Source organism: Pinus tabuliformis, chromosome 7 (assembly GCF_031772625.1).
Source record: "Pinus tabuliformis cultivar Carrire ecotype Pingquan chromosome 7, CPIR1, whole genome shotgun sequence".
Taxonomy (NCBI): Eukaryota; Viridiplantae; Streptophyta; class Pinopsida; order Pinales; family Pinaceae; genus Pinus; species Pinus tabuliformis.
The window spans coordinates 2,068,285,014-2,068,357,102 of record NC_142293.1 but is presented as its reverse complement, the minus strand read 5'-3'; the positions used below and the strand labels follow the sequence as shown (position 1 = coordinate 2,068,357,102).

The 72,089-nt window shown below is 37.9% G+C and overlaps 1 protein-coding gene across 1 annotated transcript; it reads right to left on the bottom strand.

The window, feature by feature from the left end:
* Positions 1-57,046: 57,046 nt before the first annotated feature.
* On the bottom strand, positions 57,047-63,503 carry LOC149256811 (uncharacterized). The gene is made up of 3 exons (XM_089460890.1): positions 62,153-63,503; positions 58,099-58,357; positions 57,047-57,814 (listed from the first exon to the last, which is right to left on the bottom strand). Exons 1-3 carry the CDS (start codon positions 63,313-63,315, stop codon positions 57,650-57,652), a joined length of 1,587 nt encoding a protein of 528 aa, XP_089317016.1. The 5' UTR covers positions 63,316-63,503; the 3' UTR covers positions 57,047-57,649.
* Positions 63,504-72,089: the final 8,586 nt, after the last annotated feature.

The following is a 72,089-nucleotide window of genomic DNA, read 5'->3' as shown; positions in this document are numbered from 1 at the left end:
GTGAGAACAACAGTTATCAGGCTTTACGATGCCGGAATACGTCTCTAGCCTAGACTTCTAGATGTTGTGCGTTAGGTTCCAAAGCGTTGTTAGATTCATTAAATTTATTTTATAGTTGATCTTGCTTAAGAAATTTTCCTTTCAGGTTCACCGCGTGATGTAGATATACAATTCCTAAAATGAAATCTAAGATGATAAACAGTCATTTTATCTTCTTTGTGCAATGAAAATCCTAGCTATTAAGGAAAGAAAGACAGAATTCTTTCAACAAAGAGCAAAGAGCACACACTATATGCACTGTCCTAAATCAAACCAATCAAACCGTATAAATGCAAATGCACATGCATGTATTTGCTTTCAGCCTTCTTAATAAGTGAATGATAAAAAGAAAGCTAATGCGCAAATCTGAATTATTTTTCAATGCGACAATTATTAACAAGTTTCTTTTCAAAATCAAAATGAAGACAATGACAACACTCTGTGATTTGGAAATGAAAACTTGCTTTCGACACTAGAAAAGCTACTAATTCAGATCAAATACAATAGTAACAGGGTAATCGACTATCAAGAGCAATCAGACTCTCTTCTATGACTGAAAACGACACTTGTGACACTTTCAAATCAAGAAATGACAGTACAATTACGTTACTTCTTTGCAAAGGAGAACTGAAAATGACTCAACAAATACACAAAAACATTTACAGCTCTTTGCACAATGGAGGCGGAATAACAGCAAGGAAAGGGGTTTCAAACAGAGGTGCACTGACTACAGGTAGCAAAACTATTGAATATATCTTAAAAGAGTGAACACAAAAACCAAAATTTAGGAACAATGCCTAGTCTGATCAGCACACCTGTAACACAGTGAATTTGAAATGCAGCGCACCTACTACACTCGGGAAGTGCGCTGAATTTGAGATTCACAGAACAGACAGTGCGCTGGGCTAGGGACGAGACTTTGATTGGGTTCCGGGTCACAGTTTGCAGTTCAGTTCAGGGATTTTGGCCGAGCAAGTGGTAATCAGTAAATCAATCACAGGGGTAGATCTAAGGAGGTTACTAGAGCCACCACAAGGGCAATTAGAGAGTTTGTAAATCAGTTGTTTAATTCATAAACAAAACCCGGAGATTGACTGAAGCGGCATTTATCTACTTTGCATTTGCATAGCAAATGCAGTTCGAAGGCTACCTGGCTCAACTTCAGGCTCCGTCTGTAAGTTTATAAAGTAAACAAATGTAGATAAACAAACAACCTAGTCGCTCCCCAGTGGAGTCGCCATTTTGTTACAGGGAAAAGTGTCTATGCAGAACTGCTAATCCCACTAAGGCGGGTAGCTACCTTAGAAACAAACAAAGTAAAACTACTTTCGTTTTCCTTTATGAAAGATAGATGAGAGAAGAATAAATGAGACCAACCTTTGTCTTGCTTGGTTCCTTGCTCGATTCCTCTCTCTTCTGATAGTCCTTTGCTACTTGCTTTCTTGTATACCCAGCTTCACAGAGTACCTTTAGAATCAAAGCAGCATAACACTATACGAGAACATGGATCTATTATCATAAACAATCTAGGATCAGATGTAAATTGACCATACAAATGCACAAAACATAAATTACATAAGAGTATGGAGGAAAACTTGAATAGATTTATTGATAATCAAGAAAGATCCAAGAGAGTTACAACTAGTTGTTCTGACCCAGCATCATCCTCTCAGCAAGTAAGCCCTTCTTCACCTCATGAAAAGCTTAGATCACCCAACACTATGATGTTGCCTCAAGAAACCAACAGCAATTCCTTACAAGATGCAAAATTCCAGCCTCTGGATCTCTGGGGATGAGGGATCCATATATAGATGTCTGTAAGGGAGATGAGTCAGCTTGTGATTTGATTAGTGTCTTCCTTCTGATAGTTCTTGCTTCCACTTGGAGATTGATGATCTCTTACTCATCCTTGGTCGAATTCAGAGAGGCAAGTGTCATAAGAGAAGTTTCTGGAAGATTCCATGCTTCTCCACCTCACGAATTGAAACTGCCATTTGTCTCTTCTCACCCATCACACCCCATAGAAGGGATTTTTGAAATGCAACGCACCCACTGTGTGTACTTAGGTGAGATGCAACGCACTTTGCCTATGGAGCAGGTGAAATGATCCAGTTCTGAGCAGTTTTTCATGGAGAACTTCTGGGAGAAGTTGTAATCTATTGACCTTGTTCCTTTAGGGGTTGTAACAACACTTTTAGGGACTTAGGAGCCCTTGGTTTATGGACATTTTATGCTTGGGGTTGTCGTGCCCAAAAATGTCTATAAAAATCTCTTTGAATTTTTCATTATGTAGTTGGAGAGCTCTAGAGTTAGCTCTTTCTTGCTTCAGTCTAGTGGCAGCTTTCTCCAGTAACTTCTTAGCCTTACTAATTGTCAGAGTGTTTTGCCTCATCTCATTGTAGAGCATTTCTCCTACCTGTCTATGAAAAATTATTTTGTCCGACAAAGGGACACTGACCATGTAAAGTGACACATCCACAGTCCTAAATTGTGGTCCTGAAGGGAGGGACTATGTTGAGGGTTGATGTAACGAGAACTTCATCTGATTTCTCTCTAGGTCCATAGAAGCTGGAAGTTTAGTTTGATAAGGGACCGAATTTGATGCTAACTGTTGTTGCATTTCATCCCTGATTCTTTTGTTACTCTCCTCTGTCAAATTCCATGTTTCCCAACTAGGGCCTGTTATTGTTGAGCTTCTTGTAGAACCCATAATTTCTACCTCTATAGAGGTGGAGGTGGAAGTTTGAGGGGGGTTTTATAGTGTTACTTGAAAGCCTAGCTGGTTCAAGTTTGTCTCAGTCAGCCTGGTCTCAATTTCTTCATCAACTGATTCTTGAATCTTATCATTTTTTCTCGAGTGTGCCTCTTCCATTTCAATGTCTCCGACCTCGTCTACATTTCTCTTCTGAGCCTTATCCTTTGAGGTCAGTGTTTCAATCTCCATATTTGTATTAATAGGTCAGGAATCTAAGTTAGCCTTCCATTCAAGTTCAAGCCTATACTCATGATCATAAGTTGAGGCATTAATATTCTTCCTCCTCTTTGATATGATACCATGGGGGTCATAGTGCCAAATTTCTCCCATTTCAAAATTTATTTCCTTCAATAAGTCTTCAACTTGTTGAAAGGCTTGTCTAGTATTAACAATGAAAGGACCTATTGGTTTACCCAATTTGAACATGTATCCCTTCTTGGCAAGAACAAAGTGGATTTGATCAACATGTAGGTTTTTCCAAATGAATTATAAGGAAAAGATTCTCATGGTCATGAAAACAAGAAAACATTAATGAGGAAGCTCTAACCCATAGACCCTAATTTCAGTGTATTCTTCAAATAAGTACCAATATCCCACCCTGGTATCCTTGTTGAGTTGGAGGATTATTTTTTGTTGGGGTAAAATCCTTGGGGGAGAGACATTATTTATGATTTTGTAGGAAGTGGACATGTAGGTGGAGATGAAATGGGAATAACCCTCATTGTTGGATTTTTTCTTGACATCTCTATCCCAATTAAAAACAAATTTTCTCTTCTTTCGAGAATCCATAAGACTAAGGCCCAAATATTCAAATTCATCCACATGGGTATACAAGAAAAGGTAAAACATAATAGAGTAGTATCTAAAATAGGCAGTAATGGGAAAATGATGTAACTAGAACTTTATAGACTTAGCGAGGAATGAGGGTATGTCAAAAATGTGACCTGGCTGCATCATTGCACACAAAAACCTTATGGAAGCCTTAGTGATGTTGGCAGTGTCATCTTCCCTGAAAAGTAGGGAAATAATGGTTAGGATAGGTTGCATGGCTTCAGTAAACATTAGTATGGGGAATGAATCTGAGATAGGTAGCGTTTGGTGTCCAGGGGCTAGGATCATCTGAGGGAAAGCTTGTTGTTCCCTGACTGAGAGGGAATTATAGCTATAGAACAGGGTCATCTTTGTAAACTTCTCAGGGTTGGGGGAAACTAGGTAAATGAAATCCTTTTGAATTAGTTATGGATTTATTTCTATAATTTTCACTCCATAAGAGGATATGAAGCAATTTTTCTCCTCAACGTATGATGCAGTGAGCCAAGAAACAAATTCTGGGAAGTGGTAGACGAAGGGGGAGAAACCTAAAGGGGTCCTCTCCCTGTAGATTTTTACTTGTAGATTCAAACTTCTTATGTAATATGCTAGAACAAAAGAATTGAATCTACTCTACTCATCAGTAGAAACAAAATTTGATCGATGAAAACACTAAGCAAAAAAGGAAGAATTTCAATCGCACATAACACAATTTTTTTTTGAACAAAGCAACTACTTAAAATATTGAGTTTCTATATTGCATTAACCATAAGATCTTAGAAGAAAATACAATGCTTTTTCAACTCCAACAATTCTTGCACAAGTACAACCTATCTCTTTGCTTCACAAACCAACTTAAGCCAACACTTAGCCAATTTTGTTGTCTTCCAAGCCCCTACTTCCTTGTGCAATTCCTGAGAGAATTAACCAATATTTAATTGGGAAAATCCCTCACCACAACTTCGCAATCCATCATAGGCCTTCTAATGTTTGCATGCACCATCCGCACAACTTGGAAAATTATACAACTGATAGTACATTGTCCCTGAACTCTAATATCAACTTGGTCTTCCTATGAACTGACATGCATGAGTCATTTATGAGTGAATCGTCAGTTAACTGGTGGAGCAGTGAAGACGCATTGAAGTTTCTCCCCACTGCTAGACCTCCTACTAGTTCCTCCAATTGTTTGAACTACTTTAATTGACTATAACTTAGTTAGACTAAGTTAATTAAATACAACTCAAAAGAACTCAACTTAGACCCCTAAAATTTAGGAATCACTTTGCATGACTCTAGATTGTTGACACCTAATCCTCTGCGATTGGGTGAATTTGTGTAAATAGTTAAATTAGGAATGTGAACAGTCATCAGGAGATGAACTGAGCAGTCACATCCTTTGTATATAACAATAGCTACCTAGTGAAATAAATCGAATCAGTTTTCTGCCAAACTGGAGTTACTCCTGGCCTGACATGGTATCAGAGCCAGCTCCCTATTTAGTCTTTATGTCTTTGTAACTCCTGATCTGCTCCATTGCTCTCTCTATAATTCTGTCTGCCATACCTACGTTCTGTCTGCCACACCTGCGCTGCCCTGACATATTCTATTTATGATTCTTGCGCCCTGTTCAGTTGAATACGCTCAGACTCCATAAACGTTTCATATTCTCTGACCACTGACCATCCGTTTGAATGCGTTGAGTGCCTGCCTGACATGGTAGCTGCGCCTGACATGGTATCATTGCATACTATGACTGCGCGGATGACTGATTCATAAACGTTTCTGCCATGGACGCGGGCTTTGCCAGAGAGTTGCAGTGTACGAGCCCTTTCTAGATTCCAATCTCGTCCACTGCTGCGTAGTCTATTCGTCTCTCTCATTCTGCTGAGGCTTTGAAGTCTATCGCATAAAAATCGACCCCTATGAGACAAGCCATCAAAGGCCCAATCCCTCTGGTTTCCTTTTCCTTCAAATTTAACCAAAAATTGGCAGATACGGCCCCATAATCCTACCCATAAACCTGTTTTCTCTTAATTTTCGCATACGAGTTGATTGATTTCGGATATTAGTATGGCCAAGCTCATTGAGATTCATTCCTGCGTTCCTTCAACGGAGAGGGGCCGTGGGATTCTCATAGCAGGAGATGCGAAGACCAACTCTGTCATTTAAAGAATTTATTCCAAAAATCTTGTGAGGTTGCTCGAGGTCTGCGGATCGATTCCCAGCCGTTCAAGACCAGGTTTGATACCTCTGGGCCATTATTAAATCCTCAAGGAACGCGGCGGGAACATCGTATGACCATTCCTCTGGACTTGAAGCGAAAACTCAAACTGCTTCATAAATTTTTGTTAACGTTGTTCCCTATATTTTGATAACGTTGTCCCAGTTGCTACGCAGAGTTGCACATGTGGTGCAGCTGCTAAGGAGAATTGCACGTCGGGGGCAGTTGCGAGACAGAGCCGCGCTTGAGCAGTTGATAGACATAGCCGCACTTGTCTATGGCTTGAGAAGAGTCCACAACAGCTGCATAGTCACAAGTTATGTGGAGTCCAACAAAGTGTTGAAGAAGGTGAATAGTATCAATGCGCAGTTTTTTAAAATCATTTAAATCATTTGAATGGTAATGTTACCCTGCTGTGTTGTATAGTTAAAGCATTGAAGTGATATGTAATATATAAATATATTACATTTTAAAACATTGAAGTGATATGTACATAATATTTCAATGAAATGTTGGATGCTTTGGAGGGATTTGAAGAAAATATAGTGCATAAAGTTGTAGCGTAAGGAAGACATTTGAAATCTTTTGAGAATGCCCTTTTGAGTACAATTTCACTGTATATCAGTAGAAGTATTTTTTCTATTAGCAGAAATATTTTTTTTTAAAGAATGCATTCAATCACCTCTATGGTAGGAATAGTTCTCACTTGCAAGGAGAACTATCCTGAATGCTCCCGGATGATAAAACACACCCTCAACTTCAATGAGTTGTGGAAAGGAGTGTGTGTCGGAGAAGGAGACAAAGACCCCGTACAGCCTACCTCAGACAAAGAGCTCGTCATTTGGGAAAACAAGAACAGCAAAGCCTATGCATTAATCACAGCATCTGTAAATGAAGTGGTGAGTCACCATATTTATTCATATTCAACTGCCTTTGAAGCCTTACAAAAACTAAAAGAACTCTATGACTCACATTCTGCACTTGAAGTTGTTCAGCTCATGATTAAACTCTTCACTCTTGAACTAAAAATTAATGATCCTCTTGCTCTTGCATCTGAAGTAAAGTCTATAATGCATGATATCAATTCCACTAAGGTTGAGCTGGATATCCCTCTTATTGATTTTCTCAAGGCACTCTATCCTACTTACTCCAATTATCTTGAGTCTTTGCAAGAAAATGGAAATCTCAAAGATATAACCTTTGACTCTCTTGTGAAAAAGTTTGCTGAAAGAGAGAAAGCTATTGGAAAGAAGACAGACCCTGAATCTTCTGAAGAGATTGTGTGCCTTGCTCATAAAGAAAAGCATCCTGCTCAAGATTCTACAAGAGGAAGAGGTGGACGAAGAGGAAGAGGAAGATATTTCAGAGGCAGGGGGGGCATACATTCTCAAGGAGAAAAGGCAGACTTACACTGCATTCGCTGCAAAAGAAATGGATCACATGATGCCTCTACATGCAAGCTTCCATGGGACAAAATTGAGCAAAAAAGAAACCAACAGAAAGGTAAAACTGATGATACAGACAAAGGTAAAGCACCTGAATCCGCTCACTATATTGAGCCACAATGTAACATTGGAGTAAATGAAGATTTGTTTAATGCTTCACTTGCTTCTTCGAAAAATGATCGGTTGCTTGATTCAGGAGCAACCTGTCACATGACTCATAGAAAAGGTTTTTTTGAAGATTTCACTGACAATGTTGATGGAGCAGTATACTTTGCAGATCAGTCAAAAATCAACCCATCAGGGCTTGGCACAATCAGGCTTAAACTGCCTGGTCTTCCAGACTTTCTTCTGGATCATGTTCTATATCTCCCACGGCTCAAAAGAAAATTGTTGTCCTTGGTCCACATCCTCCAGCAAGGTCACTCCATTCATATGTTTGATGGCAAGCTTGAGGTAAGAAAAGCATCTTACCACTCACTTTTCATGAGGGGAATAGAAGAAAAAAGGCTTCTCAAACTGCAAGGAACCCCTGCTCATGCACAACATTTCTCATATATTTCTCATCATGAAGAAGGTACACTTCCATCAAGTTTATTATGGCATGCTAGATTTGGACATTTAAACTATGACAGTCTCCGCTTATTGAAGAAAAATGGTGTTGTTGGTTTGCCTACAATTCCTAGGAAACATAAGCAATGTGATGCTTGCATTCTAGGAAAGCATAGCAAACAGTCTTTTCATGATTCACATTCAAGAGCACATAGGAAGCTTGAACTCATTCATTCAGATTTATGTGGTCCGATGCATGTTCCTTATGCAAATGGAAATAAATATATCATGACATTTATTGATGATTACACCAGAATGTGTTGGTTTTATTTATTGAAGAACAAATCTGATGCTTTTCAAACATTCAAGAATTTTCATAAATGGATTGAAAATGATGCACACTCTCATATTGGGTCTATTCGCACTGATAATGGAAGAGAATATACATCAAATGAATTTGAAAAATATCTTCGCCAACATGGGATCAAACATCAAACAACTGTGCCTTATAATCCCCAATAGAATGGTGTAGATGAAAGAATGAATAGAACAATCTTGAATATGGTATGATCCATGCTTTTCTTCAAAAATGTAAAGATAATGTTTTGGGCTGATGATGTTCTATGTGCTGCATATATAAAGAATAGATGTCCATCTAATGCTATAAGAAACAAGACTCCTTATGAATTGTGGTATGGACATGTTCCTTCGGTAAAACATCTCAGGGTCTTTGGTTCCACCTGTTATGCTTTGATACCAAAGGTACATAGAAACAAACTTGGTGCTAGAAGTTGTAAGTGTATCTTCCTGGGGTATTCAAACACCTCCAAAGCATACCGCCTCTATGATGAAGTAAATAAAAAGTTTGTTGTATCTAGAGATGTAATTTTTCTTGAATCATCCAAAACTGACAATGTTGTTGAGCGGCAACTTGGTTGCTTGGATAGATTCACTAAAACAAAATCATTTCAAGAATTTGATAATCATATTCCACATCTTGAAGGGGGGATTCCTATTCTAGATCAACATGTGGAATCTTCTTCTAAAGAACACTCTCCCCCGAATGAAACTCCAACAACGGATGATGCTTTAAGTGATGTAATTGATAGAATTGGGAGACTCAATCTTGATTCAGTCCCAACTCAATCAACAGAGCAGCCTGGACCATCTCAGAAATGTCCCCCAAAGTGGCTGACAAAGACACTTGAAAGTGTTCATCCTGATGAAATTGGAAAAACAGGAACCAGAAATTCAAACCGACAAAATGGAGGTGATGTAGATGACTCTAATTCACCTGTTGATATGGATGTTTCTTATGATTGTGAATTGAACTTGTCTACAGATTTTGAACCAACTTCCTTCAAAGAAGCTGCTTCTCATGATAAATGGAAAGAATCGATGCAAAAGGAGTATGCTGCTCTCATAAAGAACGGCACTTGGAAGCTGGTTGATCCTCCATTTGGAACCAAACCAATTCGCTGCAAGTGGGTCTACAAGAACAAGTACAAAGCTGACGGTTCACTTGACAAGCACAAATTTAGGCTTGTGGAAAAAGGTTTTGCACAGAAGGAAGGGGTCGGTTATGAGGAACTTTTGCCCCCACAGCAAAATGGGCCACCATCCGGACACTCTTTGCACTAGCAGCTCAGAACGGTTGGAAAGTCCATCAAATGGATGTAAAAACTGCCTTCTTGAATGGAGATCTAAAAGAGAATGTTTTTATGTCCCAGCCTGAAGGATTTGCTGTGAAAGGACATGAACATAAAGTATGCAAACTTGTGAAGTCCTTGTATGGCCTCAAACAAGCACCGCGAGCCTGGTATGAAAAACTAACTGAGCATCTTCTGAAACTCAACTCCAATAATTCTGATCTTGATGATGCAACTTTATTTGTCAAGAAAGTTGGCAAAAAAGTTGTATATCTTGTGGTATATGTAGATGATCTTTTAATGACAGGGAACAATGAAAGCTACATTGCATCCATAAAGAAGGAATTGGGGAAAAGTTTTGAAATGACTGATTTGGGCTATGTTCATTACTATCTTGGCATTGAAGTAACCCAACATCCAAAATCCATATTTCTTTCTCAAAAGAAATACATTGGAGATTTGTTAAACAGATTTGGCATGACATAGTGCAATCCTCTTTCTACTCTAATGGAACAAAACTTAAAGCTCACATCTATTGAAGGAAAGGAATTTGAGGATGCAACAAAGTATAGATAGCTTGTAGGAAGTCTCATCTACCTCACTACTACTAGACCAGACATTTCATTTTCTATTGGAATCCTCTCCAGGTTTATGCAAAAGCCTTGTGAGGGACATTGGTCTGCTGCAAAAAGGGTTCTAAGGTACTTGAAGGGGACTCAAAACCTTGGAATCAAGTATACACAGGTGGACGACTTCAGCTTGATTGGATACTCTGATTCAGACTTCGATGGAGACAAAGAAACTGGGGTATCTACTTCAGGATATGCTATGAGTCTTGGATAAGGAGATGTCTCCTGGAGATCACGCAAACAATCAGTTCCAGCAGATTCCACAACAGAAGCAAAATATGTGGCAGCAGCTAAAGCAACAAAAGAAATTGTGTGGCTCAGGGAAACTTCTTGAAGATTTGCAGGTAAAACAAGTACAATCAACTCCACTCATGATTGACAACACCTCTGCAATAAATTTGGCCAAGAACCCAAAGTTCCATGATCGTACAAAGCACATCAATACTAAATATCATCTGATCCGACATCATGTTGAGGCCAAAACAATCCATCTCTGTCATTGTTCCACAAATGAGCAAATTGTAGACATATTCACCAAAGCACTTGGAAGAGAAAAGCTTGAAAGATTCAGAACGATGCTTGGACTCACCAACATCCCTTCAGATTAAGGGGGGGAATGTTGACACCTAATCCTCTGTGATTGGGTGAATTTGTGTAAATAGTTAAATTAGGAATGTGAACAGTCATCAGGAGATGAACTGAGCAGTCACATCCTTTGTATATAACAATAGCTACCTAATGAAATAAATCGAATCCATTTTCTGCCAAACTGGAGTTACTCCTGGCCTGACATAGATAGATTTCCAACTCGAGTTTACTGAGCCCACTAAGTCAAATTAGCTTAGTTAACTATTAGAAGTTGCTATGAGAATATAATTTCGATTTAATTCCTAATTTAATTCAAGGACAAATTAAATTAGGATTTCTTGTTGTTATTTGTAATACTCCCTCTCAACAAGAAAGGAATTATCTGCTACCCCAGTCTTGCCTCTGGGAAACTCAAATTTTCATCTTGACAAGGACTTCTTTTAAAATATCTACATCTTTCTCCTCTATGGGAATGTACTCCAACAACATGATTCTCCTCTGCACACAATCTCGAAGATGATGATACCGGATATCAATATGATTGGACCGATCATGAAAATATGGATTCTCAGAGAGTTTGATACAACTCCGATTGTCACAGTAAATCACCGTTGAATCAATTTGATGAAAAAACAAACCAACAAGAATCTTCCTCATCCAAATAGCCTCACAAGATGCTTGACTGGCATCCATATACTCTGCTTCTGCTGAACTGAGTGCAAAAGACCTTTGTTTCCTGTTGTACCAAGAAACAGTTGTTGACCCAATACTGAAGATCCCACCTGATGTGCTCTACCTATCAAATAAACTCCCTGCCTAATCTGTGTCACTGAAGCCTTGAATATTCACCCTTTTTTTTGTTTGTACCAAAGACCAAACTGAGTGGTGCCTCTGAGGTATTTCAACACATGTTTGGCTTCCTTCCAATACAGTTTGGTTGGCTTAACTATAGCTTGACTAAGTTGGTTAACTACATAACACATGTTCAGTCATGTGTTCACCAAATACATGATTGTACCCACAAGTTGTCTATAAATAGTATCCTCCACTACTTCACCAAAAGTATCATACTCCTTCCTCCAGTTACCAGCTAGAGGAGTCTCCATGGATTTACTTCTCTCCATATGGAACTTCTTCAATATCATGTTTGCATACTTGCTCTGGGAGACAAACAGTTCCTCATCTCCTTGTCATACTTCCATCCCTAGAAAGTAGTGAATGAGCCCCAAGTCCTTCATTTTGAACTCTCTTGCAAGATCCTCTTTGCAAGACTTGATCAACTTATCATCACCTATCAAAACCAAATTGTCGACATATAAAAAAATAATTAACAATTTTCCTTCAACCACAATATGGTAAAGGTTTCCATCTGCTACACTTTTGTTGAAGCCTAACCTGGTGAAATAGCTATCGGTCCTAGTGTACCAAGCACAAGGTGCTTGTTTCAATCCATATAGTGCTTTCTTGAGTCTACACACATGCGAATCTTTGTTGAAGGTCTCAAATCCTTCAGGTTTCTCAATATACACCTCTTCCCCAATCATGTCATTGAGGAATGTTGTATTTACATCCATATAATGTATCTTCCATCCCATCTGCACTGACAGTGCTAGAATGGATCTGATTGATGAGTACCTTGTTACAGAATAAAAATTATCAACATAACCAATCCAATCCACTTGATAGAATCCTTTGGCCACAAACCTAGCCTTTTGTTTCTCCACGCTACCATCAGCTGCTTGCTTTACCTTGTAAATCCATCTGGAACTAACCACTAACTTGTATACTAGTCTTGGGACTACTTCCCAAACATTTCTCCTGGTAATGGAGTCATACTCCTCAAGCATGGCATTAACCCAAACTGGTTATTGCACTGCTTCCTCAAAAGAGGATGGCTCAATCTCTACACTCCCGCTCATCAAAGCCATGTAGCCAATGTACCTATCTGGTCACCTCTTCTACCTACGTTGTGATGTGGGTACTCCCACATTCTCTCTAAGATCATGCAATAACATGTTAGCCTCTCTGGTGTGCTTTCTCCCATCTCTAGAAGACTCTACCTGAGTGGGTGCTTCCACTCCCTACTCCTCTACATGTGGTTGCTCCAAATCATCCTGAGGTTCCTCCTTTGGAGCTAAAAGCTCCTCAACCGCATGTAGTTGAAGCTCCCTCTCAAGAGAATATCTCATGTCCCTCTCTTCATCGAACTTCACATATCTATGAACCATGGTCATCCTATTGTTTGGCAGGTACACCTGATAGTTGTGAGGTGTATCAATGTACCCACAAATATGCCCAACTCATCTATTGGCTCTAGATTTTCCCGTGCATCTTTGGTAACATGGAAGTATACTAGTGAACCAAATATCCTGAAGTGTGCCACGTTTGGTTTCTTCCCCGAAAAATCATCTTCCAGTTTACTCATCCCGAGAATTCCATGAGGGGTTTTTTTCTGCAAATAAACAATTGTGTTGCATACTTCATCCCACAAGTGTAATGGTAGGTCTTGATCATGAAACATCGTCTATGCCACTCCTAAAATACTTTTGTTCTTCCTTTCAACCACCCCATTTTGTTGTGGGTTATGAGGTGCTATCAACTCCTGTCGAATGTCTTTTGATCCACAGAAGTTTTTGAACTCAATTGACACATACTCTCCACCATTATCGCTCTTGAGAGCTTTAAAGTATCTTTCTCGACAAGTGCTTTAAATTCAAAAAACTTAGCAAACATTTAATATTTATTCTACATGAATAAAATCCAACGCTTATGAGAAAAATCATCAATAAATATTACATAATACCTATGTTTGGCTGTGGATTCTCTCAAGAACGGTCCACACATACTTGAGTGAACTTGATCAAGGATCACTTGTGGTCAATTGTCTTTGTCATGAAAGGAAGATTTGGTGTACTTCCCTAATGTACACCTTTTTCATGTGTCTCTCTGCTCTAGTGTACCCTTGGGAAGCCCTGTAGAAATTTGTTGCAAGATATTTAAAGCGCCATGATGCAAGTGACCCAATCTCCTATGCCACAACTCACTGATGTCTTGACTCTACACCTTCTCTTCTTTAGTGCTCAAAGCAGTGCAGTCTTCTACCTCCAATTTGTAGAGGTTCTTCACTCAAACCCCTATCTGCTTCACCTATCCTTTGTCTATGTGATGAAGGAACGCCTTTCCCTTACTAAATATCACATCATAACATCTATCCTCCAACATGGAAACAGAAACCAAGTTCTTCTTCAAACCCATAACATACATAACATCTCACAAAGTGAGGGGAGAACCAGACTCCCTTTGAAAGGTAACTGTACCGATGTCAGTTGTGATATACCTCTGATCATCACCCATCTCGATATGCATCTAGAGATCCTTCTCCTCCAAGTTACTGAAGAGCTCTTTGTTATCGATCATATGGAATGAAGCTCCATTGTCCATGTACCACACACTACCCATCATCAGTGACACCATACAAGAAATGAGGGTAAAATCCAATTCGAATTGTGAATCAAGAGCTTCACCTGCCGCTCCTCCTGAGAGATTCTTACAGGCCTTCTTGTGCAGACACTTTGTGGCAAAGTGTCCCAACTCATGACAATGAAAACACTTGATTTTCGACATGTCCTTCTTCTTGCCGCCCTGACAAGAATCTGATTTGGAATGGGATGACTTCCCTTTCCCTTTCTTTTCCTTACTAGTTAAGGAAAAATTATCCTCATCATCATGCTTTGATGAGGATCCATCTCTAGAGTTCTGTCGAATCTCTTCCTGACCAAGTCGGACCATAATCTCTCCCACTCTTTTAGAGTCTCCCTCCCATTAACTAAATCCTAGTAACTGTGCCAACTCTTGGGAACTCCTAGAAGTGTTAGAATCACTAGATCGTCTTCGGCAACGGTGATCCTGACACTTCCAAGCTCATCCCGACATTGGATGAACTTGGTCAAGTACTTCGGAATTGAGTCGCCCTTCTCCATATTATCTTTTTGAGCTTGTCGTTCAGTTCCAGCTTCCTGTGATCACTGTTATTTTGAAACAGGTCCGTCAATGTCTTCCACATTGAAAATGGAGTTTCCTTGTCATGGAAATTTGAGACAATATGATCTCTAACTCCTTCTAGGATAATCCTTCTTGCCTTTACCACACACTTTCTCCATTCAACCATATCTTTAGCATTAGATGTTGGAGGTTTTGGAATATCATGATCTATGAATTCATTCTTCTCGTTCTTTTCCAACACTACCTCCATCCTATCCTTCCAAGCTGTGTAATTTGAATTTCTCTCCAAGGCATACTCACATCTCAAACCATAGAATGACATCTTGCTGACTCTGAAGTATGACCTTGCAAATTCGATTTCACCTGCACAACAAACTTGCATTCTCCTCTTCTATAATGTCTTCAGCTCCGATACCATGTATATTTTTACTTGTAGATTCAAATTTCTTATGTAATATGCTAGAAAAAAATACTTGAATCTACTCTACTCATCAGTGGAAACAAAATTTGATTGATGAAAACACTAAGCAAAAAAGGAAGAATTTCAATCGCACATAACACAATATTTTTCTAGGGAAAGCAACTGCTCAAAACCCTGACTTTCTGTATTGCATTAACCAAAAGATATGATAAGAAAATACAATGCTTGTTCAACCCCAACAATTCATGCACAAGTACAACCTATCTCGCTGCTTCACAAACTAGCTCAAGCCAACACTTAGCCAATTATTTTTCATGCCAAGCCCCTACTTCCTTGCGCAATTCTTGAAAGAATTAGCCCATATTTAATTGGGAAACTCCCTCACCACAACTACGCAATCCATCATAGGCCTTCTACTGATTGCATGCACCATTTGTACAACTCGGAAAATTATACAACTGATAATACACTGTCCCTGAACTCTAATCTCAACTGGGTCTTCCTCTGAACTGACTTGCAAGAGTTATTTATGGGTGAATCTTCAGTTAACTGGTGGAGCACTGAAGTTTCTCCCCACTACTAGACCTCCTACTAGTTCCTCCAACCGTTGGGACTACTTTAACTGACTATAACTCAGTTAGACTAAGTTAATTAATTAAAACTCAAAAGAACTCAACCTAGACCCCTAAAATTTAGGAATGACTCTAGATAGACTTCCAACTCGAATTTACTAAGCCAACTAAGTCAAATTAGCTTAGTTAACTCTTACAAGTTGCTATGAGAATAGAATTTCGATTTAATTCCTAATTTAATTCAAGGACAAATTAAATTATGATTTCTTGTTGCTATTTTTAACACTCCCTTAAAATGTTGATCATACATGTCGAATCGGAGGTCTGACAGGTGGTATGGGCAAGGTGGGTCATGAATATTGGCTTCCTTATCCATGAGGAGATAAATATTTGAAGGTGGTTTAACCTCTTGGGGTTTGGGAGTTTTGGGTGGAGGTATCTTCATTTTAATCATATAAGGAAAAAATGGAAGTCGAGGCCTGCAAGTTACTTGATGACTAGGAAAAATCAAACGAAACAGCGTTGAGACGACTCTGCACTAGTTGACAGTCGGATGGCATGGTGGACTAGTAGAGTAGTAGGAAAGCCCGGCTGTAAAAATAACATTCCAAATTCAAATGTCCAGCGGGTCCTGGTCTTATAGGTGGGAGAAAATGGTCTAATGATGTAAGATGGGAGTGTGAGGTGGGTGACAGGTGGCACCATGAGACTGGGTATTGCGACTAGACAGAGGGGAAGAGAGAGATATTATCGACCTTGTATGCAGAACGCTCTTTTGCTGACGTCGATGTTGCATCAACGCATATTGTGGCGGTCGTGGTCCCCACTCTCTAGCAGGGTGGACGATTGGGGATCAGGGGAAATTTTGGACCCCTCGGAGTAAATCTAGACCATAAATCGGCTCGCCTGTCGCTCTTGATTTTTCTCCTCCGAGGGCTAGCGCTGGTGTATCTGTCGCACTAGTTTCCCCATCGTAATGATTTCAATGGTTGGCTAAGCGGAAATGACTAATGATCCATTAGGAAGTTGCTTGACATTTAACTATCTGCGTTCACGCCTGTGGAAGTGTGCCCCCCTTCTTTTACTCTCACCCCTTGACCATTTATTTTTCTGTCGAGATCAGCATTTGATGATTTTTTTCCCACCCGCACAAAGTGTGCCTAGGCACCTATTTGCTTCATCATTTCCTTGTCATTTTCCTATTTTTATTTCTCTACACACAAAGTAAATCTCTGACCATATGAAAAAAACCTTCAAGGAGAATGAGGGAAACAAAATTGACTCCAGCTGGGTGCAGTGCCTTGCAAGCAAGGCATTGAGAACTTGCATATTAGTGCCTTAAACTTGGGCATGGAGTCAGATTAATTCAGGCATATAAAAGCAAAACATAAGAAATAAGGATAAAATGAACACTCTGGTATGTACAATGGCTCACCGGTATTTACAATGGGTGAAGGTGATATTATTTAATGTTGAAAATAGAGCTTGAGGAACTTCCCATTTACAGGCAGTTCAAGCACTTCACTATCCAAATTCTCCAATGAGAAGGTATTGTTCCCCTTTTCTTCAACTATCTTGAAAGGTCCAAACCATAAGGGATCAAATTTCCCATGTTTTCCTTTGTCTTCTCTCCTAACATCCCATCTGAGCACTAGATCTCCTAGTTGAAAAGACATGTCCTTAGCCTTATTGTCAAAGAGATCTTTCATCTTTTCCTGGTATTTGATCAGACTTTGAGTTACTTGTGCTTTCTTGAAATTCCACTAATTGATTTATTCTCTTGGTTAGAGAATTTGGCTCCTCCTTGGCACCTTGTAGAAGTTTGGCCACTGGCATAGCCAATTGGAAAATGAAAGCTATGGTTATTCCATATACCAACTCAATGGATACTTCTGAGTTGACCTCTTAATTAGTAACTCTATTAGCCCATAATGCAGATTTAAGTTGTGAATCCCAATATTTTTTATTTTTTGCTATGGTAATTTTAAGAATTCTGACTAAGGTCTTGTTGGACAATTATGCTAATTCGTTCCCCTGTGGGTAGTAAGTGGTGGAATGACCCAAAGAAATATTATAATTCTGGCAGAAGCTAATAAATTTGGTTGATTTAAATACCTGAGCATTATCAGTGACAATATTTCTGGGACAACCAAATCTAGCAAGAATATTCTCCTCCATAAATTTAATGACCACTATATCGGTTGTGTTCCTGGCAGGGATGGCCTCCACCCATTTAGTGAAGTATTTTTTTGTTATGAGTATCCATTTGTGTTTTCCATTGGATGGTGGATGGATTTATCCAATAAAATCTAGCCTCCGCTCCCTAAATGGATCTTCTACAAAAATAGGGATCAGAGGGAGGGGTGTTAGTTTATGTTTTTCAGCAAAGACTTGGCACTTTTTACAGGCCCTGACATATGCATGAACCTCACCAAATAACTTGGGCCAATAGAAGCCAACTTTGAGAATATTATGGGTCATGACCCTCCAGCTATAATGTCCCCCACAAACACAGTTATGAAACTCATTTATTACCTTGGGAATCTCATCTTCCACCAAACATAACAACAAGATTCCCATAGGGTCCTTCCAGTACAGTTGGCCATTTGAAATGACGAACTTTTGAGCTTGTAGCCTTAGGGATCTATATTTTACTTTGTCGAAGTTAAATGGGCATTTCAGAAATAGTAAGTAATGAACAACAAATTTGTACCAGTCTAAAACCAGATACTTCATTTGGATTTTCTATGTTGATGTCTTAACATTTCCCTGTTCTCCTTGTCCCTTTTCCTCTACTTGACTTGCTAGGAGGTTTATGCCCAAGGCTTGACAATTAGCTTCAGACAATATTTTATTCAATCCCTGCCCCTTGATCAATTTGGTAGGCTTGATATCCATGTCATACTCTTGAATCTTAGCAATCCATTTGCCTCTCTTTCCTTCACTATCTCCTTGTATGAGGATGTATTTCACAACAATTGTAGGGACGTAAGCGCTTATCCCGGATTGTAGAACATAAATTCATAAAGCTTTCAATGCCTTGACCAAGGAATAGGCATTTTTTCCATAATATTATATTTCAGTTCTACATCCCTTAACACCTAACTAAAAAATGTCATTGGTTTCTCCTTCCCTTCATCATTCTTCTGCAACAAAATAGTTGCCACCATGTTAGGAGAGGCAAAAGAGAAAATGAGGAATGGCCTTTGATAGTCCAGACTAGCTAAAACTGGGGCTTTTGCAGAGACCTTCTTGATCCTAGAGAATGATTCCATAGCCTCAATGGTCCACCTAACTTCCTTATCTTTATTCCTCATATCTATGATTTCTTTGAAAATTTCAACATAGTTGCATATAAACCTCCTTAGGAAATTTATTATGCCCAAGAAAACCTGAATTTCCTTTTTATTCCTTGGTAATGGAATATTGTTGATAGCCTCTGTTGTACCTCTGAGATGATAATGGTCAGCTATCATGCCAGAGCATCTAAGATAATTGTTTTGGGGGTTTTGTTTTAATTTGGAGGACCAATGAATGAAACATATGTAACATTGTAATGCCTAACCTTTTGAATAATATTAATACCAAAGAAGAGGGCTTCTATAAAATTTCACACAGTGAAATAGCTTGTATGGTGGTGAGCAGAAACAAAAAATAATATGATTATCACAGTTTTCAAATTGAAAATTAAATAATCATAAGTATGAAAACCTTTGACCTATGTTCAGAAGGTTTAAGAGAATATGCTTAAGCTTACAAAAGATGCTGATGATTTATTGATTCAAAGGGAATTAATTAAACAGACAGTCCATTAATTCATTCTCTTTATAGATTATCACTTCAGAAGCTTATAGGAATAGATTGAAACACAATTATTCCTACCTGGTTATCTTTGTAAGACATAAGAATATGAAGAAAAACATAATGAGTAATACTGAAAAAACTTACAGGAAACACAAATTGTGTAAAACAGAATTCAGAATCATTTGCTTTGTATTAAGGGTCCAGAAAAGTCGAGTACATCAAATGCTTTCAAATGCTTCATCAAGGGTGCAACCCTTTAATAACTCGTGAAGAGAGTTATTTATACAACAATAGAACTAAGAAAATATCCTAAACTGCTTTTACAAAAATAGATTATTACAAAATCAAATAAAGAATGCTAGTTGATCTCGCACTATTTTGATGTTGTTTTGTTGGTGACTATCACTGAAAAAACTGATAATTGTTGAAGTTGGCTCACTGATCCTATTATTTAGGTTCTGATGTCTTTTAGACTTTGATCTTTTGCCCTTTAAGTTGCTTGGATGTTTGGTCTTCACGCTAGATTTCATATTGACTTATGACCTTTCATCTAATACTCTTTGACCTTGTTGACCTGCCAATATCCTTTACTGTGCTTTTTACTTTTATTGTACATTTCAAGTTTTTATTGTGTATTTCAATAGTAAATCATTTAGTTTTTCACATGTCTCTGCATCTGGTAGTTGGATATTGATCATCTCTCTGTATTTTCATATGTTTTTCCTTTAACTGTATGCTTTATCTACCTCCTTTGTTTTATCTTTTACTGTGTAAATTGTCTGTTTCTGCTCTATATCTGGTTTAAAATTGATTTTCTCTTTGTACACAACTTCTGATAAATGAAGCCTTTGAATAGATTTCCTGAGAATCTTGGAGTAAACAGGTTTTTAACTAGTGTCAAAATTGTTTATCCAGTCTCCTTGTCTTCTAATTACCTGCAAAATAAAACAATTTATTAATAAAACACAGGTTGGCAGGGATGGCCATCAATGGCTTTTAATGAACTGAGATGTCTGTGGTTGGAGTCCAGAGCATGTTCGGGAAGTAATTAGTGGTCGAATTTGGTTGCAGAGGCTCAGGGTGGCACAGGCACGCTTAGGCGGGTTCAGTGAAAAATGAGCGAAAAGAGTGAAAACAAGGGTCTTCAGTGTTTAAACGGGTAACGTTTAAAATTTGGTGCGGATATCGATAAATGAACAGTGGATGGTTTCGGCCTAAGCAGGGAGACGATTTCGGAGGCCATCGTATCGCTTTTGAGTGAAGGGCGGTATTTTTTGGAGAGCACGCGAGTTAATGTAAAGGTGCCATGTAACCGCAAGGGGCCTGAGAAAAACCACAAATCTCGCATGCTCTTTAGCCAGTAAAGGTCGGAGATCTGGAGCACACGATACGGATGCGCACCGTTAGATCTAGGGGTGAACGATCTAACGGCTATCACGCTATGGACTTGCACGGAGTTGAATCGAGCGGAAATTAGCGGGGCCTGGGGGTTTAATTACAAAGAATTATAATTATTTAATGAATAAATAGGGTTTCAAAATATAACGCGATGGGTTTAATACAATGGGACCAAGGTTTAATATGGCGGGGGTTTATTAACCGCGCCAAGGGGGTGGGTTAAAAGGTTTTATATATCGGAAAAAAGTGAATATCATGGAGATTTGTTAAGTAATGTGGGGGGCACACAAAACTTAGGATAAAGGGTTTTATGGGTTTTTAGGCATTTTCTCAGGAAAACATGATATGGGTGTAGTTTAATTAAATAAAGCAGGGGGGGGAATAAAAAATTAGGACAAGGGGTATTTATTGGTTTTTAGGTAAATTGCAAGGGGAAAGTGAGTTTTTCAAAGGGTAAGGGTTTCACATTAGGAAAAGGGGTTTTTGGGTATGGGAATGCGTTTAGAGGGTAATTTGCTAGGAAAATGTGTGAAACCAAGGGGCAAGGGTGAAAATGAAGGGAAAGGGTATTTTCTTAGGAAATGATGGGATAATGAGGAAATTAGTAAGTATATAGTGGGGGATGAAATGAAATGAGGGGAAGTTAACCAAATCAACTTGTGAACATCTTTTCACTTTCATAATTTCTCCTGCACACTGAAACATTGGATTAAGCATGATAAATATGCTTATGCTTCAATCAACTTTGTACTTCAGCAACCTTTCTTCTACCTACCATTTACTTATCCTAATATTTTTTCTTCACTTAATTGGGTGCATTTAAGCTAGCAAACCCTTTTCTTTCCTTTTTCTTTTGAAAAGCAAAATATCTAATTCTAACCTTATAACATCCAAGGGCTCAGATTAAACTGATGAGCTCCTTATTATTCTCTACCTAACAACTGATCTGCCAAGATTAAACAATTTGGCTAGATATTTATTCTCTAACTATAAACATGAAATTTAAAGCATGAACTAGTCAAGATTAAACTATTTGAATATCATGGGTTATGGCATTTATGACAAGCTGCACACAACCATTATTTTGAATAATAAAGTAAAAGGTAGTGGCACTTGGACTTGCACACTTTCATGATCTATTTTTTGCTTTTTGCTTTTCTCTCTAACCTAACATTTTATTTTTGCCTTCATTTTTTAGGGCATCTATTCTAACATTGTCTTTGATATGGACATATTTATCAAAAAATTCCTAACATTTTTCTTCATTATTCTTTTTGTTCATATCCTAGCTTAACATTTTTTTGAAAAATATTTTCATTTTTTTGACTACTTTATTCTAACTTATCAAAATCAAAAAATGCTACAACATTGGCTCCATCTGGGGACTGTTTTCTCCTGTAGAATGCAGAGAACCTGCAGACCCATGTGCCTTCTCCTCGGGCTATGGAGTCTTTTGCTATAAAAAATCACACTGACAACTTGAAAAGTAAAAGAAACCAAAGTTCTTACAATGGTAGTAATGAAATATACTTCACTTCTTAGTACTAAATGTAATGATTGAGAAACCTTTCATTTACAAGATAAGTGGAATATAGCCCATCAAGATTTTGTAGCACAAAATTGTTGTTTCCCTTCACTTCAGCGATTGCTAAAGGTCCAAACCACAGGCTGTCAAACTTGCCATGTTTTCCCTTTTCTTCTCTCTTGGAATCCCATCTTAGAACTAGATCACCTTCCATGAAGTCCCTTTTCCTAACTCTTCTGTCAAACAATCTCTTCATCTTATACTGATACTTTTTCAATTTGTATTGAACTTCATCTCTGTTATCATTTAGTTCAATAATCTGATTTATTCTCCTTGAAAAATCATTAGGTTCATCTGTTGAATCCTGCAGAAATTTTAAAAGAGGAAAGGCCAAATTGGTAGGGAAGATTGCATCTTTCCCATAAACTAATTGGAAAGGAGATTTTCTAGTAGATCTCTTTGGAGATTATGTTTGCCAATATTGCATAAATTAAATGAGATTCCCAACTCTTTTTATGATCTTCCAGAGTCTTTTTTATTACCTTTACCAGAATTTTATTGGAGGATTATGTAAGGCCATTACCTTGTGGGTAATATGGAGTTGAATGATGTAACAGAACCTGATATTTCTGGCAAAATTCAATCATTTTAACACTAGAAAAAGTTGATGCATTGTTAGTGACAATTTGAGTTGGGAAACTAAATCTAGATAAGATGTTCTCTTCAATAAATTTGATTACTATCGAATTATTAGCATTTCTCACTGGAATTGCTTCCACCCATTTAGTGAAGTAGTTTGTTGTTGTGAGGATCCATCTATGCTCATTACTTGAAATGGGATGAATCTCTCCAACAAAATCTAATCCCCATTGGAGACAAGGTTATGAGACTATTGATGGAACCAGTGGAAGAGCTACTAATTTTTGCTTACCAGCAAACATTTGACAAGGAACACAACCTCTGACCTTTGCTCCTACTTGCAAGAACAATGTTGGCCAATAAAATCCTCCCCTTAATGTTGTGGGGAAAAGTATCCGACTCGAATGACCCTATCCCTACTCTAAAGGTGACAGTCTTTAGCAATAACTGAAAGTAAAGCTTTGATATTTTCCTTTATGAAAGTACAGAGTTCCTTTATGAAAGTACAGAGAGAAGGAAGAAAAGATTAACCAACCTGGTGTCTTTCGCTTAGTCGATCCTTATCCTCTCTCTTTGTCTCTTGTCACAGCTCCTTGCTCTCTTTGCCGGTCCAGCTACACACAGATCCTGCACAAAACAAGAGAGGAAACTACAAGATACATGTACTCATAACTGATGCATGGATTAGAGTGAATCAAATATACAAGTAAATACAATACATCAATGCAATACAAGTATATAGGAGAACATGCAAAACTTTATTGATAGAAGTAACAGGGTTCTGAGAAGGTTACAACCATTGATGGCTCCAATCCAGCAGCACCTCCCCAGCAGCAAGAACTCTCCTCTTCACCTCTAGTAAAACAATCACCCAATAGCTCTAATTGTAAACCAACAGCACCTCCTTGCTTTACACAAAATTCCAGCCTCCTTAGACCTCATAGAAGAGCTCTATATATAGGAGAGAAGAAGAGAGGATGAGTCAGCTTGAGACTGACATGAAGCTGCCTTGTGTCCTCTCCCTCTTCAGTTAAACTTCAGTTCTTTAGTCCACTTGGAGATCCTTTCTTACACATGGAGATCAAGTACCTCTTACTCATCACAGGGCGAATCCCATGAACCAAGTGTCAGTTTGGAAGCTTCCTGGGCAATTGACACCTTGCAGAATGACTGTGCCACTTGGCCAATCTCGCCCAGCGCAGGTAGCCTTCATTAGATTTGACTTACAGCACAGGTACAAGGAGGAGCAGTTTCATTCCAGCGCAGATGCTCAGTGGAGCAGCTGACATGATCCAAAAATAGCCTGTTTTTGAGTGTTTTCAGGTGGAGAACTGATGGGAAGTGTTGTGGTTTGATGACCTTGTTCTTCTAGGGGTAAGAACAACATGTTTAAGGACTGAGGATCCCTGTAATTATTGACATTTCATGCTCCATGCTGCGAGGCACAAAAATGTCTATAACAGTTGCCCCCTAAAGTATGAGGCCGTTTATCGGGTGAAATGCTTTATCTAGAGGGTCTGAAGTTCATTCCAGTGTTGAGGAGGCGCCCTGTAATACAATACAATACAATACATTATTTTTCATTTTGTTTTCATGATCTAGCTGAGGCGGGCATTCCCATGCTCAGCTTTATAAATACATTTTGGTACATATAACAGACGATCGTCTGATGGTAGACTGATAATTTTCTGCTGAAATTATCATCCTTTGAATAGGATGATCATCTGCTGCAATGATGTACATGACAAATGCTTTTATATTTCCTAAATACATATCGCAGCCCGGAAGGATGAAACTAGATCCGGGGTCTTCAAACTCGTTCGATCTTCACTCTAAGTACAAGTCGATCCATGTGAGAATTTTGCTGAAGTCGAACATGGAAAGACATCGCTTGATTACTGGTCAATGATGAAAACTGTTAACAAGCGCGAGAGGAATCACTGATAATGATAATGACCCTCAAGGTACTGCAGTACAATTCACGTGGCGTGAATAAAGGACTTGGCGTCGAACGCCACGCAAAATCTTCTGGTCGAAGGTCATTGATGTATACCTGTCGTCGGAAGTGAGAAACTTGCCATTGAGGCATGCAAGCTTCAAAGTACTGATGGGGGTGTTCCTAGATCAACTTCTTGGATAATGAGCTGAAGTCGACAAGAAGCGATCCATCAAAGGAGGGCCTTAATGAATCCCACATCAATGACACGGAACGGAGCTAATGATTTTAGTGGAGGTGAAAACAAACTGTGACATATGATTCAGGGTGGCGATCATGAATGGATGAAGGATAATGTATGGCAGTGGATGGGACACGGTTGACACTTTCAGAATGACCTCTCTTGAACATATAACGACACTGATGCAATGGATCGGTAGCATTACCCCAAAATGTGGATGGTTTGGCGAAGACCATGGTGATGAGACCGGTGAATGAAACAACCCAACCCGATGTGGTACGGAAGAAAAGTGTCATGTTCAAGAGCGACTTGCTACCATTAAACTTTGATGTTCTCCCAATTTTTCCCCAATCATTTCTGACCAGTACCTCTTTATTTTTGTCAAGCTTGAGGAGGATAACATATGCTTGTTCTATAACCTGCCCTTCGGGCAAGCCCATCGCTATGATTTAACGAGCCTAGCGATAGGGAAACTCGTTCTCGTCTAAAGACAAGTTTGTCGCTATTTAATCATTTTAACGAGTCTAACGACAAGGATAACTCGGTCCTTTTCATTTTTAGAGAGTCTGAAAAGGTACAGAAAGTTAACTCCATGATTCCTTTTTCGTCATCTAATCCCTTAAGTCCGAAAAAGTATAAAACAATACAGAAGGGATGAATTTTCGATTGCTTTAACGAGCCGAACAAGACAAGCGCTCGATCTTTTTGTGCAATAATCCCTCAGGTCCAAAAAAGATTAAAATCTAGAGGAGGGATAGCGTTCCGGTCATTTAACGAGCTGGAAGGCCAAAACTCGGTAAACTTTTCATATTTTACGAGTCAGTGAAAAGAGCTCAAAGAAGACTCGTCTTTTGAGGAACGAGTGATAAACAGGGATAGCAACTGATTCCAGGTACAACTTGGAATTTTCCAATCACGGCAGTGTCACAAGGATGGCTAGGTGAAATCACTCTTCGCAGTTGTTCCTCAAAATAGGTAAACACACAAATGGAGGTGAATGATCGGCCAAATGAATAGTGGAGGTGACGGTACACAAACACGACCAAGGCTTTTATGGCTGATGAATTTATGACCTCAAAAGGTTATTTACCGATTCATTTTTTCTGAATGAGCTTGAACTCTAAAGGAAAGCCTGCTCATAAACTTATGTTTATTTTTTAACGAGCATGAACTATGTGCTAAAACTGCTCGGATCTTGCGTTTATTTTTTAACGAGCATGAACTGTGTGCTAAAACTGCTCGATTTTGCATGCCCCCAGCATCATAATAACGCATGTCAAAGGAGGGTGCCCCCCAAGCTTCATTGCATTCAACTTGGTGATTGGAATGAAGGTTTACCTTTGAATTTTGAAAAGGGGATTTGTTTCATTTTTTAATGAGGTTGACATAGTAAAAGAACTATCCTCATAACTCCTTGTTTCATTTTTTAACGAGGTTGACATGATATAAGAACTATCCTCGGAGCCGACAAAATATTTAGGAATCTTCCGAATCCAACCAGAAGACTGGATTAGATTTCATTTTGTAGGTTTCCACCGTGGCCACTCCCGCCAGATTACTTGGAGGCGGTAGGGCGAAAGTACCCATTAAGTCAGGGTCTTTTAGGAGACCTACTCCGATATTTTTAAGCAAATGATTCCTTCCATGGATCATTTGAATGCATCCTGTAACTTGTGAACTGTTGGGGAGAAAAGTTTGTTGGTCGACGATTGTAATTCCTTCTTGGAAGGGAAATGCAATCTTCCTGAAGTAGGTCGACACAACCGCGGCCATGGCATAGATCCAGGGCCTTCCTAGTAGGATGTTGTAATCGAGGTTTCCATCGATTACTTCAACATCAATTCCTACTGTTTTGCCCCCCAGTTCAACTTGCAAGTTACTTAAAATCCCGTATGGAGCGTATGATCGTCCATCAAATGCTTTTAACGTCGTTGACGATTTCGACAAGGGTGGTGAGCCTAAATCTTTCCAGCAACTCATCGACATAAGACATGTAGATGCCCCCTCATCAATAATTGTTCGATGAACAGTTTTGTTGAGGGCTTTCACTTGAATAAGGAAAGCTAGTTGAGCTGGTAACTGAGGGTCATATCCTTTATGATCAAAGGTCACAATATTGGAATCCATTGGGCCAATCCCACCTATTGCTGATAATAAAGCTTGCTCTTGGGAGGGGCAATTTTGTGGTACTTCAAGTGTCGACATAGTGGACAGCGATTGGGCCAGGTCCTTTACTATATTATAATTCTGTGCTCCTTTGGCACGAGGATTAAATGTCGATTTGTGTACTACTCCCTTTGGCGACTTTATCATTGGCACAGGAACGATAGGTGGCACAACTTCGGTCCAAGTTGTTGTTGAACTACTAGGTCGTTCATTAACCTTGTTGTTCGACAGCTTTGGATTCCCGTAATCTTTACTCCTTGTCAAAGCATTATTCTGTTGCTTCGAGGTAGACAACATAAGCACTTGGGATCCGGAAGCATTTTGATTAGCAACCAGATTTTGACTTGGATTAGGAAACGGATCAGTCAATACTGCTGGGGTTTTTGAACTCTTGAAGAGTTTCTTAACTTCAGCTATATGTGGACAATATTTCGTCCAATGATCCTCATTGCATATATGACACCCTGCCGGGGGTTTCCTTTTTCTTCCTGTCTTTTTCTTCTTGCCCCCTGGTTGCTTCAGTTGTTTGCCATTGTCGGTCGACATGGCATTTACTTCTGAGGCAAGAAGTTTTTCATTTGCATTTTGACTGTAAATTTTGTGCTTGCCAATCACGTCATCGCCGGCGTGAGAGTCATTGTTTGATTTAGGAGGAGGAGGAATTGAGAATTCCGGTCTAGGGGTGTCAGGTATTTTATCGTAGAGCGTGCCAGACTGAGTATAAACCAAGTCTAGATATTGCGCACGAGCTATAACTTGCTCTTCTGTTACGACTCCCCCCTTGGCCACATCTTCCGTTATGGCCGAAAGTAATGACTTTATAAACCATTCATCTAATAGCTGATCGGGAACATATGTTTTTACCATCCTACGACGACGTCGCCATTCATGTATATGATCAGATATATGAGTGTTCGTTGTCTGTTTGAAGTTGGTAAGGAATTCTGTTCCCGTTTCATACCTTATCGGTAATTGAAAATGGGTTAAAAAGGTTGTAGCTAAGGTACTGAAGTTGTCGAACGAAGCTCTAGGCAATTCAATATACCATTTTGCCGCTGGACCCGTTAACGTCCTCTGAAAAAGGCGAAGTCTTATCGAATCATCATTCAGGGTGTTTGATGAACACCATAGATGGAATGTCATCACGTGATTCGACGGGTCTTCACCAGGATTTCCATTAAATTTAGGAATGTCTGATGGAAGTTTGTGTGGAATCGCTGGCCACCAAGGGGCATAAGCAATTGGATCATTCGTCAGCCGGTTTAGATCTGGTAATTCTAGAGTTGCTACAAAGGGCAACTGTTGATTCAGGTTAGGCGAAGCATATCCAGGATAAGATGGAATCGCCTGAGCAGTGGGTCTTTGCATACCAGCATAATGTTGGCAACTTTGACAAGGTTGATGGGTATAACCACTATAGTATGGTTGCCCATTACTTACAAAGACTTGTTGCTCAGGTCCTTGATATGATTGCTGGAATTGCAATTGTTGAGTTCTAACCAGCTCTGGTTGTTGGACCATTTGCTGATGCCCAATACTAGATGATTGACCAAGATGAGGAGTCACAGTACTTGTTTGATCCTGAGTCACTCCAGATAAGGAGGCACTGACCTGAGGTTGCGATTGAGATGTCGAGACAAGAGGTTGTTACTACCAGGTATAGTGGCAACATTCGACACAGGGCGGACTGGTTGCATAGAATATACAACTCCTGGTTGTTGAGGCAGTATTGGTACCCAACCGCTGGGTGTAATTCCAGTTTGACCTGAACTTTGTTGTGAACTCACGGATGGGCATCCTCCCGGAGGAGGTAATGAAAGGGCATACTGCCCCCCATATGGTATCAATCCGGAACTCAAGGGGATCGATTGCCCAGATTGACCTCCAAATGGATCAATTTGGCGAGTTTCAACATAAGAAATACCAGATGATAATCCGGATGAAGAAATAGGAACTAACCATGTCGTTGTCCCTGATGGGACTCCGGCTTGTTGTTGACAATTTGCCGGGACAGATGGTATACCAGCGAACATCGTTGGAGTAGCAGCAGGAGGCTCTGCTGCAGCTGTGTCGGACGACACAGTCCTAGATGTCGACGGTTGTTCAGACATATCTAGTTTATCCAAAAGATTTCTTAGCGATTCTACAGGAACTTCCACTTGTGGTGGACTAACTTCGAAGATCAACGAGGGAAGGGTGATGATTATTCCGCTTAAAATAAATTTTATAACGACGCTTTAGACACAACTTTGCTTTTTCATGTTTTAAGAGTCGAGAAAAAGCTAAAGATGACTCTAGTCTCCTTCGATGTTTTAACGAGCCCGAAGTGACAAATGCTCGGATGGACTTTTTCAGTTATAGAGTTTGAAAAAGGCCAAAAGAAACTGCTCTGGAGATCTAGGCAGAGGGTGTGCCAAACTTTTCGCGAAACCACAGAATACATTTTACGGTACGGGTGGTCGATCTTCGTGAATGCTGTGTTCACTGCATCGCGATCAGTAGGGCGGCCGACATGGCTTCCTAAGGATAAAGGATAAATGCCTATAGGGGTCTCCCAATATACGCGACGGTACGCGGGAGCACAAGTCCGTATTAGTGCTATCGTCCCTCAGGAGGAATCACCCACCTTCGTAGAGATCGACAGTCACTACGTTTAACGACGCCAGAACACGTCTCTACCTAGACCTCTATTGTGAGCGTTATGTTACAAAGCGTTTTTAGATTCATTCAATATATTTTAAGTTGATCTTGTTTAGCAGTTTGTCTTTCAGGATCACCACGAGATGTATTGGTACAAATTCCTAAATGCAGCTAAAATGATAAGCAAGCTTTACAATCTTTTTAGCTTTGAAAATCCTAACTACTGAGGGGAGAGAAAAACATTATCTTTCCACACAGAGCACAAAGCACAAACTAATGCACTTTCTCCTAGATCAATCACGCAAACTTATCAAAATGCAAATGCAAGATGCATGTATTTCTTTTCTTTTCCTTTAATGTTGATGTAAACAAAAGGAAACTGTCGCATAATTTTCGAATTCAATTTGAAGCGTAAACAAACAAGTTTTGTCTAAAACCAAAAGACGCCTTACAGGTACTTGTTTCGACACTAAAAATGTATGAATTCAAACCATAAAATGAAAAACAAACAAACTCAAACAGCCATGAACAGTAATAAAACTAGCTCTTAAGATCACAAAGACACTTTTACAGTTCAGGATCTAAGAGGCCACAGCTATACTGGTTTGCTTTTCACAATTGGAAACTGTAATTGAAACAAGAAATACTGAAAGAACAATCACAGTTTCATCACACAACTGAGGCGTAATAATGTCAAGGAAAGTTGGTTTACAGCAAGTACAAATGACAAGCAATCAGCAGCAAAATAACAGTGAAAACAGGGCCAAGACTCAGTGGGAAACCTCAGCAAGACATAGCCTAACTGGATCAGCGCAGGCTCTGGTCTGTCAAATTGACTCTCAGCGCAGTTCCCGAAGGGAGTACCTGCGCTGAAATGCAGACTGCCTGTGGACAGCCTGCACTGAGATACGAGAGTTGCATTTACAAGGATTTCCGGGTCATAAAAAGCTCAAAAATGCACTGTTTTTGCTGAAATAAAAAGCTATAGGTCAAGTACAAGCTAAGGGATGATCAAGAGGATGAAGAGCTATCACAAAGAGTACAAGAGTATTTTGTAGATCAGCTCTTCAAATCATGAATCTGCTCAGTAAATGAGCAAGAGTAGCAGGCCCTCTACTTCGCTTTTGATATAGTCAAAAGCTTTTCGATTTGGTACTCTTTTGTTCAGGAAATGAATAGCAAAGATACTACAAACACAAATCAAACGGATACGCTCCCCAGCAGAGTCGCCAGTTTGTTGTGGGGAAAAGTATCTGACTCGGATGACCCTATCCCTACTCTAAAGGTGACAGTCTTTAGCAACAACTGAAAGTAAAGCTTTGATATTTTCCTTTATGAAAGTACAGAGAGAAGGAAGAAAAGATTAACCAACCTGGTGTCTTTCGCTTAGTCGATCCTTATCCTCTCTCTTTGTCTCTTGTCACAGCTCCTTGCTCTCTTTGCCGGTCCAGCTACACACAGATCCTGCACAAAACAAGAGAGGAAACTACAAGATACATGTACTCATAACTGATGCATGGATTAGAGTGAATCAAATATACAAGTAAATACAATACATCAATGCAATACAAGTATATAGGAGAACATGCAAAACTTTATTGATAGAAGTAACAGGGTTCTGAGAAGGTTACAACCATTGATGGCTCCAATCCAGCAGCACCTCCCCAGCAGCAAGAACTCTCCTCTTCACCTCTAGTAAAACAATCACCCAATAGCTCTAACTGTAAACCAACAGCACCTCCTTGCTTTACACAAAATTCCAGCCTCCTTAGACCTCATAGAAGAGCTCTATATATAGGAGAGAAGAAGAGAGGATGAGTCAGCTTGAGACTGACATGAAGCTGCCTTGTGTCCTCTCCCTCTTCAGTTAAACTTCAGTTCTTGAGTCCACTTGGAGATCCTTGCTTACACATGGAGATCAAGTACCTCTTACTCATCACAGGGCGAATCCCATGAACCAAGTGTCAGTTTGGAAGCTTCCTGGGCAATTGACACCTTGCAGAATGACTGTGCCACTTGGCCAATCTCGCCCAGCGCAGGTAGCCTTCATTAGATTTGACTTACAGCGCAGGTACAAGGAGGAGCAGTTGCATTCCAGCGCAGATGCTCAGTGGAGCAGCTGACATGATCCAAAAATAGCCTGTTTTTGAGTGTTTTCAGGTGGAGAACTGATGGGAAGTGTTGTGGTTTGATGACCTTGTTCTTCTAGGGGTAAGAACAACATGTTTAGGGACTGAGGATCCCTGTAATTATTGACATTTCATGCTCCATGCTGCGAGGCACAAAAATTTCTATAACACTTAATACCTTATATGATGTTGCTCTCCAAGCATAATGTCCTCCACAAAATCTTGTATGAAACTGGTCAATTTTTCTGATTTTGTTAAACATAATAACAAAATATTTAGTGGGTCTTTCCAGTACAAGTTTGCATTTATGATACAGTACTTGACCGATTTCAGTTTGAGAGTTTTACACTAGCTTTTGGAGAATGATGTTGGACATTCAAAATGGATCAAGAATTTTACAATGTCTTGGTACCAATCTAACAACATAAATTTCTCATCAATGTATAAAGGGTAGATCTAACCTGAAGGTAAAGGTTCTTGTGGATTCTTTTCTTCAGGATGAAGGGAAGGTTCTTGTGGATTCTCCTCTTCGGGATGAAGGGACGGTTCTTGTGGATTCTACCCTTCTGCAAGGACAGAAAGTTCTTGTGCATTCTTCTTATCTGAAGTTTGAGAAGGTTCTTGTCGATTCTTCCCTTGTATCTCTAAAATAGAATTGATTTCGAGCACTTTACAGTTGGATTCAGCTAGAAGCTTAGCTAATCCTTAGCCTTTTACTAGCTTTTTAGTTTAGATCGAACTCCAGTATTTGAGTGATCCATGTACCTCTCTTTCCATCACTGTTTGGTTGAGTTAAAACGATTTTCACAACACTGTTAGGAACATAAGTAGTAATAGGAGAATGTAAGACATACATCCTGAATGATTTCAGGGCTTGAAAAGGGCATAGGCTTACTTCTCAATTATGTCATGCTTAAGCTCAGCATCTCTCATAACCTTACTGAAAAAGTCTATGGGTTGGTCATGGGAATCTTCATTCTTTTGTAGTAGAACAGCAGCAAGGGTTGTTTCTGAGACAAAGGAAAAAATACTGAATGGTTTAGTGTAATTAGGGTTGGCCAAGGTGGGAGCTTCAGAGATGGATTTCTTGATCTAATCAAATGCATGCCTGGAAGAGACAGTCCATTTAACTTCATGATCCTTTCGGATCATGTCAGTTATATCTTTTACAATCTCAACATAATTTGGGATGAATCTCCTTAAAAAAATAATCTTGCCTAGAAAAGCTTGAATCTCCTTCTTGTTTCTAGGTAAGGTCAATGTTTCAATGGCAGACACATGCTTGGGATCAATCACTACTCCTTATTTTGAAATTATATGGCCCAACAATTTTCCTTCTTTGATAGCAAACAAAGACTTTTTAGGATTCAATGATATTCTAAATTTTCTACACCTATCAAAAACCTTCATCAAGTGCTTTAGATGTCTCTGATTAGATTTAGAAAAAACAGTTATGTCATCAAGATAAATGACCACAAAATTATTTACTTGACCCACAAAAGCTACATCCATAGCTCTCTGAAATGTTGCTCCAGTGTTGGATAAGCCAAATGGGATTCTAGCATACATGAATGTACCTCAGGGTGTAGAAAAGGTTGTCTTTTATCTATCTGTTGGATCAACATTTACCTTATTATAGCCTAAAAAACCATCAAGCATAGAAAGTCTTTGTGTTCCTGAAACCATTTGAAGTAACTGATCCATTTTGGGCAAAGGATAGTTATCATTTAATGATGCTTTGTTTAAATTTCTGAAGTCCACACAGAGTCTGATTTCTCCATTCTTCTTTCTAACAGGAACTAAATTTGCAACCCAATTAGAATATCTAAGAAGGAGAATGATCTATGCATCTAACATTTTCTTAATTACCTTTTCTATAGTTGGTAGAAGAGCTGGATTGATCCTCCTAAGTTTCTGTTGATAAGGAACTACTTCTGGCTTTAAAGGAATCTTATGCTATATTAATGAAGTATCATAGGTTTTTAGATCAGCATAGGTCCATGCAAAAACATCCTTATAATTTTGAAGTAACTTAAGATATTGAGCTTTGATCTCAGGATTTAGAGATGCACAGATTTTCATGTTTTTAATATCATCATTTGTTCCAATATTAATTTCTTCTATGTCATCTTGTGAAGAAATGCACTGAGGGTTTCGAAGGACATCATTTTGATCAAACTGTTTTTTTAAAGGAATGAGGCCTTTGGGAATAAAATTGTTATACAATTGAATAATATCATGATCAGCAATTTTTTAATTGAAATTTGAAGTATCATTTCCATTTGTATTTTCATTTATTTTTGTTCTATCTTCATCAATTTGTAGAACCGAAGATTCATCTATAATCTGCAGAAAAGACTTCAAATGTGCATCATCTTCAAATATTTGTCAATGTTTTAGATTGTCTGAAATGGATGGTTTGTTCTTGACTTGTATTTGATAGAGTGCATTGGTTTGATTAGGAATTCTAAATGAACTAGCAGAAACAGCTAAGGCATCTGCATGAATATTCTGATTTCTTGGAATATAAGTCAAATTAAAAGCATCAAAGAAGTTTTCGACTGAATCCAAAACTTCATTTCGATAAGACCTAAGTCTAGGATGCTCAGTCTGGCAAATATTTCTCACTTGTTTGACAATAAGTTCTGAATCAGTAAAAACACTTAAGTTTTGAACTTTTAAGCTTTTGGCTAATTGCAGTCCCAAAAAAAAGCTTCATATTCAGCCACATTATTTGTAACTTCGAATTCGAGTTTGCATGATTGGGTGATATTTTCTTTTTCTAGTGAAATTAAAACTACCCCAGCTCCTGCTCCATCTTTTGTACAAGAACCATCAAAAAAAAGTTTCCATACATCAGTTTGATTTGGTATGGGACTTTCAATTACATCTTCTATTTTAACTTGAGTTTCATGTATTTGGTCTGAAGAGAGTTGAAAGCAAACAAAATCCTAATCAATTGCATAAATTGGATGATTCCTTGGCTGGTCTGTTTTGCAAATAGTGTGCACAAATCTTACCTCTCTATATAACCTTAGTTGTTCTCCCCCATAAACCGGAATAGTGGCATAAGACATATCCATATGAAGAGTTCCCCCTAAATTGGCACAACAAGACCTAGAAAGGAGCATTCCAAATTTGGGAGGAATATCTGTGACAACTATATCAAGCACTACACTTTTCACTGGAATTTGGGCAAGGGTGACTACTAAATCTTTAATCAATCCTAAGCAGGGCACCCTTTTAGAATCAAAGGTGTACAAGTCATGATAGGATCTAGTTATGTCAAAATCCTTAATCAATCCTAAGCAGGGCACCCTTTTAGAATCAAAGGTGTACAAGTCATGATAGGATCTAGTTATATTAGATATCATTTTTGGGATTCAACTGCGTTAAGTAAGTCATTCAAAGTATGACCATTTCCATGAGAGGTAGTCGTAAAGTGACTAATTTCTCATGATTTTTTGAATAGTTCACTTAGCACTCATTGCATCGGGTGATGCTCACAGGGGTGAAGAAGTGGGATTGAAACTAGTGAAATGTGGAGAACGAATCACATAGCATCAATCATCACTTCCGGGGCTTGCACCCGGTAACCAGGACTTATATGGGATGGGTGACCTCCTGGGAAGTCCTGGTTACCGGGTGCAAGCCCCGGAAGTGATGATTGATGCTATGTGATTCGTTCTCCACATTTCACTAGTTTCAATCCCACTTCTTCACCCCTGTGAGCATCACCCGATGCAATGAGTGCTAAGTGAACTATTCAAAAAATCATGAGAAATTAGTCACTTTATGACTACCTCTCATGGAAATGGTCATACTTTGAATGACTTACTTAACGCATTTGAATCCCAAAAATGATATCTAATATAATGCACTGCGTAAATCCCCCATACTTAAATTCAAATAGGATCTAGTTATGTCAAGTTTTAAATGGTCCATGATAGTTTTTGGCATGAGGTTATGTGATGCTCCAGAATCAAGCATACAATTATATAACATGGAATCATTTGTCTTAAGAGTTACATAGAAAGGAGGCACTATTTCATCTATCATATCTGAGCTAGGACCAAAGACAACTGCTGGTTTTTCATCTTGCAGACTAATGATATCACTTTCAGCATCAACCGAGGTGTTTTGTATCCATTTAGAGACTTGATTTTTATACCCAAGGTTTTTGGAAAGTTCTGAAAGTGGAATTGGGATTTTAACTCTTTCTAACTCTTTTTCAACATTAAATGTAGTCAAAGCATTTTTATCATTTTGAGCAGTATCAGTTGACTGATTTAATGGTCGAATAACAGTTGTTTGAGTTTCAACAGCTTTGGTACGAGGTTCAATTATTGGAGTCTCCTTAGGAGGTCTTCTAGGGCTGGGTCTAGGCCTAAGATCATATCTCTTGTTCAACTCTGCAATTAAAAATTCAGAGAAGGCATGGTATTTAGAAACCTGTGAGGATTCTTGATCTTCTTGAACCTGATTTTGTTGTGAGAGAGGAATAATAACTGTTTGATTAGAAGAAGTATCCATGTTATTGATATCTTTAATAATAGTCATAGTATTTTCATCAGGTTGCTGGTCATCTATCAATATAGGAGTGGGAACCTGCTGATCATTACTAGGTCTCTAAAGAATTTGCAATTGTGGATTCCTTCTATACATTCCTTGATTTTGATTTTGGGGTCTAGTAACTAGTTTTTGAATTGTCCTAGGTTGAGTCTCAATCTTGGAAATTCTATTAGGTATATTTCTAAGAAGAGAAGTTATTTCATCTATTTTATAATCTTTTGTTTTAGTCTTCGAAGAACTAGAGGAACTAGAGGCTTCTTGAATAGTTTTAGTTTTCTTTGGGTCTTTTCCTCTTTAGCTTTCATGGAAGTCGAAGCAACCCTATTTGCTTCCACCTCAATAGTATTTTTTGGCATATCTTCAAGAGTTCTTGAGATATCTCTCTTAGCATTACAGCAAAATCATCAAAGGCTTTAAAAAACCTAGACTTAGTTGCTGCTACAGGGGGTTTACAATCAGGGGGCATCTTATGATAAAGTTTATTGAACCTTTTGATAAAATCTGATACAGGTTAACCAAAGTTTCTTTTAAGTTCTTCAAACTCAGTCAGAAAGTAAAGAGGATATTTCTTAACACCCTATTGATTTTTAAATATGTATGTAAGCTCTTCCCAATTTCTAATGGAATTTACAGGTAATGGCCTAAACCAGATTCTTACATTTCCTTCAAGTGACTGTACAAACAATCTCATGTAAACATTTTTTTGTTCGATATTCATGTTGTCTGCAAATTCTAGAAAAGCTTGAAGATGGTCCTCAGCTGTGGGACCAGTTTCTCCATTATTAACCTGGGAAGGTATTTCAAGTATCCAGCTCGAAATGCATCGAGGTTAGTAGGTAAGACTAAAGTTGCATATCTAGCCTGTACAATAGGTTGGAATGCCATAGTAGAAGGTGGTGTATGAGGTGTTTGTGTGGATGAAGAAGAAAAAGATGAAGAAGAAGACGAAGAAGAGGTAGATGAAGAAGAGGTAGAAGAAGGTGATTGAGGGGGTGTGTGACTATGTGGAGATGAAGAAGGAGGGGATCTCCTGAATAAATTTAAAGGAGTCTTAAGAACTAACTTTGGGACTTGTGAATAAATACCCTCTTTTGTTTCAAAGAATGGATTTGAATATACAGAGATGGTCTCTTCAGGTTGTTCAAAAGTAGAAGCTTCAGGTCGTTCAGAAGTGGAAGGAAGAATAAGTGGTAGGGGATATGAAATCTATGGGTTTCTATTCAGGTAAATGAACACCCAAGTTAGACTCAGTTTTAGGTGATCCTGGTGGTAGTGGGGGTTCTTGATGTGTTTCAAAAGAATGAATGAGGAAAGCTGAATCTAAATCAGCTTCCCTATCTAATAGTTTAGAAACCCTAGGAGGTATTTGTGTCAAACCAGGATCAAATGGAATATTACTAAAAAGATCAAATGATACTAAATCTTCAGATTGCAAGGCTGAAGAGGAAGAAGAAGATGGTTGATGTCTCCTTTTAGAACTGGATTTTCTATAAAAAAAAATTAGGATCTGACAGAGAATTAACTAAGTCAGATTCTGAATGAGATCTAGTGTGCTTAAAAGGTGCCAGTTTGGGCTAGTGGAGTCGCCAGGTGAAGGATTTTAAGCTTTCTAGACCTTTAATCACCTTAAAGGAATAAAATGAATATCGTTGCCCCAGGAAAAATTAATGAAATTCGAAATCCTCAGCAACGGCACCAGATTGATGTTGTACTTCTGAGATGATAATGGTCAGCTATCATGCCAAGCATCTAAGATAAATTTTTTGGGGGTTTTGTTTGAATTTGGAGGACCAATGAATGAAACAGACGTAACACTGTAATGCCTAACCTTTTGAATACTATTAATACCAAAGCAGAGGGCTGCAATAAAATTTCACACAGTGATATAGCTTGTATGGTGGTGAGCAGAAACAAAAACTAATATAATTATCACAGTTTTCAAATTGAAAATTAACTAATCATAAGTATGAAAACCTCTGACCTATGTTCAGAAGGTTTAAGAGAGTAAGCTTAAGCTTACAAAAGATGCTGATGATTTATTGATTCAGAGGGAATTAATTAAATAGACAGTACATTAATTCATTCTATTTATAGATTATCACTACAGAAGCTTATAGGAATAGATTGAAGCACAATTATTTCTGCGTGGTTATCTTTGTAAGACATAAGAATATGAAGAAAAACATAATGAGTAATACTGGAAAAACTTATAGGAAACACAAACTGTGTAAAACAGAATTCAAAATCCTTTTCTTTGTACTAATGGGTCTAGAAAATTCAAGTACATCAAATGCTTTCAAATGCTTCATCAAGGGTGCAACCCTTTAATAACTCGTGAAGAGAGTTATTTATACAACAGTAGAACTAAAAAAATATCCTAAACTGTTTTTACAAAAATAGATTATTACAAAATCAAAATAAAGAATGCTAGTTGATCTGGTACTATTTTGATGTTGTTTTGTTGGTGACGATCACTGAAAAAACTGAAAATTGTTGAAGCTGGCTGACTGTTCCTGTTACTTAGGTTCTATACACAAAAATTCTGATAAATGAAGCCTTTGAATAGATTTTCTAAGAATCTTGGAGTAAACAGGGTTTTAACTAGTGTTAAAATTGTTTATCCAGTCTCTCGGTCTTCTCATTACCTGCAAAATAAAACAATTTAATAATAAAACACGGGTTGGAAAGGATGGCCATCAATGGCTTTTAGTGAACTGAGATGTCTGTGGATGGAGTCCAAAGCATTTTCGGGAAATAATCAGTGGTCGAATTTGGTTGTAGAGGCTCAGGGTGGCGCAGGCAGGCTTAGGCAGGTTTCAGTGAAAAAACGAGCGAAAAGAGTGAAAACGAGGGTATTTGACATTTAAATGGGTAATGTTTAAAATTTGGCGTGGAAATCGATAAATGAATAGTGGATGGTTTCGGCCTAAGTGGGGAGGCGGTTTCGGAGGCCATCGCACCACTTTTGAGTGAAGGGCAGTATTTTTTGGAGAGCACGCGAGTTAACGTAAAGGTGCCACGTAACCGCAAGGGGCCCGAGCAAAACCATGAATCTCGTGTGCTCTCGGGGCAGTAAAAGTTGGAGATCGGGAGAGCGTGATATGGATGTGCATCATTAGATCTGGGCGTGAAAGATCTAACAGCTATCACGCAATGGAGTTGCACGGAAGTGAATCGAGCGGAGATTAGTGGGGCTTGGGGGTTTAATTACAAAGAATATTAATTATTTAATGAATAAAGCGGGATTAAAATTATAACTTGATGGGTTTAATACAGTGGGAGCAAGGTTTAATATGGCGGGGGTTTATTAACCGCACCAAGGGGGTGGGTTAAAAGGTTTTATATATCGAGAAAAAGTGAATATCGCAGAGATTTGTTAAGTAATGCGGGGGGCACACAAAACTTAGGATAAATGGTTTATGGGTTTTTAGGCATTTTGTCGGGAAAACATGATATGGACATAATTTAATTAAATAAAGCGAAGGGGGGGATAAAAACTTAGGACAAGGGGTGTTTATGAGTTTTTAGGGAAATTACAAGGGGAAAGTGAGTTTTTCAAAGGGAAAGGGTTTCACACTAGGAAAAAGGGGTTTTTGGGTATGGGAATGAGTTTGGAGGGTAATTTGCTAAGAAAATGAAGGGAAAGGGTGAAAATGAAGGGAAAGGGTATTTTATTAGGATATGATGGGATAATGAGGAAATTAGTAAGTATATAGTGGGGGATGAAATGAAATGAGGGGAAGTTAACCAAATCAACTTGTGAATATCTTTTCACTTTTATAACTGCTTCTGCACACTGAAACATTGGATTAAACATGATAAATGTGCTTATGCTTCAATCAACTTTGTACTACCGCAACCTTTCTTCTACCTACCCTTCACTTATCCTAACATTTTTTCTTTACTTAATTAGGTGCATTTAAGCTAGCAGGCCCTTTTCTTTCCTTTTTCTTTTGAAAAGCAAACTATCTAATTCTAACCTTATAACATCCAAGGGCTCAGATTAAACTAATGAGCTCCTTATTATTCTCTACCTAACTATTGATCTGCCAAGATTAAACAGTTTGGCTAGATCTTTATTCTCTAACTATAAACATGAAATTTAAAGCATGAACTAGTCAAGATTAAACTATTTGACTATCATGGGTTGTGGCATTTATGACAAGCTACACACAACCATTATTTTGCATAATAAAGTAAAAAGTAGTGGCACTTGGACTTGCACACTTTCATGATCTATTTTTTGCTTTTTGCTTTTCTCTCTAACCTAACATTTTATTTTTGCCTTCATTTTTTAGGGCATCTATTCTAACATTTTCTTTGATATGGAAATATTAATCAAAATTTTTCCTAACATTTATTCATTATTCTTTTTGTCCATATCCTAGCTTAACATTGTTTTGAAAAATATTTTCATTTTTTTAGACTAATTTATTCTAACTTATCAAAACCAAAAAATGCTACAACCTCCACCCATTTGGGGTCTATCTTTACTCCCCCTCTTGCCACTATATGACCCAACATCTTACCTTCACTCAGAGCGAATTGTGATTTCTTGGGATTTGAAGATAAGCCATATTTCCTGCACTTTCCGAAAGTGAGTTGCAAGTGTTGGAGATGTTCCTCATCTGATTTCAAAAAATAGTTATGTCATCTAGATAAATTACTATGAATTTGTCCTTCTCCCCAACAAACACTATATCCATTTCCCTTTGAAAAGTGGCTCCAACATTTATGAGGCCAAAATGCATCTTAGCATACATAAATGTTCCCCATGTTGTGGTAAAAGATGTTTTCTTCTGATTCCTAAGGTGTTCAGCAACCTGGTTGTATCCAGAGAACCCATCCATCATGGACATTCTAGATGATCCTACTACTTTCTGCAGAATATAATCCATTTTAGGCAAAGGGTAATTGTCTTTCAGTAAAGCCCTATTCAAATTTATGAAATCCACACATAATCTGATCTCCCCATTTTTCTTCCTAACAAGGACTAAATTTGCCACCCAATCTGAATATCTCAGAGGTACAATAATTTTAGCATGTAGCAATTTTTTCACTTCCCTTTTAATTGATGGGAGCAGTAAGGGATTGATTTTCCTGAGCTTCTGCTTGTAGGGCTTCATTCCAGCCTTCAAAGGAATTTTGTGTTGTATGACACTGGGGTCAAAAGTCTTCAAATCATCATAGGACTAGGCAAACACATCCATATAATTTTTAAAAAGATCAAGATATCTTTGTTTGTATTCTTTTGGAACTCCTTTAGCCAATTTAATAACTTTAGGCTCTTGTTTTGTGCCAATATTACAATCCTCTATATCCTCCTCAAACTCTTGTTTAGTTGGCTTAGCAACCACATCATTTGCATTAAACAACCTCTCTAGTGGAACCAACCCTCTGGGGATTGTATTTCCCTTCAGCTACAAAATTTTATGACCAACAATTAATTCCCCCCGATCTGCATGTTGTTCACTGTCTTATTTTCACCTTCCTGGTCAATCACTGAATGTCCACTACTAAAGGTTTGTATCTGACCTCAACTTCATACTTGAGAAAGGGGTTTTGAGGAGGTTTAAAGTTGCTAGCAGCAATTTCCAAGGAATTGGCCATCCTATTCTGATCCCTGGGCACAAACTGAATATTAAATGCCAATAAAAAAATTTCAACCAAATCCCATATCTCATTTCTATAGGACTTCAATCTTGAGTGCTTGGTTTGAAATTAATTTTTTACTTGTGTCACCACTAGCTCGGAATCCTCGAACACATTCAAGCACTCAATATTAAGGTTTTTAGCAGCTTGCGGCCCTAACAACAATGCTTCATATTCAGCAACATTGTTTGTAGCCTCAAACTCTAGTTTGAAAGATAAAGGGACAAGGTTTCCCTCTAGGGATACAAACAACACACCTGCTCCATTACCTTCTCTGGAGTAAGCATTATCAAAATATAATTTCCAAACATGACCAAGCTCTAGATGTCACTTACCAAGCTGAGCGGAAGACTCCACCTGGGTATCTTTCATGATTTGATCATCTTCTTCCAACAAAAGACAAGAAAAATATTTTTCCCGACCATACACAGGAGCATTGTTTGAATAATCAGCTTTAGTTACTGTCTTTACAAATATGGATTCTATATATAATCTGCGTTCTTCTCCACCAAACACTGGAATGGTACCATACGTTAGATCAAGCTTAATAAACCCTCCTAGTTTCATCCCCCGTGACCTGGACAGAAGCATACCAAATCTCGCATGGATGTCGACAACTACGATATCCATCACCACGCTTTTCACTGGGATTTGGGCCAAATTAACCACTAGATCTTTGATCATACCCAGACACTTTACTCTTTTAGAATCAAAAGAATATAATCTTTGTATGGTTTTGTTATTTGCATACCTAATTGTTCCATTACATATAGTGGCATTAAATTGTGAGAGGCTCCTGAGTCGAGCATACAATTATGAAACAGTAAGTCATGGATCACTAGAGTGACATAGAATGGGGGAGTGGAAGGGTCTTTCTCCTCCACATGTGGACCAAACACAACCATAGGCCTTTCTTCCTACAGATTAAGATTGTCTTGAAGCGGGGTAATGGTGGATGAGCCCATGAACTGAGAAACTTGTGCTTTATAACTGGGTTGCTTCAACAATTCAGTCAAAGGAATAGATATCTTGAATTTTTCTAATTCTTTTTGCATGTTGAAAGCAGAGGGGTTCCTATCAACTTTAATTGACTCAAATGGTTCATTACTTTCTTTGCAAATTGGCTTTGTTTGCACTTGGTTTTGTTCTGTTTTAGAGACTTCAAATTCAAGATGGATGGGATTGGAGGACTCTCCTTTGATCGATGGGACCAGGTTGACTGGTTTCTTCCATTTATCTACTTGTTTAGGGGCAATGGGTCTAAAACATAAGAAATACATAGGGTCCAAATGGAAATGCCAAACGTCCACCAAATAGGGTCCAAATGGCAATGCCTTGTTCTAAAGACCAAATGGCAATGAGGCCAATGAGATGGTTTAGAAGGGCTATCGCACCATGCCTAGATGCCAAAGCATGCTCCTGAAGTTGCCATGTCAACATTGTGTGCCCTAGATGGCTTACATGAGCCTCATTGATGATGATGTCATGATGGAGGAACTATCAGTTGGAGATGTACCCATGCACTTTGATGACATCATGATGGAGGAAATATCGGTTGGAGATGTATCCATGCACTTTGATGATGTACCTTAGAGCAAGGAGAACTCTTGGACCCGCGTTGTCACTTGCTTGATGGATATGTCCATTGTAGGAAGATGAAATCATGTTGGTGAGAATTTATTCCCGCACGTGTGAGAGATTTATTATGTATTTCTTATGTTTTAGAGCCATCTTGGGGTCAGCTTGTGACCTCTAGGCTTAGTTGAACGCTCCAAGCAAACTCTTAGGGATTTTGTTGTAAAATTATTAAAGTGACTTGGTTTCCTTTATATAAATAAAGGGAAGTGACTTTTATTTTCTCATGATCATATTTCACTCACTCCTCTCTCTTGAAAGGAGTGTGCACTAGTTCTCTTTACTTTTCTCTTTCACATAATGGATATTTAGTGGAGCGAATGGTCTTGGGAGGGAGAATTTTTCATTGAGAGACATTTTGGGATTAATAAGTGATTCTTGTGTAAGTTTATCATCATTTTCTTCCATTTTGCACACTATTTTTTGAAATTAAGGTTTATGTTGTTCCATATTAAAAGGTGCAATATCTTTATTCTTTATTGTTATGCAAAATTTGTCTTTCATGAATCCATCAAAGGAACTTGGTGCATGCATCATAAGTTACCTTAAATCTCCCATTTTAAGAAGTTTTTAGGGTTGCTAAGAGAAGAATTTTAATCTTCCACCCTCTTCATCTAAGGCCCTATATCATTGACTTTGCCCTAATTGACTCCTTTGCACAATTAAGTGAAGGCACTAATCTAGTAGTGGTGACCATTCTAAATTCTTTATTATTTTCTTAATGTCTTGGTATCTAGGGTTAGGATTTGGTTTTAAATTTGCATTTGATGGTCCACATGTCATTATTCTATTGATAGAGGTTGCATTTAATAAATTGAAAAGATAAAATCTAGCATTAATTGTGTTTTAATCCCCAAATTTAGGGTTGACATCCAAATTTCTATTGTTGTCTTATGCATATGAAACCATTAAAAACTATAAAGTTTCAATGCTCCTAGCTTACCTCTTGATAGCCTTTGATCCTTTGTTGAATCTATCGCTTACAGGATATTTCTTGGTTGTTATATATTATTACATGGTGTGAATCTATATATTGTTAAAAACCCTAGTTTATAACTTCCCTCTTCTAAACCATTGGGGTAGGTGGAAAGTGTGTTTGATTACTTATAATTATTATCAAGGCCATTGAAGTCTTGTTGGTACCTTGGTACACTCTTGAATGCTTGTTAATTGAAGATCTTGTTGGGTTATATTATCTACAAATCCATTAGAGATTCATTTTCCTTATGTAATTACCCTTTGAGCCTTGTTGAGGAACCCTTGTGGGGATAACATTCACCACTAAATAGTAGGAGAAATGCCACTAAAATGACAATGGTAGCCAAACTCATTGTTGCCATAAGACCTATACCTCCTACTGAGGCACTAAATCTGTTAGATTTTGTGGTAAAAAAACCCAAAAACCATAGAAAAAATACCAAAAAATAAAAAATCATTAACCTAGAAAAAGTGAAATGAATAGCCACAAATATACAAATATCCACTCCGATAAAAAAAACATGATGTTTCATAGATAAAATATATATTTTAAATAATCTTTATTTTAGCAAACGCATTATAATAACCCATGACTTACCACTACAATACCAAGTTTTAATATAATAACTTAATTTCTCTTTTATGAAACAACCACTACAATACCAAGTTTTAATATAATAACTTAATTTCTCTTTTATGAAACAAATTCTAAATTGAATTCCATATCATTGAACCAATATCACCAACTTACCATCAAATCAAATTATGGAACAGCTATTATGAGAGGTGTCCTCCAGGTTTCACTATCACTTCTGGATAAATGATAGTGTGAAGAATTATATCATTAATGCACTTAAAGAGCAATTGTTTCACTCAAACGATAAAAATAAATAAATATTTCAGGCTTAAATAATAGTTGACCCGGCACTTCGAAGAGAGTTTCTTTCACTTAAATGATAAAGAATTTATTTTATATTTTTGGATTTTTTAAATATAGGTTTATAAACTACGGAAAGCATGGTTTATAAAAAGTTTCGCATAAGCCCATGTCATCAAAGAGAGTACCTAAAATCTATGGTGATTTAAAAGCATGGGTGAGTGTATAAAATAAAAAGGCAGCCTTTAACCTCTAAATCTGAATGTTGCAAGATTAAGCCTTCATATTGATTGTAATAACGCTGGTGCTACTGGGCGGAATGGTAAAAGAACTGTGCAAAGCTTACCTCTTCATATTGAAATGCTAGCAATTAATGGTATTGTTGCACTAACTAATTTATAATCAATAGGTGCTTTATCTTGTAATTCTTTTAATTTATATGGAAATGCTAGCAATTAGCAATCAATGGTATTGTTACATTAACTAATGGTATTGTTGCATTAACTAATTTATAATCAATAGGTGATTTTATCTTGTAATTCCCTTAATGTAGGAAGATTTGAAAATTTGGATCTCAGTGTTAGCATTCATTTAGCTGGTTAGGGTTTTGATACTCGGGTTGTACTCGGTGCACCCCATTCACCATTCTTACTATGTGATTACCATTGAGTCACCCTATTCACTTTGGAGGTATTTTTGTTCTTTTGTTCTATTTATACAATAGAATTCTATTGTGATTGTGTTGACTATAATAGTGGTGGAGTGGATGTTTATCATTTGAAATTATTAAAATTCCATAAGCTATGAATAATCAGGGGTGGTGAAATAGATGTTTACAATTTGGAACTATTCAAATTAGTAAATGGTATAGAATTAAAAAGGTTCCATTCAATATGTCAAATGAATTATTGGATTGTTAGTTTTTGTAGCACAAGATGGTGCTTTAGTCTCAAACTTTTTGGATAGGCTAAAACACAGGAGATTTCCAAAACCCAGAAATCATTTCTGGAAATTCCACCCCAAAAATAGTTCAATTAAATTAATTGATTATCATTTAAATTTTTCCTAAATCTAACTTAAGAAAATTAGTTAATCAATAGTAATTAATTGAGAAATGTGAGAATTCTCTAGAAACCCACATAGATCGACCTAGAGATGATCTTAGCCGTCAATTAATTTAATCTTAACCGTTGGAGTCTCAATTGAAGATTATAAGAAGAGGTTGATGAGTAGATGGAGAAACACAGAGTGAGAGTCAGTGGTGTGAGTTTCTTAGCAGGTCGAGCTATCCAGCTTCAGAGGTCGAACAGAGAAAGAGAGTTCGAGTCAAAAAGAACGCATAGGGGCAGACACTGTGATTCTGGAGAGTCAAGAGAGGATGATGAGTTTATTCTCAAGGAGGTTGCGCAAGGGTTGTGCGGTGCCTCAAGAGGTGTAGTTTGATTTGGCTGTGGGGAAGTTAGATTCAATGGCCACAAACTGGGAAGTCTTTTAGAATGCTAGGAGGATCGTTTCCAGAGAAACAACAAGCAAGGTGACTTATTTTGAGAGGGTTTATCAGCGACATGTGTCAAGGCCAGTGCAAGAGGGTTTGCGAAGGGGTTGGATGGCTAGCCTTTTAGAGGGAGTCAATTGTCGGGATTGCTTGGAGAGGAGGGTAATTTCCTTTTGTAAATTTTGTCAGTCTCTCTCAAATAGAAACACCGGTTTGGCGTAAATTTATTGTACTCGGAAGTTCGTTGCTGCATAATAATAAAAACCCTCCACTATTGCATTGGTTTTCCCACATTGGGTTTTTCCAAAAACAATTGTCTAAAAATGATTGTGTCATGTTTTTTGTGTGTGTTGTATTTTTTCAGTTTCCAACATTTTTATTTCCGCAACGTTTATTTTATTTGGTGAAGAAATTACAGTGTGATTAATTTGATATTAATCAGAAAATTAATAAATTGTTAATCAAGTACGAGAATTAGTTCCAGTTGTTCCATTTCAAGGAATTTTCACATGGTATCAAAGCATATTTGAAAGACATGAGGCTCAAGAGTCAAAAAAGGGAAAATTTGTTGTTCAAAGGAAGTATTAGGATGAAATTTTCAGGGGTTGCACAGTGCCTAGCCAGGCAGTGTGAATTGTTGGACAGGGGTTCGATTTTCCAATTGCAGGTGGCAAGAAAGTTTGATTTGTCCGAGGAAGTGATTTTAGCAGGCAGAGGGAGCAGTAGCTCATTATTTTGCAGAGAAGATTCCTTGACCGGACACAAAGTGTTTGCAACAGTTTGCTAGAGTAGATTCAGTGTTGGGTGGAAGAGAAATTCCACACATATAGGGAGATTTATCTCAAAGGGTTTCTAGTTTTAGAAATCCATATTTTTCAATTGCAACAAGTAAATTTTCTCACCCCGAGGAGTGTGAATAACAGTTCTAGCGTCGACGGGTGAAAAAGAGAGATTTCCATCCCTAGTTGAGTTTTTGTAGAGATGGCTTTAGCAAGACTCTGAGATCAGGACAAATTAGAGGGAGCTTTGAACTACTGTATCTGGAAGGATAGGTTATCCTTCCCACTGGACGAGTATGCCTTGAAGGCATACGCAGAAAGGGTTGTCGCAGTACCTACAGATGTGGACCAGCTAGCAAGTTACAATAAGAAAATGGCCAAGGAAAATCAGTGGATTATCGATGGTGTTCAAGATCATATTGTCTCACATGTGGCGGTCAAGAATACAACGAAGGAAATGTGGGATGTTATTGCCTCACTATATCATAATCCTTCCGAGCAGCAGAAGATGTTCCTAAAAGAGAAGCTAAGGAATGTTCGTATGCAGAAGGGTGAAGGCATCAGCCCCTTCCTCACTAGAATTCAGGATATTCGGGATGACCTTGCAGCTGTACGAGAAGCACCTCCAAATACATAACTTGTGTGTTTAGCCCTCAATAGTGTCACCGACGAAGGGGAGAATTTCATCCAAGGCATTTCAGGACGAGATTAGCAGTCTAGGTGGGATCGGATGTGAGCAGATCTCACACAAGAAGAGATGAGGCGAGCTCTAGCAAAGAGCTCCATAAGCAGCAGTCAAAAAAGAGGATCAAAGGGTGTGAAGGAAGAAGAAAATGTGGCCCTTGCATCGAAATGGAAAGCAAAAGGTCCCACTCAGGGATAAGGATTGTAGGGAGAGAAGAAGGGGGAGGAGGATCTATTCAAGATCAAGTGCTTCAGGAGTGGCGAGTTTGGCCACTACAGTACTCAGTGTCCTTAGAGGAAGAAGGACAAAAAGGATAAGCAAAATCAAGTAGTATCATCCGCAGAGATAGACCAAGTGTCTTCCAAATCTAAGGACCAATTTGCTTTGTATGCAACTATACCTCTAGGTAAGAGGTAGGGAGACATCATGTTCTAGATTCTAGAGTTCAGAGTTGCGCAGGGTCTATCGAGGTAATCATCATATGGTGTTTTTTCTTGGATCATAATCGTTGCTACTAGGTGCCACCGTATTAAGTAGCAACAAGATCAGTGTTAAATGATGGAGTCAATTCTAGAGTGACAGCGGCAGACTAGTTGCAGTCAAATGTTGAGCACAAAGCAGTGTTGATAGCACTGCAGGATGCACAACAAAGCCAGCGACAACACAAATTTCCTAGTGGTCAATGCAAAGACTAATAGCAATCAGAGGCTCAAGAGACAGTTGCAACACAAAGACACAATTGGTTCAGTATTTTGGATGCTTCTCAGTTGCAGTAGTCGTAGTAGCAGCAGCAAGGGGATGTTTGTTGGGTTACAGTGCAGATGCAAAGTTGGCAGCAGTACAGGATGTATAATGCAATGTCAGCAGTAGCACAGAGGCAACATGGTTCGACTATAATTGATAGCATATGAATCAGAGTTAGCACAATAGTTGATGGGCAATGGAAGGTAGCTACAGTTGTCAGAGATCAGCAACGTGGGAGGATGTTATGGAGACAGAGTTGGAAAAACACATTCCTCATTAAGATGGAGTGTTAGATTTTGTAGTATCAGATGGTGTTCTAGTCTCAAACTTTGTGGAGAAGCTAAAACAGGGGAGATCTCAAAAACCCAAAAATCATTTATGGAAATTCCACCTAAAGATAGTTCAATTAAATTAATTGACCATCATTTAGAAATTAATTAATTGAGAAATGTGAGAATTCTCTAGAAACCCACACAGATCGACTTGGAGATGATATCAGCCATCGATTAAGTTTTAATCTTGGTTGTGGGAGTCCCAACTGGAGATTACAAGAAAAGTTCAATGGGTAAAAACACACAGAGTGAAAGACAATAGTGTATGTTCCTTCGCAGGTCGAGTTATCCAGCGTCAGAGGTCGAGTAAAGAAAGAGAATTCGAGCCAAAAGGGACACAGAGGGGCAGAGACAGTGATTCCATAAGAGAATTCCAGTTCCAGATAGTCAGGAAAGGCGGATGAGTTTTTTCTCCAAGAGGCTACGAAAGGGTTGTGCAATGCCTAAGAGGAGCAGTGCAATTTAGCTGTGGGGAAGTTTGATTATGTTGCCAAAGGTTAGGAAGTTTTCCATAAGGCCAAAGAGGATCATTTCTAGAGGAGCAACAAGCAAGATGTCTTGTTTTGAGAGGGTTTGTCAGCCACACATGTGGGGGCTAGTACAGGAACAACGCAAGAGGGGATCTGCGCAAGGTTTAGATGACTAGCCTTTCCAAAGGAGTCAGTTGCCGATATTGCTTAGAGAGGAGGGTAATTTCCCTCAATAGATTTTGTCAATATTTCTCTGATATAAAAACATTAGTTTGGTGTCAATTTATTGTATTCAGAATTTCACTGGTGCATAATAATAAAAATAAAAACCCTCAACTGCTACACCGATTTTCCCACATGGTTTTTCTGGCGTCAACTGTCCAAAAATAATTGTCATATTTTATGTGCACTACTTTTACTCAATTTCCAACAATTTTGTTTCAACAACGATTATTTTAATTGGTGAAGAAATTGCCTTGTGATTGATTCAATATTAATCACAAAATTAATAGTGTTAATCAATTAGGAGAATCAATATTAATCACAAAATTAATAAAGTGTTAATCAATTAAGAGAATTAATTCCAACTGCTACAATTCAAGGAATTTTCACATGGGCCACCCTTCCCAATTCCCCAAACCTACATGCCTATCAAGTCAGGTTCTAGCACTATAGTGGACCACCCTTCTTGAGAGTTGAACTAATGGCACATAGTCAAAGCATTCTCAAGGATGATAAGGTTATTCAATGATTGTCAAAGCCAAGTTAGACCCTTGTTTATACAACCATTGTCAGAGCCTAGTTAAACACTTGACCATAGGAGCATTGTCAAAGCCTAGTCAAGCATTAATTGTAAGAGTATCATTAGCGCCTTCCAAATGGCCACTAACCACCTTATTTTTTATAAATCATTTATTAATTCCGACAATGTGAATCTATGTTGATTAAATCATTAAATCATATATATATAACTATATATATTCTCAAAGTTTGCTATCATCCAAGCCTTCCAAGTGGCCACTTACAAATTTATTTTTTATAAATCATTTCTTAATTCTAACAATGTGAATCTATGTTAGTCAAGTCATTAAATCATACATATGTAACTATATAAAAGATTTGTATAAAATTAAAAATAAGATTATTTTTGTATGTGTGTGTGATGTTAATATAAATAGAAATAAATCTTAATTCTAAATCTACTCAAGATTATTTTTGTATGTGTGTGTGATGTTAATATAAATAGAAATAAATCTTAATTCTAAATCTACTCAGAGTCGAAACAAATCGATTTTTTCAAAGTTCAAGTCTTTCTTCAAGTTTTGTATTAAAAAAAGCTTACATTTTGAAAAATTTGATTGCTCTCCAAACTTAATATATTCAAAATTAAAATAGATTTATATAAGTTTAACTGAACAATAAAAAGAAAAAAAACGATGGGATATTTATTGAAATCAAAAGCACATTTACGTACATAAACGTGTAGGTAGTCCTGCAATATATGAATGTGAGTTACAGCACAATTACGACTTTTGAAATAACACAATTACAACTTAGAATATCCTAGTCGCTTGTGAAAAGTCACTTTTTACATTAAAAACATCCCATACATTGTAGAAAACGTCATAACATCCTTTCCAAATATAATGATCTGTACCTTCGCATTTGAAAACTGTTATTACAGCAAATCCTCCCCCTATGTGGCATCGTCCATTCTAAAAAGTCTAAACTTCTAAAAGCCTTCATATAATAAACTCTTCTTCGTCTTATTGTTCCATTTGTGGCATACCGGTTGTACAAGATGGAAAATGACTTAGGATACGATCTATAAACGGAAAGTATTCCACTGAAAGATGTTTAGTCCATTCCCAGGCAAGCCTATATACTGACTCTTTCTTTATGCATGCCATGCCAATAACCAGAAGAACATATATATATATAACAACTTTGCAAAAATGTGAAGGCACTGTAAACAAGGTGAACACTACATACCATTTGTAAACCGAGAATAGAACATAAATTAGATCAGTTGATACCTACATATTCCTAATAAAAAAATTGGAAAATAGCATACAACAATGTATATTCAATACAAAGCTGTATTATATGAATGATCAAGAAAGCAAACACTACATGCGTCTTTTATATCTAGCATCTACTTTATGATTTTTTATTCTCTCCCTGCTAATTGTTTCACCATTAATCCTTCCTTCCACCTAGGTTGCTATGATTTTTTTGATGTAATTGAATCTGCTCCTGAGTATCTTAGACTTTACCCTGATAAATCATAGATGTCCATCAAATTCTCTCCCTTATTTAAGATATCAAACCTATGGCCTATTCTTATTTATTTCTTGTTATTATTTTATCTATGCTGCCTTCACCCTAGTCTTCTCCTCTTGAGATATCAAACCTATGGCCTATTCTTATTTCTTGTTATTATTTTATTTATGCTGCCTTCACCCTAGTATTCTCCTCTTGAGATATCAAACCTATTTCCTCCTCTTAGTCATTGCTCTTAGTTGATCTATGTTGCCTTCACCCCAGGCTTCTCCTCTACATTCCTGTAGTCTTCTCCTCTTCAGATATCAAACCTATTTCCTCCTCTTAGTCATTGTTCTTATTTGATCTATGTTACCTTTACCCTAGGCTTCTCCTCTACATTCCTGAAGTCTTCTCCTCTTGAGATATCAAACCTATTTCCTTCTCTTAGTCATTGTTCTTATTTGATCTATGTTGCCTTCACCCTAGGCTTCTCCTCTACATTCCCGTAGTCTTCTCCTCTTCAGATATCAAACCTGTACTCTTAGTCCTTGTTCTTATTTGATCTATGTTACCTTCAGCCTAGGCTTCTTCTCTGCATTCCTGTACCTTACTTTATCAGCACTGGTGGGATCTCACTTGAAAATACCCTGACCATCAAGTAAGCCAACATTTAGATGCCAAATATTCATGGCAATAACTTCACTTGAAAGGAGTCCGTTCATATCCTATGGTTTGTATTGTATTTACTAATGATCTTGGAGGATTGATTTCTACAAAGTGGCCTTTATCCAAATCTACAATGATACAGTATCTCACAATCTTCACCTTATATCTTTCCCTAATAGCATTTGCCAATCTCGCATGCAAGATAAGCTTCTCAATCTCTTCGATATCTCCTCAATCCAGAAGTCCAATGGCAAAGAACACAACCAAATAAAAATAAGGTATGAAGAGCCTGAACCCACCATGTCAGTTTTCGTACACAACCGAGCATTATAAAAGAACTACAGCCATCCTGAGAAAACCAATTCCCTGCCGTCTAGACAAGTAATAGTTGAAATAAAGTGTCCCTTTGAACACAATATCCCATGTTCATCCTCCAACTTCTTAAGCCTCTGTGTGGTCTACTCCAAATTTGATGGTCAACGCACTATGGTTGAGATAACTAACCCCTTAGCTACCGCCTCTAGCTTTAATCAATTCTCGTCCACTCTAGGTAAGCAACCAATAAGAGATTTCTTTGAAGGTACACCTCTTTTCTTTAAAAGCGCATCTCCTCACTATTCCAAGTTACTTTGCAAAATATTCAGAAGATTTCTTGGCAGCAATCATCAGAAGATCATCCAACTTCCCTGAAGGGTTTTCTCAAATGAGATTTGAAATAAACCAATTTCCCCCTTCCCAAATCCGACCAAATAACCTTTTTACCAAGCTAGGTTTTGTTGCTTTCCAGACTCAAACTAGTTATATGTCAATAATCCTTGCGATGAATTACATAACGTACTTTACCATGAGCAAATTGAATATTTGAGAGACTGGTTTGTGTAAAAACCTTGTGATGTCTTCCTTTTAGACTTGCGTAGATAATAGAGTAAATGTAGTTAGTTTTTCATTCCACATCTATTTGTGTCCTTAGTTGGATTGAACTTCACTTAATATTCTGTGTCCTCGATTGAACTTCACTTAATATTCTACAACACTAGAGATCTAGTAAAATTTGAGAGTTGAAAATCAACTCATAACCCAAACTGAACAAGAAAGTATCACCTATCCATCTTCTTCAGATCGAAGGCCATTGTTATGTCAATAACTATGATGATTTCCATAACTTGTTTTGTAAGCTATAAACCTGTGGATAAACTTTCCTGGCAAGAAAGGCTCCAAATATGAGATTCCAACTCATGACTGAATGGTGCATTCCCCACTGAATTGTGCAACTGGTGTGGTTTTGGGGCCTGTGCAAATATTAGAATTGCTATCACTCTGATGCCAGCCTAAACTGCATTTACCCCAATGATGCAGCCTAAGCCGCATATACCCACAGTATGCAAATTAAGATTGCATGTCACACACTGTGTGTCCCAGGGATTTCAAATTCCTTACTTAGTAGAATCTTCACAAATCAAGGTTTAAGGCTCCTTAAATAACTTTATGCAGAAACATTTGCCTCAGCTATCCAAAATCTAAACCTTTGATAAACCTTTAAGCGGAACCTTACACTACCCTTCATAAACTTTGGTTAATTCTTAACTTAACCCGAAATACACTAATCCCGCTTATTTCTATTATAATTCCCGTATAATAGAAATATCTCATAAACACACTTAAACCTTACCTTTCCACCATTCTTCAACCTTTTGCACATATTTCGATGCTCTCCTTAGCATGTAAATTTCCATCATCGATCACATTCCTCGATCTGATGGTTATTGCAACCCCCGATCATTAACTATCCCAAATGATCTTCACCATTGATCTACTCTGTCCAATCCAACGGCTGTCGCGTCACCCGATCGCCAACAAGCTTGGTTGATCTTCATTGTTGATCAATCCCGCTTGATCCAACGGTTATCCCGCAATCTCGCGCAGATATTTGCACGACCAATATCAGATTGGAAGCACACGAAAAAAGTGGTTCTCTCTCCATCGTTTGCTACAGCCGCTAAAGGTAATTGCGTCAAAATTTGAAAGACCGCTTCGCGCGAGAAACTACTTACCCCTTGCGAATACCACCCACGTGCTCAATACAAAACTTTAAAGAACCTGGCTTAATAAAGGGTTATCACTTAATCTCCGCTATTCATATTCTTGACTTCATTTTGTGCGACTTAATCTTGGTCGTCTATCTCCCTCGCTCTCATTCGTTGATCTGACGGATGCAACGATCCCTGTGCACCGTTATGTTCTTTTGGTTCTTACTGTGAAATAGCTCATTCGGCTTTCTACCTGTGTATTTGCTCCCGCCTTACAGTTTTCACTTGTTCTGATCTTGATCTCTGCTCGTGCCTTTACGCTTCCTTCGTAAACCTTTAGGTTTTAGGAAACCTTATAGTTATTCCTTCGTTGTGAAGGTTCTCTCCAATACTGTGTGTGCGCAACCACGTAACACACTCCTCTCTGCACCTCTTCTCTAGTTCTACACACCTGCAACCTATGTTACGCAGAATTACTCTAGATCACACACAACTTATAATTCAATTACTCAACACATCACACGAACTCAGAATCGAGTTATCTGTATTAAATAACAAACATTTACACAGGAATTTCTTCCTTGGCCTGATCATCTAAATCAGTGGCCTTTCTTTTCTTGCCTGTAAGCTTACTAACTGACTGACTACTGACTCTCTCTACCTTACTACTACTATGCCTTTTAGGCTTACATTTATACAAAAGGTTATGTTTAAGCAAATTCTGGTTCAGATCCTTACTCTGTTGAACTAAATCCTGAATATCCTCTAAGTCCACTTTTAACTCTAGTAATCCCTAAGAATCCTCTCTAGTTCCACGAATCATGACACCACTTTCTAGTCTAAGACTTATAATTGATTTCCAACTCTCTCGTCATCACTCATCATTACTCATGTTCTCCTACATTCGAGAGCATTTACAAATATCCTCACAATATCTAATTAATTCCTATTCTAATCACTTAAAACATTAATAATTACATACATAGGGATCCAACTTCCTTGAAAACACAAGACCCCCTAAGTTAACTAGAACATAATGAAATTGCTGCGCTGTATGCTCCTGCATCACACTCCAGAAGAACTAATAACCTCCTAACCACTGGACCAATCTATATTATATCAACACAAAAATAAACAAAGAAAATCAACTATGCGTGAAACTGCATCCTCCATCATCCAATGCCTCAATGAATAATAACCCACATCAATTTCGTGACAATATTTTATAAATTAACCCATGTCAATTCTTGATTGTGTGTTGTGCAACTGGTGTGGTCTTGGGGCCTGTGCAAATTTTGGAACTGATATCACTCTGGAAGAATAACTCTCTATGGGGGGGACCATTGGATCGATCTATATTACTTCGATATAAAGTTTAAACCAAAACCATTTACACTGCTTGAAACTGCATTCTCATCATCCGATGCCTCGATGAATAAACCACATCAATTGGTGACAATATTTCATAAATAAAAAATTTACAGCTCGAACTCTGGAAAGTTGAAAAACAGACCTTGATCGAAGTCCATCTATTCAAAAAAATTCAAATGCACAATCCATCCCACTGGGAATATTTGCCCAAATCCCTGGTTTTTAAACCAACTTCAATGAGGCAACTAAACTGCAAAGAACACAAGTAGCACGCTCACTAATCTATAATGAAATATGTGAAATCAGCAGGTTTGCAGTTCGAGATTCCACATCCCCGTAACTTAATAAAGTACTTGAGATTTCATAAAATAAATGCTTATTGTACTTAATGGTAATCCAATCCATATTCACATACTATTTCTCTTTTATACATATCTGAACTCGCCTCTGTAACCACTGCTAACGAGGTGCCAAGCTTTTTGCTTAGTCACGAGTAAAAGATCCTTAGTTGAACACCGCATGAAAAAGGCAATCTCAAAAAGGCACGCAAATACTATACAATACTCCTCAGGGGCATGGCTTCATCCTGAGATTCACTCTATTTACAACTGAATGAAAATATATTTCTTAGCACAGGTTTCCTCCTTCAGCTAAAAAATACATCCATGATGAAGATCTCCCAGATAAGAAGTGTCAGCTTCAGAAGCAAGTTCTCTCTAAACTGGGATCAGTGAGGATTATAGCTGCTGCTGCCCTTATTTTTTTTCCATTTAAAACGAGGCACAAACCATTAAATACACCCACCATATCTGGCTATCATAATGATGACTTGGTGTATCAATTGATCTTATGAGATTTTAGCAGCCACAAAAGGTACAGCTCAGTAGAAATTCCGACCAGCAATTGAGGTTGTGAGATAAGGTACTAGAAGGTCAGCCCCCTAGACATCTGGAATTGGCACATTGACATGCATCCTCTTCTGAACAGCTTTAACTGCAGCAATCCTTGCCGCATTAGCCGCTCTGTTGGCACCAGAAATAGCCTTATTTACTCTTTCATCAACTCGAGGAGTTTCAAATGCCCTTTCTGCTGCTCGCCTTGCTTCCTGAAATTTCAACAACCAGATTTTTGAAACAGATCTACTAGGCAAAATTTTTAGTAGAAAAATAAAAATCTCTCCGGTCCACCAACTCTCTGTGCTTCTAACAATCAACCAGGTAAATCAAAATCCAAACATACAAAGCAGAAACCATTCCAAAATATAATTCTAAAATGGTTCAGTCTGGTTCAAAATTGAGGCACAAAGCTGGAATTATTTCCATTGAATTTCTGGCATTTAAATTTCTTTTCTGAAAATTTATAATAAAGGTTTTTACAGTATGTCAATACCTGTACTGCATTCAAGACTTTTGAATGGTTCACAGCTATGGGGGATCTTGGCTGACAATTCTGTGTACTAGGAGTCTCTAAAACACCATGATGCCAGTGGCCAGACTGTCTTTCACCATTTCTAAATATATACATTCCCAGACCTTGCTTTCTTCCCTCATGCCATGCACCCTCATAACGGTGACCATTGGCAAAATGGTAAACACCAAACCCATGCATTTTATCTGAAAAATACTCTCCGGCATAGGTATCACCATTTCTGCATCAAAACAAGAATCCGTGAAGTCAAATCATCAGAAAAAAAGCATTGCAAAGTGAAAGGGCAATTCATTTGATGCACTCATAATGATGTAGAATGCATTTTATACATTCTTCAAAAAATTTAAAATTGAGAGATCATCCCAACAGTCACACAATGCCCTTGTTGAGTTGAAAATCTCATCTTTATAGTAGTAGCATATTTGCAGCAAAACAATAATTTTCATTTCCTCTTTAAAATACCCTCCTTAGGCAGAGAATAAGTACCCAACATTACCTCTTTACTGCATAAAGCTTTTTTTAACCCTTATCTATGGCATTGGGTGGGATAAGTACGTTCATATAGATGTTTATTTTCTTTGCCATCTGGAAGCTCGAGGTGGGGAATGATCCACGGGTGGTCTATGAAGTGCTATACATACTTTAAGAACTTTTCCAATCTGGAAGCCAGCTTTGGGATGCGAGTCCAAAACCCACAGGTTGATGATAAGGCATTCCCCTTCAGTCTGATACAATATCACTTAGAGGTCCCTGTGTGATTTGTCAGTCTCAATTGCTTTGGGAGTCCCCGTTGCTCGTGGTTATGGGATGCAAGTCCCCAGGCTGACTTGTATCATTGCTATTTTGCTTGAAATGTGAACAAAAAGAGAAACAAGACTAGCCATTTTCAGGGGATAACAAATATTAAGACCCATTAATACACCCACTGCTTGTGCATTAGAGCATGTTTTATCTGAAATGGGAACAAAAAGAGAAACAAAGCTAGCTGGTTTAGGAGGATAACAGACATGAACCCCCACAAGTATATTATGCATATAAAATTGATCAGTAAAATATTAATACAGTATTATGACATCAATGGGAATGGAATAAGAAATGGATCTCCTAGTAAGGTTTCTCATAACATAGATTGGAACTGTAATTGGATGTAAAACTCGAAGTTTTTTTAAGATGTCATTCAAAGGTTTTAAAGATCCAATCAAAAATGGATGGCCGAGAAAAACGCAGTTCACAATCTATATCAGCACAGTGAACAAAACTTTAATAATCTCTAATTAAATAACAAACCTTACTATAAAAAGTGCAAGACAGATCTTTATAGAATGAAATATTACTCAACAAAAGCGTTGCAAATATTTAAGTCCCCATAATGTGAAGTGTGTATGTTTGTCATTTATCAAAGTTTGTATGTTCATTTTTATGTCATTTAATGTCCTCCGAGGCCTACCTGGTCTGCAATTTTCATCATAGTTGAAAATTGAATTCAATCAGACTTCTATGTTCCCCTACACCTGGTCCAACCAGAAAAGGTAAAAAAACTAGTTTCCAGAAACAGCTATGGCAAGAGACCAGAACTTTGGGTTAGTCTGTATAGAATATTTCAGAAATAGAATGAATAGAGAAATATTTTCTAAATGAAACAGTATTAGACAAAGCGTTGCAGATATTAAGGTCCCCGTGATGTGAAGTTTGTATCTTCATCATTTTCTCTTTTAATGTCCTCTGAGACCTCCCTGATCCATAGGATCCATTTCCATCACAGTAGAGCGAATCTAATAAAAAATATATTTGTCCCCAGGTATGGGCATTCAGAAATGGCAGAAAACTAATTTCCGGACACGCATATGAAAAGGGTCCAAAAGTATCCAGATATTTGGGACAGTTTGTATGGAAAATAGCAGGAAATGGGAACAGTAAGAAATGGTTTTCAGAAATGGGAACAAAAGCTTTCAAGCAAATCCACCTTAAATCCTCTTATTTTTTTCCAGCATACTATTCTCTTTTGGAAAAACAAGATTTAAAGAAGGGTTTTCAAATTGAAATGGCATTTATTTTTCATGTTATTTGCCTAAAATTTCCTTAGTTTTTGCTGGTGTGCTAATCACTTTGAAAAAAACAAAATTTAAAACACCGGTCTTTTCACTTGAAACGGCTTTTATTTTTCATGTCATGGTTACAGTGCACTTTTGCGATTAGCGTAGGTATTTTTGTAAAGTTTTCCTGGATTCACCACAGAATTTAATATCTTTATAACCAAATATTATTAAGAAAAATCATTCCAGATATTCAAGTCCCAACTCCCCACAATGTGAAGTTTGTATGGTCATCTTGTTCTCTTTCAACGTCCTCTGAGACCTAGCTGTTCCATAGGACCAATTTTCATCATAGTTGAGACTTGAATTTAATCAGAAGATGTGTATCCCCAGGTATGGGCAACCAGAAATGGTAAAAAGACAGGTTTCCAGAAATAGGTATGGCAAGGGACCAAAAGTATCAAAAAACTTTGTAATGGTTTGTGTAGTGACAGTAGGAAGAGAATGAATCAAAGAAATATCTTTCTAATGAATAGAATAAAATATATTTAGAACAAAATTGTTGCATGCTCATCTTTTTCTCCATTAATGCCCACTTGGGCCTACCTGGTCTATAGACCACTCTTCATCGTAGTCAAAAGTTGAATTTAATCAGAATATGGTGTCCCCGGGTATGAGCAACCAGACATGGCAGAAAATTAGTTTCCAGAAATAGGTATGTAAGGGGTGCAAAAGTATCAAAGACTTTAGGATAACCATAGGAAATTGCAGGAAATGGGGAAACAGTAGGAAATGGTTATCAGAAATAAGAACAAATTTTCGAGGTAAAATCTGCACTAAAATCCATTCTTTCTATTCTCTTTGAAAAATCAAAACTTATAAGAAGTTCTTTCACTTGTGATTGCTTTTCTTTTTCATGTTATCTGCCTAAAATTCCCTTATTTTTGCCAGAGTGCGAGACTCTGCATAAGAAATTGCAAGAACTGGGAAAACTGCCAAAAATATTTCAACTAAAATCTGCGTAGAAATCCTTATTTCTTATTGTTAGTATCTTATTGTTTTGAAATAGATTTTTGTATTTTATGTTATCTGCGTAAACATCCTTTATTTTTGCTGCTGTGCAATAGTCTGCAAAGGGAACTGCAGGAAATGGTTTTCAGAAATGGGAACAAAGTTTTCAAGCAAAATCTACCTAAAAATCCCTTGTTTTTGCTACAATACCATTCTCTTTCTAACATCAAAATTTAAAAGAAGGTTTATTTTTCTTTTCTTTTTTCAATTTGAAATGACTTTCATTTTTCATATTATCTGCCTAAAAACTTAAAAGTCCTTATTTTTCCAGTGTGCAATAGTATAAACAGGAAATTGCAGGAAATGGTTTTTTGAAACGGGAACAAAAGTTTTCACGCAAAATCTGCTTGAAATCCCTTTCTAATGCTAGTGTACTATTCTCTTTTGAAAAAAGCCAAAAAAAATAGAACGAGATTTTTTCACTTGAAATGACTTTTTATTTTTCATCCCATCTGCCTAAAAATCCATTATTTCTTAGCATGTGCGATATTCTGAGTTGGAAATTACAGGAACATGGGGAAACAGCACAAAATCGTTTCCAGAAATGAGAACAAAAGTTTTCAAGCCAAATCTGCCTTTAAATCCTTTCTTTATGCTAGTCTACTATTCTCTTTTAAAAAATCTAAATGTGAAAGAACCTTTTCTTGCCCCTTTTCATGTAACCTGCCTATAAATCACTTATTTTGCTATAGTGCTATTCTCTTTTGAACTTTCAAAATTTGAAATAAGCTTGAAATGGTTTTTATTTTTCAGGTTAGGGTTACAGGCCGCTTTTAGGATTACTGTAGACTTTATTGTAACGGCTTCCTGGAATCACCGCAGAATTAAATGCAGAATTGATTGAACATGTCGAGTTTCGAAGATTTCAAGATTTTGTTTATGTTATGAGAATAAGGCCGTAACAAACATACCGGAAGTGGTAGTATCCGAGGCCATGCTTGACGCCCCACTTAAACTCCCCAACATACCTACTGCCATCTTCACAAGTGTGGACGCCGTAGCCATGGCTCTGCCCATTCGACCACTCCCCCGTATAGACATCTCCAGTGTAAAACCTGTAAACACCATAACCATGTCTCATGCCTTGCCTATACTGCCCCCTGTAGCGGCTTCCCTTCGCCCAGGTTTCGACTCCATAACCATCATATTTCCCATCGACCCAATCTCCCTCATAACGCCCACTCATATAATAATAATACACCCCGCTGCCGGAGCATTTGCCCTGATGAAATTCCCCCTCATAAACATCCCCGTTTTTGTAGACCTGGACTCCTTCGGTCGACACCTTGCTGAGGCTCCTCTCCACCTTAGGCTTTGACCCTATCGTCCATGTAACCGTGGGCCTCGAAAAAGCCCTGGAAAAAGATTTATTCCTCCTCTTTTCCTTATCGTCTGACAGGAGCGCCGCGAGGGGTTTCGACCACGCGACCGCGAAGGAACCCCAGCTCTGCCGCAAGGACCACGGCAGCGCTAGCGCGAGGCGCGGGAAGGCGATCTTGAGTGATATGACCACGGCTGTAACAAACACCAGCGCTGCGAAGAAATCGAACCAGAGGCCCACGACCACGATCGTGTCGCTATCGGACTGCGAATCCGCGAGCCGTTTCTCCGCCCGCAGCACCTTCAGGTACCACCAGAAACAGGGCACCGACACGACCACAAAGGGCGGCAGCAGGACCTGCAGCGACTTGAACCTCCGACCTCCAAGTACTCTGTGGTGCAAGATCGCGGTCGCCGCGGCCGTGGCCGTGGCGTCGCCCAGTGAAGCGAAGCTGTCGATCCTGCCCTTAATCGTTGGGCAACGCGACAGCAACGAAGGCGCCCGAGCAAAGCCTCCAGGCCTGGTGGCTACCTCGGCGTGGCGGTGCTCTGGATGCATCACAGCTCCCTGGTGAAGATTGACCCTCTTGTGCGGAGTAGTGGAGAGCACCAGCGTTTCATCGTGCCAAGGCCCCGCTGGATCGTTGGCGATGCTGGAAAAATTGAGTAGCGGAGGCGGCCTACGATAATCTGAAGAAATTCCTCTGCTCTCCTTGCCAATCTGTAACTCAGACTTCTTCTGGTGATGCAGCATAGCATAATATCCAAACCAAACCAACCAACAACAACACACAAACTGTATTTCTCTATTTCTAGTTATTCGCTTTCATCTCCAGCCGTCCGTCCATACATACATATACACGCACGCCTCGCCGCCTACGATTTATACGATTCTAACAGGTTCAAAACCGTTAGTACATCTGTGCTGCAAAAATTGCAAATTCCAACAAAACAGATAAGGTGTCGCCAACCTTAGGGTAATGTTGTTTCCCGTCTAAGACTCTGCTTGCTGACGCACCGTTTTGACGTCGTAAATTAAAATTTTGGTTTGAACACGTTATCATTCTTGGTTTTCTAAACTTTGATGATGCTCCTTCTACTTTCTCATGTGACTCGTTCTCCACATATGGATTAAAATAGAGATAGAGATGGACAGCTTAGAGATAGAGATAGAGATAGAGATGGACAGCTCAGTGTTACGACAAATGAAAATTTGATAAATAATTAACTTTTAATATTATTATTATTATTATCATTATTATTATTTTATTTTTTATTGATATTTGGTGTTTTATTTGATCGTGATCTTAAAATTAGATTATATATACATATATATAATAAAAATAAGACTAATACACTTACACATGGGTTCCTTCTTTATTTGCCCTGATGATGAACCATACTTGTTGATTAGAAAGGCCTTGGTCAAAAATTTATCTTATATGATTTCTACAGAAAGACTTTTCTTAATTCATTATGGATCTCATAAACTAATACACGTTTTTAAAAGTAAAGTAATCTACATATCGTATACATAAGATTTATGTGGATTTAAAATATTAATCAATAACTAATAAACAATTGAGCATCACTAAAGATGTACAAATAGTCGTAAAGGTTAGTTCTAATGATTTAATTAATTTGTCAGTTGAGGTTATATTGGTTAAGAAAGTTATTAGGTAGAATTCACAAAGGTCCCATAAAATTAAGAAGGTTACTAAGTCAAATTCACATAGGTCTTATAAAGTTAAGTAACATTTAGATAAAGCTTTAGACACAAAATGTGAGAAATTGCTTAAGAAAAATTAAGATCATTTATGTTGACTAATATGTATTTAGATGATTTAGCCCAATGAGTTAACTTAATAAGTCTAAATGCATTGTTTCCAACTTAAACTTTATCATGGGATTTCTTACTTTAGTTTGCCTAAGGTTCAATGCAATTGAGTCTCGTTAGGTCACCAACTAGTATTGTGGTTAGTGGTTGATCCACTCGCCATCCAAATATTTTGGTGAAAAGATGGGGTTCCAACAAGGTTCTTCTTATAGAATGTAGTAGATATATAAATCTATCTACATTATTGGGCTAGCTTGAGTGGTTGAGTATTTTCAGCTTCATGCCAAAGCTCTTGACATCAACTCATCTTGTTGGTTCTATTATATAGTGCCAAAGGATTGATAAGGTTGGTTTAACCATTTCTACGAAGGCACACTACATAGGGAGGTCATGGGGTCCTTTCCCATTGAACCTCGAGGGTTATCGATAGATTACGCTTATAATTAATATTGTCCTCCATCTAGGAAATCGAAGAAGAAGAGGGGAATTTGTAGAAATGACATTAACAAGGTATGTGCAATGGTAGGGATAATTATTTCCCTAGAAAAAAAAATTAAAAAAGCATAAATACTTTTCCAAGGTAAACCTAAAGGATGCTTCCCACATTCATGGTTAGAATCCCCAGTAAACTCGTTCATGTAGACTAATGTGCCTAATTTTGGGGGATTCAAGTTGGACATTAAGGCATTAGTTCAATCATTGGTCGTCAATGGTGTGTGTATGTGCGTGTGAGATGATGATGATAATGACAATTTAGACCAACTTTGGTTTATTGAACCTATAAGTATAAATTAATTACTCATAAGTATCATATTGTTCCTATTTCCCCTTGCATGGTGGTATGAGGCCACTGTGAAAATGAAAGGGGTGGCACATGTTCCTCCCCATCAGCTACCAAGTGAAACAACGATGGATCATTAGGAGGTACCTCCATGCATGACACTAAACACCATATTATTTGCTCAAATGAGAGGACCACAACTTCTAAGTAGCATAGAAAGGAGAGAGTTATGGTGCATTCATGGTGCACTAAGGGAAATGAAGAAAATTATATACATGGGAATAACTATTCAAATTGGATGCCTTTGGATATGCGTGTGGGAGATCAACTTGCATTTAGGACCCCTCTGCATGATGATGCTAACTCATAATGACAAATCTCTTGGTTTGGAAGACCTCTAGGGAAACAATCCATATTTGCTCCCTAATGTTTGGCTTACTTGTTTGGGTTTCTTATCTAGTCTACAAAGAAAAACTCCTTTGTGTCGAACCAAGACCAAGGTAGATGTGGCCACTACTTCTTTGGCCTACCTCAGAACTACTCAACTTATCCTCCCTACACACATGAATGCAATTGAGGTTAGGGTTGGAATTTCAATATATTTAATGGAAAAGGAGGAGATTGACACCATGACAGTTGACTTCCTTGTGGATCTCAATTCAAGTCGCACTAGGGAAACAAAATTCCACCACATTATGGAACTATACTAGCACACAAAGGATTTTGTGGGCCGTGCTCTATCATTTCAAGAAAATTGTTGGAAGGAACTATGTGACCATATGAAGCTAGTAGAAAATCAGTATCGTGTCCTAATTACTTTGGTCTCTTGTCTAGTGATTAAGAAGCATGGTGATAAAATCCAAATTGAAGCTCCTAGATCCTCTAAGGACATTCCAATTTCCCTATAATCCTCCTCTGAGGAAGCAAGTTGCTTTATTCCTCTTTAATTTTTGAGCTTTAATCGTGGTTTTATTTTCAACATAGCCTTATCTGTTATTTATCATAATCTGGTTTGACTCGTAAATACTGTAGGATTAGTTTACTCTAAGGTAAGCCCTTATGAATATTTGTTCTTTTGTTTTTCAACTCTCAAGCCTAGTTTCCCTTTCAAGGCAAGTCCATATGGTGTTTTGTCCTAGGAATATCATGCACAAACACTACTCTTTGCGATTTGCTAGGCTTGGTGAGCAAGCATATCTTTGTGCTTCTCACCACTAGCTGATATGCTCAACCATTTATACCTATGTAGTATGCCTTAATTTTCTAAGTAAATAGCTAAACTTACAAAATAAAATAAAATTGTGTTGTTCCGATGATCAAATAACTTGGAAATGAAATCCCTAGGCTCCCTTTGATTTTCATAGGCATATAATTTTTTAGTCTAATTACAAATGTTTTGAAAAATAGATTTTAATGCCTTTATAGATTGGGAAAGGAAAGTAATTTTCAACCTCTATTTCATTCATTTCACATTTTATAAATTCTTACGTGTCTGAGTGTTTTAGATCTTATCCAATGCCTACTTTCAGTCTGAAGCTCACGGGAATTTGTTCTTATCTTTATAAACTTTCTTTTATAGTTGTTAACAACAAAAAAATGGGTGTGATTTTGTAATTATCTGTGTTTGCTATTTTTTTGTGATTCGTATATATATATAGATAGATATATATATATATATATATATATATATATATATATATATATATATATATATATAGATAGATAGATAGATAGATAGATAGATAGATAGATAGATAGATATATATATATATATATATAGATAGATAGATAGATAGATAGATAGATAGATAGATAGATATATATATATATATAGATAGATAGATAGATAGATAGATAGATAGATAGATAGATATATATATATATCTATATATATATATATATATATATATATATATATATATATATATATATATATATAATGAATGCACTAGCCTCAAGGGTTCTCTCAAGCAGTTTGACTCACCATATCGAATTCATTTTAGCTAAGGAGGTAATTAGCTTGAATACACCTAAATTAGTTGCATTAGTCTACATTAATAGGTTCACTAGGGATGCCATTAATGATTGTGGGGGAGGATCCTTTAGGTTTCCCGTGGGAGAATATATACTCTTTTTTCTTTTTCTTTTTTCTAGAAATAATTATCCCTACCCTCCTACACACTATTAAGGAATGAGGATGTTGGTACAATATTAGTGTCATTCTATGGATTCCCCCCTTTTTTTATGAGTTCCTGAATGCAGGGAAATATTAACTGCAAGTTATAATATCTATTGGTAACCCTCAAGGTCCAATGGGAATGGACCCCATGACCTCCCTATGTAGTATGTCTTAGCATAAATGGTTGTACCAACCTTAAAAATCCTTTGGGACTATATACTTGATGATGATGATTTAAACCAACTTTGGTTTATTGAACCTATAAATATAAATTAGTTACTCATAATTATCATATTTCTTTTATGATCAAATAACTTGGAAATGAAATTCCTAAGCTCCCTTTGATTTTAATGGGCTGATAAATTACAAAGTTGAATTCAATTACAAGTGTTTTCAAAATTAGACATAAAATCTTTGCAAATTGGGAATTCGAAAAGAAAGTGATTTTCATCCTCTACTTCATTCATCTCACATTTTATAAATTCTTTTATGCCGAAGTGTTTTATATCATGTCCAATACCTAATTTCATTATGGAGTTCTAGGAATCTATTCTTATCTTTGTAATATATTTTTTTATAGTTAACAATAAAGAGATGAGTTTGATCTTCTAATTAATTGATGTTTGATATTCTTTTGTAATTAGTAATATATATTAATGAATGTGCTAGCCTCAAGGGTTTTCTCAAGTGGTTTGACTTGCCATGTTGAAATCATATTGGCTAAGGAGGTCATGAGGTTGAATTAACATGGGCTATCAAGGTTAAGCATACATGTTGTACATTGACAACATTTGCACAAGGTACATGTCATAAAATATGAGGAAACACCTAAAGAGTTTTCCCAAGAAAGTTTTCCATTAATCTTATAAACAACTCTACATTATGGATGGTTAATGTTGAATTGGAAAGTATAACTTTCTAAGTGACCAACTATGTGCCAAAAAAAAACAGAAAAGAACAATTGAAATAAAAGGCCCACAAAATGCCTTAAAGATCCATTATACATCAGTTGAGCCTGCCTTTTTTTTCTAATGACAAATTGTAACTTTCATTATATATAATATTGAAAATTACATGTTGTAGATGCTCCAAAGGAGCATATATAAAAAAAGTGACCATCAATGATCAGACCACTGTAAACATACCCATAAAATATAAATATGATGGAACGAGTATCAGTCCATAAATGGAGATATAGAGAAAATACATAACCAAAACATCATCATAGTATCCTCTGTAGGATCAAAATAATACAAAAAAGTGTCCATATTATGATGTTATGCCTTAAGTGTATAAATTCTCAATGTAGATTAAACTAAATCAAAATACTCAATCTACTTCTACAATCAAACTTGCGGAAGCTTAATAGATTTTGAGCAAGATCAAATAGAACACATATAACACAGAAGAAGAAACAATCACATATGAAACACATAAGAATACTCTGGGGAAAGCCTCAGCTAAAAACCTTGATCTTTGTATTATCATACAAGTGGAAATATCTCAGGATTACACAAGGCTTTAGCTCACAAGCTATCCAGCACTCAGTACAATCCCTCACTGCTGCTCATAGACAAAATAGACAACACATATGTCTTCCTTCAGTCCTCCAAGCCTCCTATTTCCTTGCGCAGTTTCTCCTAGGTCCTCAAGCTGTCACATGTGTAATTCTCACCTCACACGTTGCTCTGACCACTAAAATAACTACGCAGTCCTGAAGGAGATAATTCCTTCTGCATGGATGAGTTTCTTTTATAGGAAAATTCCTCCAACTAATAGTACACTGTCCCTTCCTTTAATCTCAACTAGATCTTTCTCTGAACTGACATGCATGAGTTCTTTATGAGAGAATATTCAGTTATCTGGAGAACACTAGTTGCATGCATGCATTAACTGACTAAACTCACAATTATTTCCTCCAACTGTTTGGAACTAATTTAACTGGACTTAACTCAATTAACTGAGCTAACTAATTACAACTCAAATACAACTCATCCTTATCTCCTTAATTAATGGATAACTTCCTCAATCAAAGGGATAACCGTTGCATGCCTTCACATAGACTTCATGTTTGATTTTTTCCAACTAATTAACTGAAGATGAACTAATTAATTATTTTTCAAACAGCTGTAGAGACCAAATTTTAATTTTAATTTAGGACTAATTAAAATTGGAATCTATCCCAAAATGTTATTTTTTAGCATTTCTATTTTTTGCTATTTCTAATAGAGTTGGAGTATATCCTGAAATGCTATTTATAGCAATACTATTTTTAGCATTTCTTGTTGCTTTATCAACACTAGTACCTGAAATGTTATCTATAGCAATGATATTTATAGCATTTCTATTTTTATCATTTCTTGTTGCTATTTTCAACACTCCCTCTCAACAAGAAAGGCATTCAACTCGAACCCAATCCCGAACCTTTGGAATGTTCTGCATGCAACACTTCTCTCAAGTGTTGTTGCTCCAGCAACTCTAGAAACAAAAATATCCAACCTGAATCAGAATGATGCCTCTGTCATCAAAGTCTCTGACTGCTACTGCCTCTGTCGACTGAAGACTTTGCACCTCTGTGCCCTTCAGTATCTGACTGCTCTAGCCTCTATCACTTTGATCTCTGACTGCATCAATCACACTGATTCCTGTTGCTACCGGTCCTATCTCCTAGCACTACATCCACATTGCACCTCCTCTCATCATGTTGCATCGTGTTGCCCACTGCTGCACTACAACTCAGTTATTGAGAGGTAAGTAACCGATCTCCCAACTGACTTCCCTGTTGTGCTAGAAACACCCTCTGATGTTGAAGCTTCCTCTGTCGCTCCATCTACATCTGTCTCTACCCACTTAGCCAGTACTGCTACTACTCATCGGGGCTCCCGTAGCAAGGTCTAATCAAAGAGGTTGGGTACCTCAAGAATCCTACCCCTATTTCAGCCTTCTTGAGACTATCACTTCACATCGCCCCACCTCACACCTGGAGGTATGGATGCATGTGATCCCTCTGCCCACTTGGCTCGAAATTCCCCTTACTGGAGGTCTCTGCATGAGTGGATGCCTCCACTTGGTCTCCTCTCGACTTCTATGGTTGTAGCTACTCCACAACCTCATGAAGTTGCTTCACCAATTGTGGCTCCTCCACAATTGTCTGAGACTTCTCCTGACGCTGCATGTTGAGAGGTAATGTACTCTCCCTCTCAACCACCAAGTCTCCAATAGCCTTGCTCCTCAAGGCTTTGCATGCATCTTGAACCTCAAGAGCATACAGGTTCTTGACTCGTGAACTGATCTGCTTCACTTGTCTCGTGGTGATGTGTCTAAGGAAAACCTTTCCCTCATGGAAGACTACATCATAGCCTTTGTCCTCCAACATCATGATCGATACCATCAGTCATGGCACATACTTCACATCTGTCAAGGTGATGCGAGCTCCATGCTCCCTCTGAAAAGAAACCATGCCCACTCCTGAAACACTATACTTTTCATCATTACCCATCTCTATGCGCATCTGGAGGTCCTTCTCCTCCAAGGTACTGAACAAACTCTTATCGTCGGTCATGTGGAATGAGGCTCCACTGTCCAGGTACCAAACACAACCCACCATCAATGAAACCATGCATGCGATGAGGGTGAAATCCAATTTGAACTGTGAGGCCAGTGCCTCACCATCTGATCCTTTCGAGGATCCCTTCTTGGATTTCTTCTGTGGACAATTTGTAGCATAATGGCCCACCTCATGACAATTAAAGCATAGCACTTTAGATTTGTAAATCTTCTTCCCACCATGGGAAGAACTCAATTTGGAATGGGAAGCCTTCCCTTTCTCTTTCCTCGCTGTTACTTGCTAAGGCTAGATTTTCTTCGTCATCATGCTTTGATGAAGAACCATCTCTAGTGCTTCTTCTGATCTCCTCCTGCATCAGATCCGACCACAGTCGTTCCCAATCTGGCAGTTTCTCTCTTCCATTCACTGAGTCTTGGTAGCTATTCCAACTCTTAGGAAGATCGAGGAGAGCAAGACTCACCATGTCATCATCGGCTATCGTGATTCCTACACTTCCAATCTCATCCCTACAGGTGGTGAGCTTGTTCAGATATGTAGAGATCGTGTCGCCCTTTTCACACTTGATTTTTCTAAGCTTGTATTTCAGTGCCAGCTTCCTCTGATCGCTTCTATTCTGATAGAGATCCTTCAATGTCTTCCACATTGAAAATGATATCTCCTTCCCATGGAGACTCAAGGCAATATGGTCTCGAACTCCCTCCAGAAGAATCCTCCTCGCTCTAGCCACACACTTCTTCCATTCTGCCAATTCTTGGACATTAGCTGCTATTGGCTTGGGGACTTCTTGATCAATGAAGTCCTTCAAACCGTTGTCCTCTAATACCGCTTCCATGCGATCCTTCCAGGCTATATAATTCGAGCTGCCATCCAGGGCATACTCAAGTCTCAAACCATTGAACGCCATTGGTGAACTTTGAGATGTGATAAGAATTCGATTTCTATAACCAAGAACCTCAACCTTCAAACTTATCCCTTCTTTGTATATTGTTCTCTGCTTTGATCACCTTTGCTCTGATTCCATGTAGAAAGTCTCACTATAGATTAAACTAATTATGAAATGTACTAAAGCAAAATACTTAATCTACTTCTACAATCAAACTTGCAGAAGCATAATCGATTTTGAGCAAGATCAAACAGAACACATATAACAAAGAAGAAGAAAC

What these genes read in the sequence shown, in the direction of transcription:
- LOC149256811 (XM_089460890.1), bottom strand. Translation starts at nt 63,315, where the DNA reads ATGCTGCATCACCAGAAGAAGTCTGAGTTACAGATTGGCAAGGAGAGC. An exon ending in CTCGGATACTACCACTTCCG is followed by an intron (nt 58,358 to 62,152) that starts GTATGTTTGTTA and finishes GTTTTGATGCAG; the next exon opens with AAATGGTGATACCTATGCCG. An exon ending in AAGTCTTGAATGCAGTACAG is followed by an intron (nt 57,815 to 58,098) that starts GTATTGACATAC and finishes TTGAAATTTCAG; the next exon opens with GAAGCAAGGCGAGCAGCAGA.